The 66,865-nt window shown below is 44.0% G+C and overlaps 1 protein-coding gene across 1 annotated transcript; it reads right to left on the bottom strand.

Moving 5' to 3' along the window:
* Window positions 1–17,872: 17,872 nt before the first annotated feature.
* On the bottom strand, window positions 17,873–38,458 carry LOC308156567 (multidrug and toxin extrusion protein 1-like). Its single transcript, XM_080529939.1, has 17 exons — window positions 38,227–38,458; window positions 37,764–37,865; window positions 37,510–37,578; window positions 37,041–37,189; window positions 35,928–35,970; window positions 34,154–34,198; window positions 30,134–30,231; window positions 29,631–29,728; window positions 29,352–29,465; window positions 28,385–28,452; window positions 27,982–28,090; window positions 27,810–27,885; window positions 27,473–27,542; window positions 27,145–27,277; window positions 25,879–25,973; window positions 19,149–19,280; window positions 17,873–18,955 (listed from the first exon to the last, which is right to left on the bottom strand). The coding sequence occupies exons 1-17, from the start codon at window positions 38,434–38,436 to the stop codon at window positions 18,617–18,619; spliced, it is 1,950 nt and encodes a 649-aa protein (XP_080386065.1). The 5' UTR covers window positions 38,437–38,458; the 3' UTR covers window positions 17,873–18,616.
* Between the last annotated feature and the right edge of the window lie 28,407 nt (window positions 38,459–66,865).

Here is a 66,865-nt window from a genome sequence, read left to right as displayed (position 1 = left end):
GATGAAGACGTTGGGATTCTCAATTCCATGCACAATATCGTAGTAGCTGGGAATAGAAAAGAAAGGGGTCACATTAGAGTTCTCTAGTGGAGGATAAAAGAATGTAGACCTCTGGGATCCTGAGGCAGCATTTCTCTCAGAGATAAGATTGATCATAAGACAACATTAATTCATGTTAGCATGACTTAAAATTATGCAATTTTAAGCATTACATATAGTACACCACTAACCTGTTGAAGACTTCGCCTTCCTTCTCAAATTTGACCATGCTGGCAATGGGTATACATCCATGGGCAGTGAAAGTCATGAAGTAGCTTGCTGTGAAGAGAACATATACATCAGACTTTCAGTCATGATAGTCACTATGCCAGTGGAGCTTGACTGGGAATGGTGATCATGGTAGGTGAGAAGCTTTTATGATATTGGAAAACATGAGGTAGGTTTTTTAGACTACATAGCTTACACATCAAGTAACTCACCCTTAAGCTCGGGTATCTTTCCAACCCAGTTGTTTACCAGCAGACCTTCTCCACGAGCAGAAAAGGTTCCAATGATCGCTTGTGAATGGAAATGGGCATGCTTGGGAGTCCCGAAGGGGAACCGCTGCTTGGGAATGGTGGCTGATACACAGGTTTTGGTGTGGCGATTCCATTCATAATACACACCCTGAGGAAGGACAAGTACAAGAGTATAAAAGAAGGACAAGATGTTACAATGATGTTTACTGATTTTTACTGCACAAACATACAGTATCAGCTCTGTGTTTCAACCACTGCAATAAAGTCTTAAACTAATTCTCCTCCAGTCTCCTAAGATGGCAGAACTCTGCTCCACTTTGTTCCCTCCAAATGTATTGTATACTTCATTAACAATGCAATTAAATAGAATATGCATTTGTAATTAGAAGGTTAAACAATGTTACCTCCTCAAAGAAATGCAGGGCTTCTAAAACGGTGGTCTTGCCGTCGAGTGTCTCGACAGTTTGGCGGTATTCCTTCTGTCCGTCAATTGCAAATCTCTCAATGGCACTATGACCCTCCTTGGTCATCATCTGTTACATGTGATAAGAAATGAACATGATATCATTCTTGGGTTATTCGTAAATTCTATTTCTGCTTACATTTGAACATTGAGTCCTAGAGACAAAATAATGATCTCCCAGAAAATGACATACCACTGCCTGCATGCCCTCCATGGGACGTGGGGATGCTTCAATGTTAAACAACAAAACAAACAAAAAACGACACATTTGTTACATTGAATGAAGAAGCAACAAATGGAACAAAGCAATTTCCTAGAGATGCATCCTGGTATTTCAAATCAAAAGCATTTATGAAACAGTGAATTTACCATAGTTTTACCATTTAGTACCATAGATATAATTATCAATATAAAATCTAATTCTTACTTACAGCAATGTTCAGGTCTTTGGGCCAAGCTACCAACAGCCAGGCTGATGGTCAACAGAATGAAGGCTTGCATGGTGTAGAGTAGGGTAGGTCTAATCAAGGTCTAACAGAAGCTTCTGGATCACTCTCAGTAGTGTAGCACACCAACATCCATCCTTATATACACACCTCACTACGTCCTACATCCTACCTCCTCTTCCACAACTCCAGTCCAGCCAGGTCACACAGGTGTTGTTTTTTGTTTAAAATTCTAGATAAGTAAAGATAAAATCTGAAGTGTGGTCAAAATAACCTCTGATGAAAGGTCAGGGTATGATTCTTTTGTTTCTTCTTGGTACTGAGCCATATCCTCTTGTACATTGCAGGTAATGGTCATATGTGACAAGGTCTGGTGAAAAGATCTGAATGCCGACAGTTCTCAAATGATCAAAAAACCTGTTTTATTTAGTATTGAAGAGCTCACTCTATAACAAACAAAAGTTTTAGGCACAGCCACACACTGTGTTATGTAATTCCTTTGCCTCATTTGGTTACATGTGACATATTCATTATTTTTCAGTACATGTCCACTGTAGTTCTCCTTTGTGCAGAGTATGTCTAACTTTATAAAACAAATTAGCTTCTTGCTGTCTCCTTTGCGTTAAGAATAGATTTCTCTGTATTTCTCTCACACAGAACACTCATGTAGGCCTACAGGTGTCAAATCCCAAAGTTTGGGATTTGATCAACAAGATCTCATGCTCAATTTGTATGAAATCATAGAAGAAGCAGAACACAAAAAAGAAACCGTGCCCCCGGGTCATATAAAAAGCAACAAATTTGACCGAGTGGACGTGAAAGCAGGAGTGACTTATCTCAAATGTCCCATTCAATGATGGAAACTTTTAAAGGAGGCGGAGTACCCTTGACCTTGGTTTGTTTGATATAATACCTTGATAGAATACTGTACTGTATTACTGCGTTTTTCTGATCTATACTTTCCCTTTTTCTGGTTTGCTTTATAAGTATTAATAAATACCTCTAATGTTGCAATAACTTCGAAGGTGCCTTCCTTTGGCCAGGGTTGTTCAATGTCTGCCCAACGAATATTCCATTTGGTTGACATTTTGCTAATTACTTTGACAAGAGGATTCATTTTTTCTAGACAATATACTACTATGTTCACTGATCGCTAGTGAAATCTTGCTAGAATCTGCACCCATTTTCAGTTGATTTATTTATAAATGCTTAATATGCTGAAAATATACTATAAAATGGGATAAGGTGTACTTTTCTTACAACCCACCTTCTTTATTGCCCTGTTAGCTAAATAAATTCTAGTCCAATTTAACTGTATCAACTGTCCACACAGAACACGACAACTCAGAATAACAGATTTGCCTCTTATGTATTTCAGTGGTTCTGTATATGTGTATTATTAACTTAAATCTAATCTCACTTAAATCCTTCAGACCTCCCTCGTCCAGGGGCGCAGTCTCAGGCTGGATCCCTTTCCGCTGAGGTCCTTTCCTAAGGACATCTCATCTCAGCCTCTCTGCTTCCCAGGTGTCTCCTTTTCAGAGCCCTGATCACAGAAAGCACCACTCGCCTACTAGCTGTACGTCGCTTTCAGCTTATGGTGGCCTGACTGTACATTGGCCCTGTAGCAGTGATTAATAAACGCCCAGGTGGGAACCGACGGTCTGATCCCTAGCCTAACTTTGACCGTTTACACCAGCCTTGCCTGTTCACGGGTGTAGCTTCCTCTCACATCCCGCTAGGTGTGGGCTATCGGCCACGTACCACGCACTGCCCACACACCTACATGCGACAGCTGCGCCGACTAGACGGTACCACGGTAGTATGTTCATTCATACTTCATCAGACACGGGGGCCTTCAGTCCTCTCCCCAGCACTATAGACTGTCTTTAACGTGCCCTTCGGTGTTCAGCTGCAGTATTCTGGGTTCGAGGTCAGCAGACCTCTCTGTGACCAACTAGTGAATACTGCGCCCCAGTATGGTGTCGCAGTGCCCACACCCGCCTCATCGACTCGCCTATAAACGAAGCCTTGCGCATTGTGACAGGATGCCTGCGTCCTACCCCCGTGGACAACCTTCCCATCCTAGCAGGCATCCAGCCCGCAGGCCTCCGCCGCATGGGAGCCACAGCACGTCTCGCCTGCCGGGCCGTGGAGCTTAATAACCATCTGCTCCATGATAGGCTCACTATAACAGCGGAGCCCTCCCGGCGTCTCAAGTCGAGACACCCATTAACACCTCCAAACTCCGCGACCACATCCCAGTCGCCGGCGCTGAGCCCCTCGGGATGGACTTGCCAAGGCTATCCTGGGTGAGGCTCAATCGTCTCCGGACCGGCGTCGGGCGTTTCCGCTCATCAATGCACAGATGGGGCTTGGCCCCAAATGCGTCGTGCGAGTGTGGCGCAGAGGACCAAACCGCAGACCATGTTATCCTGGATTGCCCGGTGTACCACCCACCCAACGGGATGCATGGTCTGTCGGTATTAGATGACGAGACGATGACGTGGCTTCTGGAGGGGTGTCCAGAAATATAGCCCGGGTGAGCCCCTCAACCAGGTCTCGGGGTGGTAAAAGGGTAGCCCCTCGGCCCCGAGCCTGGTGGAGTGGAGAGGAAAACAACTACCCATACGCCGAAGAAGAAGAAGAACGTGCCCTTGGAACTTTGCAATTCCACCGCCGCCTGTTACACACCAGGTTCGGGGTGCCTAATCCCCTGCCTTATGTGTATGTCTTTTATACTTAAATGTTTTTTCTAATTGTTTCTGAATAGATCTCACTTAATTACTCATTCAATACTAATCACAGTTCTTGGTCAACACAATTATTAAATTACAAAGCCTGGTCACTCCCTAAGTATTCACTGATTTACAAAAAAAAACTTTTACTGCTTAAGTATCAATATGAACTATTCTGCTATTCCTAATCAAAAGCTATGGAAATGAATTAACTAAAATAAAAGATGCAAATTACAAATAATGATTACAACCTGTAGAACAAATCAACTGTTATGTGGAACAAAGGAATGATTATTCAGAATGGTTTTCATTACGTAGATAGTCACAGACATTGATCAAACCTGTGGAGTCAATCAATTGTCTATATGAAATAAACAACGAATGATCTGAATTATTATTTTAACCAATTAGTAATTAAACAAGTAATGCAATATTCAACAGTCATTTACAAACATCAGTTTATGAATGTAAAGGATTATTTCATCAACATTCTGCAAGCAAGCACACAGTCACAGAGCCGTTTTATGGGGGTGTGATATACCGTATTTTCCGGACTATAAGTCGCGGTTTTTTTCATACTTTGGCTGGTCCTGCGACTTATAGTCAGGTGCGACTTATATATCAATAATTCATCATCTCTGACTGACATGAACTGACATACGGTAATCTCTGACTGACATGAACCAAGGAGTAACTTCCGCTAGCGCCTCATACACGATAGAATAGCCATTATACTTGACAATGTGGACATTAAACACGACAATGTGGACATTAAACATGATGTTATGGACCTTATACACAATGTTATGGACGTTATAAACGATATTAAAGTCATTTATTCCTTCCAGAGACTGTTCTATGTTGCTAAGTTACCCCCGCGAGGCTATTTTGCTACTTCCGCTAGCGCCACATACGCGATAGAATAGCCATTATACTCGACAATGTGGACATTAAACACGACAATGTGGACATTAAACATGATATTATGGACCTTATACACGATATTATGAACGTTATACACGATATTAAAGTCATTTATTACCTTTCAGAGGCTGTTCAATGTTGCATTGTTTGTAGGCCGCCCTTCATCCTAACTACTTCCGTTTTTCACCAAGCTATCTTTGTCATGGCCTTATACACGATAAATAGTCGTTACACTCGACAATGTGGACATTAAGCACTATATTATGAACGTTATACACGCTATTATGAACGTTATACACGATATTAAAGTCATTTATTACCTTTCAGAGGCTGTTCCATCCTGTTTGCTTGCTCCCGCGACGCCATTTTGCTAACCTTCGTTAGCAACGCGCTAGCTAGCCCTGGCTTTACACTCGATAATTTAAGTATTTCTAACCTTTCAGAAGAAGTTTTAACGTGAATTATGTCCTTCCTGGGCTTACAAATCCTCTCATGTCTCTTCACAGTGCCAGACTAGAGTCAAGCTCAACAGGGTCTTCTTTCCCCGCTGATTCCGCCAAGCCGTTCCCTTGAACCATGCGACTTATAGTCCAGTGCGACTTATATGTGTTTTTTCCCTCTTCACGACCCATTTTTGGCCTGCTGCGACTTATACTCAGGTGCGACTTATAGTCCGGAAAATACGGTACATGTCCTGCTGTGCTCTGCTCACGGAGGCAGCAGCCCTGTCTTAGGCTCACGCACAAATTGCCTCTATTCCTTTGAATCTATCAAAAGCTCACAATCTATCTTTTACTTTTAACAAACAATGCTTAAACTTTCGTGATTCAGCGATCACAACTTTATCGCAGGGAGGGGTTGAAGGAGAAAGTATGGGTATACACTTTGAATACAGTGCGCTCTATCCGTGTGTGTAATGTTTGCGCATGCGCGCGTTCCCGTGTGTTTAATGCGCTGTAAGTCTATTATTCATCAGCCATACCTTTAACTATTTAAAGCTTTTGTCCTTTGTTACTCACCCATCTCTGAAGAAAACCACAGCCTCTGGAATGGCTTTAATCAATCTCTTTAACACAACATTGCTTTTTACAATAATGTTATTTTCACGACACAGCAATTTCAAGATTATCTTTCAATGTAGTTAAACAATTAGTTACCAAATTAAATCTCATTCAAATATTCTCCAATGCTTGCTTTTCACTGTTTCTCTTCCAAGAGAAGTTAAAGGCCTCTGTGTGTCCGCGTGTCCGCGCGTGTCTTTTCTCCGGACAAAAGACAATGAGTTCTAAGACACACTTGTAGGCCACAGATTTGAAGAATTGATTTCTTAATCTACTTCAATAATGCTCTTACTTACAAATTACACAATTACACAATAACACACTCATCAGACTCTTTTCTGATCTAACACACTTATATCAGCCGACTGGGAGAACGTCTTCTTCCACAATGTTATACTGATAGCTCGTTCCCAAAACAAGCACTGCAACAATTCATTCTCTGTTGCACAACATACACGATACTTCACAATATCGTACAAATCAAATCACATTACCGTACCAATCAAATCGTATATTTACAAATACGTGTTTCCTAACCCGGCTCTCTCCATCAGCTATTATGAAAGATTATTGAAGATTATTGTTTCTATTCCAACAAGATTACTTATTAAAAGATTCTTTAGCCTCAAAGAAATCTTTGAAAATCACAGCTATTGCACACGTGCGCCCTACCGGTTTAAAGAGAAAATAGCGCTATTTTCTCCTGGATTTCTGGCTCGCCATTCAATGTTGTTTATTAAGCTACTTGTTGGATACTAAAATGAAGAATATAATTCTGAGTAGTTTAAGACTATTTATTGAAACACAGGTACAAAAATGTTGAGCTGGATTCTGTTCTGGGTGGCTGAGAGAGAGAGAGAGAGAGAGAGAGAGAGAGAGAGAGAGAGAGAGAGAGAGAGAGGCATATCATACTGGGAGGCACTCCAGTCACCACAGTGGAGTCATTTTGCTTCCTTGGGGTGACAGTCTCTCGGGACTTGAAGTGGGGGCCCAACATCGACGCCCTCACAAAAAAGGCTCAGAAGAGACTGTTTTTCCTGAGGCAGCTCAGAAAATTCCACCTACCAAAGACCACGCTGGTGAACTTCTACACGGCCATCATTGAGTCCATCGTCACCTCCGCCATCATCATCTGGTTCCCCGCTGCAGCGGCCAAGGACAAGGCCAAGCTGCAGCGGGTGATACGCTCGGCGGAGAGGGTGATTGGCTGCCCTTTGCCCCCCCTTGGGGCTCTGTTTAAAAGTAGGGCTTTGGGGAGGGCCAGGAAGATCATGGCTGACCCCGCACACCCAGGACACGGTCTCTTCGCCCCGCTCCCCTCAGGCAGGAGGGTGCGGTCCCTAAAAACTGTGAAGGCCCGACATGCACACAGCTTTTTCCCCACAGCCATCCGGCTCCTAAATGCCGCTGGGCCCCGCCCCCCCCCTGACCTGACCCCTATCTATCTACCCTCCCTCCACCCCCACCCAGAGAGCTTTGGACTGTCTGGATATGAACACTTGAACACTTGATCTCTGCACTTTATATTTATATTAATTATGACTCTTGCACTATGATGTTGGTTTGCACTGTCTTGTCCTGTCTTGCACCTGTCCTGCTGTAAACCGTGCTCCACTGTCCCAAACCAAATTCCTAACATGTTTACATGTCATGGCAATAAAGTCTTCTGATTCTGATTCTGAGAGAGAGAGAGCTGCGTGTTCCAGAGGAGAGAGAGAAGAAGAATAGAAGAGAAGAGAAGCCCCCTGGGCCCACACTTCTTATTTATAAACAATAGTATGCAAATACAGTTACAAACAATGGTCCTATCACAGTCACTGCATAGATGCTTGAGGTGTGAAGAGTAGGAGACCCCAATATGATGTCACCCTGCCTAAAAGTCATTCCAGGTTAAAGTTCAAGTCAGATTCACAGGAAGTAAACATATGGCCCTTAAGTCAGATTCACAGGAAGTAAACATATGGCCCTTAAGACAAAGGATGTGTTTACAAGGTGTCATAAAACCCCCCTTGTCAGGAGAACAGGCCCATACCATATACCCATGCATGTGAGTGTGTAAGTAAAATATACTACACTCTTCTCACCCCTTTGTCCGGAATCTGTCTGTGGCTGGCTATGCTGTTCTCTAAAATGCTCTTGCCCTTCATAAAATCTAATTTTGCAGCTTGTAGATGTTCCTGATCCTGTGTAGACGCTTTATGAGCCTACATTAAGGTGTAATCTCTCTGCATGTTTGCAGTGAGCTATCAAATTCTCCAGGGTCCCCGTCTCCTACCCAATGCAGGTCAGTCTGACTTGCTCGCTCAAAGTCGGTCTCAGTCCATTTACAATTGCAGGTTTCAGTAATGTGGAATAGTTATTATCGTCCCGAGCTACATCACTGTGTAATATAAAACATTTCTCTAATCTGACATAATAGTCCTCGAACAGTTCCTCTGCTTTCTGAGTAAACATCTGGACTTTACTCCAATCAATTATCTTTGGCCACTTCTCTTTGATACGTCTTAATAATTGATTTAATTGTGTTTCATAATCTCGGTCGTACACCATCAGATTAGTGTCAAAATGACCCCGGACTGTCAACCATTTCATCCCTAACTTATTCCGTATAATGGTACCTATCTCGGCTGCAGAAGGTCTGTACATGGCAACTAAGTCTACCATCTCAGTAGCAAATGTGTCAGAATCATGAGAGGGGTCAGTAAGCGTCTTACACATGTCTCTCACCTCATCTGAACGCCATGGCCGGTAAACTTCAATGTGAGCTTCCCAGTCTTCCCCTCTTACAGGACCTCTAGGGTTTGCACACCGGACCATTGGCATCAAAAAGTTCTCAGCACCGTTCTGCTCTCTCTGCCTAACTCCCTGTCTAGTATTAGGACGTGCAGGCTGCTCAACAGGTAATGGGATCACAGCCTGTGGGACCATAGGGTCAAAAGATGCTTGAGTTACAGGAAAAGGGGGTGCATATTTCGGGGGAGCTGGACAGAGTGGGGATACTGGCTGAACCTTCTTCTGTTTGCTTGTGTTTCTCATCTGCGAAACGCTCCCACTTTCGGAAACAATCCCAATCTATCTTTTTCTTCACTTTCTTTCCTACAGGTGTTTTCTCAAACGTTTCCAATTCTATTCTAATCTCATTTAACCTGTATACACTCAGTGTTCCACATAGGGTAGGAAAATATGAATATTTAGACCATAATTATATCTGCCCAACAACAGCAGGACCCCACTTGTTTGCCATCATCTTGGCAGGGCCAAGAAGTGGCGTTACCACTTCTAAACGGCTTGACTCTAAACCCATCTCAAACTTAAGCAAAATATAATCAGGAAGAAGAATATATATAACAAATAGCACTATTGTTTAAAATAGCCTAAAAAACACACAGAATAATTAAGAACAAAGGAAACAGCTATAATGTCTATCACCTAATAAGAAAACAAATCAATTTAACAATACAATTAACAAAAATGCTGTAAGATTTAACTTCCTTTAACATATGCCAAAAGTCAACACATAAAAGGAAAAACTAGATTATTAAAACTGATTAAAACTGGAGCTCAGAACTTTTGATTAAGCTTAATGAAAACTCTGTATTGTTATATATGGAGGAATCCAGAACTCTGAATGGGCTCGATGGATTTAATGAGAACCTAAACAACAATCAAAATCAAATCAAATCAAATTTTATTTGTATAGCGCATTTCTTACAAGATGCAACTCAATGCGCTTCACATAATGAACATTCTCAGTCAATCAATCAATCAATCAATCAATCAATACTGACAGAGCCGCAAGCAGGCAAAAGTAAAAACCTGTACACTATGTAGCCAGGAAAATTCCCAGTTTTATTTAAATTTTATTTAAATTAGCCAGTTTGCCTACCAGCACCCAGAACACAAATCTCAAAACACGAGTATGGTGTAATGGCCTAGTGATCCTAGTTCTATAATGTCCAATGTCTCCCTTAGTGGCAAAAGGCGACATTGAATAAGTAGGTTTTGAGGTCTCGCTTAAAAAATTCCTGAGTTTTAGACAACCTCAGGCCCTCAGGTAGGGTGTTCCACAATCTAGGAGCATATATGCTAAAAGCTGATCCTCCAAATCTCTTTGTCCTAGCCTCTGGCACTATTAAAAGTTCCGTGCCACTAGACCTTAGGGGTCTAGCTCGTGTGTATCTTATGAGCATGTCCACCATGTAATTGGGCGCATCGCAGTGGAGTGATTTATAGACTAGTAAAAGGATCTTAAAGTCTATTCTATAACTGACAGGGAGCCAGTGTAGTGATCTCAAGACAGGTGTGATGTGGGCTCTTCATTTGGTCCTAGTAAGGACACGAGCAGCAGCATTCGGAACCATTTGTAGTCTATTAATCATTTTTGGGGGGAGACCTGTCAGGAGAGTATTACAGTAATCTAGCCTACTAGTAACAAACGCATGCATTAATTTTTCGGTGTCTGCCTGGGAGAGAAATGATTGTACCTTAGTGATGTTTCTTAGATGGTAGAAGGATGTTTTAATAGTATTATTAATATGAGTTTCAAAATGTTGATCTGGGTCAATTATGACACCAAGATTCCTAGCCTGACACTTAGTGTTAAGAGCTAGTGTTTTCAAGTGTGCAGATAATTTCTCTCTCCCAGTTTTCACGCCAATGATCAATACCTCTGTTTTTTCTTGATTGAGTTGGAGAAAATGTTGTGTCATCCAAATATTAATATCAGCAATACGATCATCTTGTAGTCGTTGGGAGTTACTGAGATATAAAGCTGAGTGTCGTCAGCATAGCTGTGGTAGTTAACGCTATGCCTCTTGATAACAGAACTGAGGGGTAGCATGTATAGGCTAAAAAGCAACGGTCCTAAAATGGACCCCTGGGGAACTCCACAGGTTGCACTATAATTTTTTGATTTATGGTCACCAAGGGCTACAAAGTAGTCTCGGTCAGCCAGGTAAGTCCTGAACCAGTTTAAGACCGGACCTGAGAGGCCAACCCAGTTTTCAAGTCTCTCAATAAGTATGGAATGGTCTATCGTATCAAAGGCTGCACTTAAGTCTAAGAGTACAAGAATCAAGAGTTTTTTCGAGTCTGCATTTATCCTAAGGTCATTAGTTACCTTAAGCAAAGCGGTTTCTGTGCTGTGGTATGATCGGAAACCTGACTGAAGTGGGTCATACCTATTATTTAAGACTAAGAATTCATGAAGCTGTTTATACGCTGCCTTTTCTAAAATGTTGCTTAGAAAAGTGAGATTGGATATTGGTCTACAGTTTTTTGGATCAGAAGGACCTAGGTTACTTTTCTTCAGGGTGGGTCTAACCAGGGCAGTTTTAAGCGCCGCTGGAAATATCCCTTTAAGTAGGGAGTGATTTACAATGCCTAGTATGTCATCAGACACAGATTCAAAAATGTCCTTAAAAAAGGTGGTAGGAATAGGGTCAAGAGGACACGTAGACGGTTTAAGCTGTGACACAATTTTACCTAATGTTTCAGTACTAATCATGGTGAACATGCTCATAGTCATGTTCTGTGGTGGCGGATCTACAGTGTTACATAAACCTAGTCTTTCCTGAGTAATACACATATTTGTTATCTTATCCCTGAAGTGGGCTGCAAATTCCTCGCATTTGGTGACAGAGGCTGCGCCGTCTAGTGTTCTAGGAGCAGGGTTTACAAGGCAATCAATTGTCGAGAACAAGACCCTGGGGTTATTCTTGTTTGTAGATATAATATTTGAGAAGTGGTTTTTTTCTAGCATTTCACATTGCCAAGTTAAAGGCAGATAGATGTTCTTTAAAAATATTCTGATCAACCTGTAATTTGCTCTTTCTCCATCTGCGCTCAGCTTTCCTACATGTTCTCTTTAGGAGATTTATTTCACTGTTACGCCATGGTGCTCTCCTCTTGGCTCCAACCTTTTTTAGTTTGGTAGGTGCCAGGGAGTCTAGGGCCATTTTTACTTTATTGTTAAAGGTAATTACTAAGTCGTTTTCATATAACGTGGGAGTTGTGTGATTACTGTTCATTAAAGCTTTGAAATTCTCAGCCACTGCAGGGGTAAGATAACGTTTTTTAACAACACGTTCAGCATTGCTTTCAGCTTTACGTGTTACAATGGTAAAGAAAATACAGAAATGGTCAGAGAGGGCCAGGTCGCTGATACCTAATATTGAGACCTCAAGACCCTTTGTAATCACAAGATCAAGGATATGGCCATGATTGTGAGTGGGTTCATTGACATGTTGGATAAAATCCATAGATTTCAAGAGGTCAATAAAATCCCTAGCCCTCAAGTCAGCCTCATTATCAACATGAAAATTATAATCTCCAGTGATAATAATCCTATCATAGTTGGGATGGATAATGGATAGGAACTCAGAGAAGTACAACAATGTATTTATTTATTTATTTATTTGTTGACCAGGGACAGTACACATTAATAAACCAGTTGGTAAATGAGTCAGTGTTTCAACTGTTGTCCCTCTGGCCAGATGTCTGATTGATTGATTGATTGAAAACTTTATTAGAAGATTTGCAGAAGTAGGTACATGAAAGTACATATTACATACAAGGTCAACTAAAAGGATAAAAACCCAAGAAAGCCACTGGCTTATTTCAATTGGGGTCCTTGATTTTCAATTCATCGTTACATGTAAGACAGACAGGAAAAGAAAAAAAACTAGTACTATCTACAAGATAATACAGACAAATAACTATTACTATCTCCAAGATAAAATACATCCATCAATACTAGATATACAATACAACAAAACATCAGGTATGTACAGCGGGTAGGACAGGTGGGGACATACACCACAGGTGGGGGCGGGGGACAAAACACAAAGTATGTACAGTGGGTAGTTCGGGTCTTTTAATCAGATTTTTGATTTAGAGGGTCCAGTTACGGATTGCAGCCTCCTGTAAATGTTTTTTGAGAGTGGTTTTGAAGGTGGGCAGTGTTTTGCACTCCTTTAAGATTATAGGAAGGGCGTTCCACATTTTTACTGCATAGTTTGCAAACGAGTTTAACCCCTTGTTTGTGGTGCAACGCGGTTGAACGTGGTTCGTGGAGCTTCCTCTGGTATTGTATGTGTGGACGTTGTTCACTTTTTGGAAGTATGTTGACAGGTACTTGGGTGTCTTTGTGGTGTAGCGTATCTTGAAGACCAGGCCCAGTGCAAGCTGCTGCACTCTGTCAACTACTCGTAGCCAATCAAGGCTCAAAAAATGAGCAGCGGTTAGATGTGTCCTAGGGTTGAGGCCTAGCAGAAGCCTAACCAGTTTATTTTGGGCTGTCTGGAGTCTTGTTTTATGGGCCTTTGTGGTTCTATAGTACCATGATGTTACGGCATAGTCGAAGTGACATTGAATGAGAGCTCCTGATAGGGTCCTCAGTGTGTTTTTACTGACAAGTGAGGATATCCTGTACAAGAATCTAGTTCTATGGTTCACTTTTTTGATTACTTTTGCTGCCATTTTATCTCCGGAAAGATTTGCCTCTAAGATGGAGCCCAGGTATGTAATAGCCTCTTTTCTTGTGATATTAATGTTACCCACTTTTATTTAAAAATGTTCAGCCTTTCTGAGTTTAGATGGGGATCCGTATAGGATGGTTTCAGTTTTACCTAGGTGTATTGATAGTTTATTGTCAGCTAGCCAGATGCAGATTCTACTCAGTTCAGTGCTTAGCGCTTTTTCCACCTGCAATATGTCCCTGTCAGAGACCAGCAGAGCCGAGTCATCCGCGAACAGGAACAAATTGCAATCACATGCTGATGACATGTCATTCACATTAGGAACAGTAAAGGTCCCAATATGCTTCCTTGTGGAACGCCGCAGGTCACTGGGAGGGGGGGGGGACAGTGTTCCGTTCACACTAACCACCTGTTCCCTCCCCTCTAAGTAGGATTGCATCCAGCTCACCGATGTTCTATCGAACCCAATTGCTTTCAGTTTATAGAACAATATGTGGTGATCTACTGTGTCGAAGGCCTTCTGGAGGTCCAGCATGACCATGCCGCAGTACTTGCCCGAGTCCACCTCATGGTTGATGTGGTCGTTCAAATAGAGAAGGCATGTGTCAGTGGAATGGGATGTTCTGAATCCTGATTGAAATTCATACATCAGATTTTTTTCGGTAAGGTACCTATCAACCTGTTCATAAACTATTTTTTCCATAAGTTTCGAGATGGAATTAAGAATAGAAACAGGTCGGTAGTTGCCTGGGTCTAATTTGCTTCCTTTTTTATACAGTGGGGTTACCCTTGCTATTTTAAAGTCAAGGGGGACGTGTCCCTGTTTGATGGAGAGGTTTATTATGTGGGTGATGATTGGGGTAATGGAGGCAGCTGAGTCTTTTAGAAATCTGGCTGGAATATTGTCATGGCCCGTGGCCTTTTCTGAGTGTAGAGCGCCCAGTTTTTTAAACACCTCATCGTTTGACACCATGGAGAGTTTAAAATCATCTTTGCGTACACCCAGTTTATTGTAGAACGCACGGATGTGCTCTACACCAGGGGTGCTCACACTTTTTAGGCTTGTGAGCTACTTTTCAAATTACCAGCTCAACAAGATCTACCAACCAAATGAAACATATTGCCATTGATGCGAATACAAAAATGTACTGTAATAATAACAAATTAAGGCCACGCTACACTGTTTAAAAATCAAAGAAGAGATTTATTAAACTATATAACAAATATTCACACTGGTAGTCCATTAACATTAACATTAACTCAGGAGCTCTGAGTGGTTTACACCAGACTGGCCAGTGCCAAGCCAGGTGCCATCGACGTCTCCGGGCGGCGGAGTGTGTGTGTGTGTCTGTCTGTCTGTCTGTGTGTGTGTGTCTGTCTGTCTGTCTGTCTGTCTGTGTGTGTGTGTGTGTGTGTGTGTGTGTGTGTCTGTCTGTCTGTCTGTCTGTCTGTCTGTCTGTCTGTCTGTCTGTCTGTCTGTCTGTCTGTGTGTGCATGTGTGTGTGCTTGTGTCTGTCTGTCTGTGTGTGTGTGTGTGCTTGTCTGTGTGTGTGTGTGTGTGTGTGTGTGTGTGTGTGTGTGTGTTGTGAGGCGGCGCGGGGCTGAGTGGGGCCCTCTCCTGTGTGGTCCAGACGGGAGGCGTCCCGTCTGGACCACACAGGAAAAAAAAAAAAAAACTTTTCCCCCCCCAATGCCGTGTGATCTACCCACACTACCGACGTAATGAGCACCCCTGCTCTACACCATAACGCCCTGAGTGGGGTGGTAGATTGTTAACTAATTTAGTGGCTATGGTAGTAAAGAAAGTGTTTAAGCACTTAGCCACATCCAGCTTGTCTGTAAAGAGAGAATCTCCAGATTTTATGCTGATGTTTGTAGACCTGGTTTTGAGTTTTTGACTGCAACCTAGTTGGCTATTAAGTAGCTTCCAAAGGTCACGTGGTTTGTTTAAGTTTTCTTCGATTTTGTTATCGAGGTATTTTTTCTTAGCAGATTTGGTCATGGTAATTACCTGATTGCATAGTTTGTTGCATTGTTTTTTAATTTTCTCAAAGTGGGTTTTGAGATCTTCGTTTAAGTGTTTCACTAATTTTGATTTGCATTTTTGAACTTCAGAGCAACTTCAGAGAGCGACAGCTTTGGAGATACCTGTATCTCTCTGAAAACAAAGCGAGAGATGAAATGATACTACGCGTACCAAAGTGAAGTAGCCTAGTATTATATATTGAGACGTATATACATCTCAAATAGGTAGGATTCTGTAACGTTATGTGTATACCCTCATCTGCATGTAGTTCATGTTATGTTATATGGAAGTTGGGAGAAACGCAAACGCGCGTCAATTCTCTCACTCGCTTCAAACGTGATGCAGACCTGAACATCCATGTGCCAGTACCGTGCGATCCACCGAGGGATGACGCTGCATTACTCAGGTAGGAACCGTGTGGGGAGGGTAATAATTAAGCATGAAAATTTGGACGTGATTTCATATAGCCTACAACGTTACCTAAAACATGTTATTTAACTTACTAGATTATGCATTTCAAGGGGCAGGCTATGCTAATGAGAAAAATTGTATAGCTAGCTAGCTAGTTAGTCACATTAGTTAGCTAACGTTAGCTCGTGCTTAGACCCATGTTCTAACTTTGAATAATGTAATGTTTAGGGATGCACGATATTATCGGCGCCGATAATTATCGGCCCGATAATGGGAAATTAATGTTATGAAATATTTACCGGTTTTATTAAATTTTAGCCGATATAGAGCCGATAATATGAAGCCGGAAATATTTCCGGTTCCGGTTGTCGCGCTCATGATGCTGCGCCTGCGTACAGCCATGCAGTCAATTAACGGTAAGCTATGGTAAATAGATAGCCAATGTTAGCTAGTGCTAATGTTCACCATCTCTGTAGTCTGCTCTAAAATACGCAATCAAACAGTGCAGGCAACCCATGCTGTTCTGTGAATGAGACGAGCTTTTGACTGATGGCTTTCTACTGCCAAATTATATTATTACAGCAAACACGTCGGTAGTTTGGCATCTGTTCTCTGAACAACAAGGAGAGGCTCATTCCGACATTGACTTCTGTTTTCGTTTTCGCGATTTCAAAATAAAAGCGCGAGCTAAGCGTTGTTGCAAATGAATGACACATCGCTAGTCAACTAACACAGCTTGTTTTGTGAGCCTGCTAACAATGTAAAGTAGAGTTATAGTTAACTAGGTAACAATGTAAAGTAGTGTTATAGTTAACTAGGTAACAATGTAAAGTAGTGGTATAGTTAACTAGGTAACAGTGGGGATTACTCACCCAATCCATGCATTGCAATAGTTTGGCTTGACTAGCGAGTGTGATGTGATTTTCAACAATGTTGAAATGTATTTCCTTTTTTTAAAATAAATGAACATTTGAAGAGTCAGAAGTGTTCTCTTTGTTGTGTTAACAATAGTGATGTAAGTTAGATTTGGTGAGATCACTATGGAATATTAAATCATCAATCTTTGCTCACTACTTTCAGGTGTGCTGTCTACAGGTTATCAACTGTGAAATTATATCTCTTCTCATATCGGTTCTCATATCGGTTATCGGCCACGAGAAGCGGGTAAACATCGGTTATCGGTATCGGTTGGAAAAAATGCATATCGTGCATCCCTAGTAATGTTGGCCTATGCTCTGTTGGAGAAAAAAAGTGACAATTCAAGTGGAAGGTGTTTGACTACAGACTTCTAATACACAAGCTTGTTGCAGGTAGACAATGTCTGATGAGAAGGATGAGCGAGAGGGCACCCCCCCTAAAAAAAACGAACAAGCCCTTGCCTCCCAGAAGTTCCTTCCCAAATACCAACAATGGCAAAATGGACTTAGACATTACGTGAGCTAGAATTATACGGTTCTATCCCAATAGTCAATGCTAGACCTAATGCTTTATCTTGTTGTTAATACAGCGACACATTCAGAAGTAGAGTTGCAGATAGGAAACATGTGTAGCTGTTTTTTTTAAATTCTGTTTAAGGACTGTATTCATTCTACTGTATGTGGAAAAAAAACTATTACTTTTTTTCATCCAAAGTCAGTGAAAAAGGTGTCGATACCTTTTTAAATTGTGAGTGTAATGTTATTCTCAAACCAAAGGAACTAATTTTACAATGTACTGTACAGATGCCCATTTTCTTTTCTTGTTTAATACATAGCAATGTTGGTGTGTTTCATAGGTCAATAAATGTTGACAGACAACCACCCACAAGTCAAATGACGTCATTTATTCATTATAGTTCTTCATTGGTCAATGCCAACCTCCATGTTCTGGAGAAGCTGGCCATTGCAGCACCTCACTGTCATTATCTGACATCCCAGAATGCAGAGGTCTAACCCGCGCAATGTACAAGCAGTGATGTCACTGTCTGTGCACAGTAGAGGTCAGGCATATACAAACGTACAGTGTCATACTTAGAATAGGAAACACTGTCATTGAGTGTTCATCAGACATTTACATTCATTCAGTCAACAATTCTAAAAAAATGTGCAGAGCTTTGTTACAATTACTGTATGTATCAAATGAGGTAATGATCAACAGGACATACTGTATGTTCGGAAACAACAACTTGAAACAACAGATGCCAAACTCTAAAAACAGAAAGCAATGAGAGCACAGTGATGATGATGATGATGATGATGATAGCTGATTTCTCATCTATTGCCTGACAGTAAAGTTAAAGAGGAACACAATCAGTTTGGTCATGGGTGGGGGGACATGCAGGCTCTTCCTCTACCCAGCAGGTTTGCGTGGGGATGGGGGGTACGTCGGCTCTCCTCTCCCCAGTAGGTTTGCTGGTGAGGTGATTTGGAGTGTGTCTTGCAGCAACCAGTAGCCCAACAACACAGGGCAAGTCCCAGCCACTCATCTCTGTAGTTGATATAATAGTAATTGGCCCCAACAGAGCCCACCCCTTTCCTTAGTGTCTGTCTCCTCTCCTCCTGCCCCGTCCCTCTCAAAGGGAGGAGGTAAGGTCCAGCATGGGGGTGGGGGTGGAGTAGTTGGCCCAGTCCGGGGTGATGTTAGTGTTAGAGCGGGGCTCTGGAGGAGGAAAGGCGACATGGACGGCGACCCCTCCGGCCAGGATGAGAAGTAAGGCCAGCAGGGTGAGACCCCTCCGCAGGACCAGCTGTGTGTTTGAGAGCAGAACTTCGGGTTGCACCACGCCAGGGGCCTCCCCACCCCCCTCATCCTTCCCCTTACTGGTGCCCCCTGCCCCCAGCCCCTGATTTAGCTCCTGATAACTGGTGCTCACAGGGTTGTATCCAGCAGGTTTAGGTCCATCACTCTCGGTCTGTAGTGTAACACACATACACAACATCAAGATAAGATAATGGATTGAACACTCTTTCACACAGCACATTGTCACTCACATTCACACTCACTGGGCACATATCAGAGACACGTTTACTAAGTCACTGCTCTGCACACACACACACACACACACACACACACACACACACACACACACACACACTCTCCCTCACCGTATCCGTGCTAAGCATTGGCTCAGGGCATGCTGATCCCTCTGGGAGCAGCTTGTCAATCATTGGCAGTCCAATAAGAGGCTTTGCTGGCACACACGTGACTGGCACACTTTTTCCAGCACGCACCTGTGCCTGGGGACAGTGAGAGACCCATGAGGTGGAAGAAAAACTATTGAATAATTGATGTGACAAGGTCTGGCAATATGCTGAAGATCTAATAAGAATGAACATTAACGTGATACTAATACTAACTAACGTGATACGCAGCCTAATCACTCCTGACTATATCCTGACCACTTAAACTGCACACATGTCGTATCTAAAGAAGGCACAACTCAATGTACATCAAAGGTGTGTGTTTGTAGTGTCACGATCCAACTATTCCTGTTTGTCATGGTAAGCTCAGGGGGGTTGATGATTGACTACCCGGGGTACAAGGGGGAGTGGCTTGCCTGTTGGCGGGTTTCGAAAGGTATTTGAAAGGTGCTCATTTCCTACCTGGGAGAGAAGAGAGAGTTGAGAGAGGAACGAGAGAGAAGCGAGAGAATAACTGATTGAGACGCCATATCTAAGAGAACCCCTGAGGATTTATTAAGAGACTATTATTACTGTTTGGAGCTGTGGAATTACCCCCGAAGTCGTGTCGTGTCCGGTTTTGTTTTGTTGTCGTTGTTTCGTTATACAGTATGTGATATATACTAAACGGGAGGGGACACCCTGCCAACTATCGTGTGAGCTGTCCGGTACACCCACACGGACCATGCCACGGACCTTCGGACCAAGGTAAGCCATTTCCCTGCTTAACATCTACCTGGGTGCTGTCATCTAACCCTGAGCTAACCTACACACCTGTGTCCGGCCTCGGCCCTGTGTGGGAACGAGCCCATTGGATTTCAATGTACATGCAGAGCTGTTGGGTTTTGATTGATTGAAAACTTTATTAGAAGATTTGCAGAAGTAGGTACATGAAAGTACATATTACATACAAGGTCAACTAACAGGATAAAAACCCAAGAAAGCCACTGGCTTATTTCAATTGGGGTCCTTGATTCTCAATTTATCGTTACATGTAAGACAGACAAAAAAAACTAGTACTATCTACAAGATAATACAGACAAATAACTATTACTATCTACAAGATAAACATACATCCATCATGGGAAGAACAATACAACAAAACATAAGGTATGTACAGCGGGTAGGACAGGTGGGGACATACACCACAGGTGGGGGCGGGGGACAAAACACAAAGTATGTACAGTGGGTAGTTCGGGTCTTTTAATCTGATTTTTGATTTAGAGGGTCCAGTTACGGATTGCAGCCTCCTGTAAATGTTTTTTGAGAGTGGTTTTGAAGGTGGGCAGTGTTTTGCACTCCTTTAAGATTATAGGAAGGGCGTTCCACATTTTTACTGCATAGTTTGCAAACGAGTTTAACCCCTTGTTTGTGGTGCACCGCGGTTGAACGTGGTTCGTGGAGCTTCCTCTGGTGTTGTATGTGTGGACGTTGTTCACTTTTTGGAAGTATGTTGACAGGTACTTGGATGTCTTTGTGGTGTAGCGTATCTTGAAGACCAGGCCCAGTGCAAGCTGCTGCACTCTGTCAACTACTCGTAGCCAATCAAGGCTCAAAAAATGAGCAGCGGTTAGATGTGTCCTAGGGTTGAGGCCTAGCAGAAGCCTAACCAGTTTATTTTGGGCTGTCTGGAGTCTTGTTTTATGGGCCTTTGTGGTTCTATAGTACCATGATGTTACGGCATAGTCGAAGTGACATTGAATGAGAGCTCCTGATAGGGTCCTCAGTGTGTTTTTACTGACAAGTGAGGATATCCTGTACAAGAATCTAGTTCTATGGTTCACTTTTTTGATTACTTTTGCTGCCATTTTATCTCCGGAAAGATTTGCCTCTAAGATGGAGCCCAGGTATGTAATATCCTCTTTTCTTGTGATATTAATGTTACCCACTTTTATTTTAAAATGTTCAGCCTTTCTGAGTTTAGATGGGGATCCGTATAGGATGGTTTCAGTTTTACCTAGGTGTATTGATAGTTTATTGTCAGCTAGCCAGATGCAGATTCTACTCAGTTCAGTGCTTAGCGCTTTTTCCACCTGCAATATGTCCCTGTCAGAGACCAGCAGAGCCGAGTCATCCGCGAACAGGAACAAATTGCAATCACATGCTGATGACATGTCATTCACATATATTAGGAACAGTAAAGGTCCCAATATGCTTCCTTGTGGAACGCCGCAGGTCACTGGGAGGGGGGGGGACAGTGTTCCGTTCACACTAACCACCTGTTCCCTCCCCTCTAAGTAGGATTGCATCCAGCTCACCGATGTTCTATCGAACCCAATTGCTTTCAGTTTATCTAACAATATGTGGTGATCTACTGTGTCGAAGGCCTTCTGGAGGTCCAGCATGACCATGCCGCAGTACTTGCCCGAGTCCACCTCATGGTTGATGTGGTCGTTCAAATAGAGAAGGCATGTGTCAGTGGAATGGGATGTTCTGAATCCTGATTGAAATTCATACATCAGATTTTTTTCGGTAAGGTACCTATCAACCTGTTCATAAACAATTTTTTCCATAAGTTTCGAGATGGAATTAAGAATAGAAACAGGTCGGTAGTTGCCTGGGTCTAATTTGCTTCCTTTTTTATACAGTGGGGTTACCCTTGCTATTTTAAAGTCAAGGGGGACGTGTCCCTGTTTGATGGAGAGGTTTATTATGTGGGTGATGATTGGGGTAATGGAGGCAGCTGAGTCTTTTAGAAATTTGGCTGGAATATTGTCATGGCCCGTGGCCTTTTCTGAGTGTAGAGCGCCCAGCTTTTTAAACACCTCATCGTTTGACATCATGGAGAGTTTAAAATCATCTTTGCGTACACCCAGTTTATTGTAGAACGCACGGATGTGCTCTACACCATAACGCCCTGAGTGGGGTGGTAGATTGTTAACTAATTTAGTGGCTATGGTTGTAAAGAAAGTGTTTAAGCACTTAGCCACATCCAGCTTGTCTGTAAGGAGAGAATCTCCAGATTTTATGCTGATGTTTGTAGACCTGGTTTTGAGTTTTTGACTGCAACCTAGTTGGCTATTAAGTAGCTTCCAAAGGTCACGTGGTTTGTTTAAGTTTTCTTCGATTTTGTTATCGAGGTATTCTTTCTTAGCAGATTTGGTCATGGTAATTACCTGATTGCATAGTTTGTTGCATTGTTTTTTAATTTTCTCAAAGTGGGTTTTGTTTCACTAATTTTGATTTGCATTTTTGAACTTCAGAGCATTTTAGGTCTCTGACTTTCATAGCATTTAGAATGTCCGAATTCATCCATGGTTCCGATCGGGCTTTAACCCTGGTGGTTCTCATGGGGGCTATACTGTCAATAATATTTAGGAATTTGGTTTTGAAACCTAGCCATGCCTCTTCAACCTGTGTGCATTTTAGTTCATCTAACCAGTCTTGATTCTCCAGTTTATGGTTTAAGGCCTCACTAGAATAGGATTTAAGGGATCTAGTGGTTACAGTTTTATGACCGCCAGCCTTGGGTTTATGTTTTTTACGAGTGCAAAAGATCATGTAATGATCACTTAGCCCACTTACAATAACCCCACTCTTGGAGATTTTGGACTCATCCGATGTTAGAATGAGATCTATGGTGGTTTGAGTAGAAATACACACCCTAGTGGGTTTGGTAATTTGTTGACGGAGACCGTGTAATTCAGAAAACCTAGTGAAGGATCTGAAAACGGATGCTTCATTTCTGAGCATGTCCGTGTTCCAATCCCCAATAAGAATCTTTTCCACACAGTCAACGTCATCCAAGCACCCCTCAAGAATATCATAGAAATCATTCTGATCGGGAGGTCTGTAGATAGTACCAACCAGCACCGGTTTTGCTTTGTTAAAGATAATTTCAACCCAAACAGATTCTAATTTGTCACGATTCAGGTCATACCGGGTGTTAAAGATAATATCGTTGTGAATGTACATGCAGACACCACCCCCATACCTGTTCCTGTCGTTTCTGATGACTGTGTAGTTAACTATTTCAATCTCTGGGTCTTTGATTGATTCATCAAACTTGGTCTCAGAGAAGCTCAAAATGTGAACCTTGCTGTCATGGAACATTTCTCTGATTTGGTCCAGTTTAGGCACAAGACTGTTCACATTAAGGTGAACAATATGCAGGCCCTTACTGCTGTGTCCAAATAGAGAGTTCATGTCCTTGACTTGGAAATAGTCACAATTCAGGTCATCGTCAAGTTGAGGATTGGGGGATGGGGGGGGGTCGCCCATTGTTCAACGGTTTCGGTATAGAGTCTCCGGGTGGAGAAGGGGGGGGGGGGGGGGGGGGGTCGTCGTCGGGTGGGGTAGGGAGGGGGGGGGGGGGGTCGTCGCCGGGTGGGGGAGGCCTCTGTGTTCACTAGATAGCTGGTGGAAGTTAGGTGGGGGGGTAATGTTGTTAGCATAGCTACCCTTTGTTTTGATAGCCTCGTCTGAATCCAGGAAGTCCGCTGCTGGTGCCGGTTTGACCGGTTTGACGACAATGGCGTCAATGGCGTCGTTAGTAACATTTGCCTGGGAAAGGCATAGCTGCTCTCTGGCCAAACGTGTAGCCTGCCTGGTTGAGACTGGTCCGGGATTCAGCTGAATGTCTCCCGAGAGAAGTAGATAGAGACAGATCATGGTCCTTCGGTCCATTCTACCTGCCGGGGGCTTGTTTTTCCACGTCAGGTCAGCAGTCAGCGTTGTGTGAATAGCTGCCGTTCCGAAGTTTATATACTTCTTTGCGGCGTGGAGATAAAAGTCGCTATGGGTCTCATTTTTTCCAATAAAGTTTGTCTCCTTCTCCATAAGATGTAAGTTCTGTGGTGATTTAATGTATAAATCCATAATCCACAGAAGGAACAGGAATTGGGGCGCTCCCCCGGGATGTGAATTGTTGTGAATGTGTTTGTTTGATAACTGAGAGTTAACCACATTAGCTTTAGGCTAGGGAGCTAAATAGGCTAGCTAAACACCGATGCTAGTCCTATTAGCTAAAGTTAGGGTTGGCTACGAAAGTGTTGGACGAGGAGCCAATGGTGGATCTAAGTGACACCATTTTCCCTCAGTTGGTGACCTCTGGGAGTGTAGAGGAAAGGATAGAGTTTATCACTGACATACCCGCTGCTGTGCCACCCCAGGATTTACAGCTAGCTGAAGAGACAGAGTCTTTTATGAGAGTGGGGTTGATAATGGTGGAGAGTTAGATGTGAGTGAGGCGATTCTGAAGCATCTGGAGCTCCTGCCCTGAATCAACTTGATCGAGTTAGAGAACAGAAACAGGATCCTACACTGGGATACATTGTGAAAGTGGCAACATCTGCTAGAGAGAATAAGGAAGAGGCAAATGGGATACTTTGTAAGAGGTGGTATTCTCTTTAGAAAATGGAGACCAGCCAGTAGGCCAGCTAGTGAGGACTGGTCTAGTTATGAGCAGATAGTGCTACCTCAGTGTTACCATGGAGAGGTGCTCCGCTTGGTACATGGGTCAGTGTACAGTGGTCATTTGGGTTTCAAAAAGACCGTAGTGAAGATTAGCAGGCAATTCTATTGGCCAGGGCTACGCAATGACGTAAAGGGGTTTTGTCAGTCACGTCACACTTGCCAGGTGGTGGGGAAACAGGGCAGTAAACCGCCAGTTTGTCCTTTACAACCTTTACCTGTGGTACAAGAGCCCTTTTCGGATTATCATGATAGATTGCATAGGTCCCTTACCCAAAACAAAGAAGGGAAATGAATACCTATTGACTATCTTAGACACCGCCACCAGGTATCCGCCGGAAGCCATTCCACTTCGTAGCATAAGGACGAAGGTTATAATTGAACATTTGTTAAAGTTATTTTCCTCTGTGGGTTTACCGCGCTCTATTCAGTCTGATCGCGGTTCCAACTTCACGGCCAAACTTTATCATCAAGTTTTGTCTGGGTGAATTTAGCAGTCAAACATTCCTCACCGTATCATCCTCAATCACAGGGAGCCATAGAAAGGTTTCATGGGACATTACAGAACATGATCCATGCTTTTGTTGAGGGTCAGCCTAGGGAGTGGGATGAGGCCATCCTGTTTTTGCTGTTTGCAATCAGGGATGCTCCTACTGAGTCCTTGGGTTTTAGCCCTTTCGAATTAGTATTTGGTCATGAGGTTCGTGGGCCATTACAGCTCTTGAGTGAGAAAATAGTTCGACCAGCACCCCCTGGTGACGTCCTAAAGTACGTGTCTCGGTTACAGTTGGCATGTGAGGTTGCCTCAAAGAATGTAACCCATCTAACCCTGAGCTAACCATGAGCTAACATGTCTTTTTCCTGTCAACTGTATGTAACAAGATTTTGCTAATGGATAAATGTTCTTTCTCTCTGTGTCGTGTTCCAAGAGGACACCTCTGCCAATCAAACATGTACAGACAAAATCAAACATTAATGGGTTTACCAGTGGACAGAGGTAGCGTGCAGGATAGTGACGCTTGGGCTTAACAGACCTGAACTAACCTGCACTCTTGAACTCTCAGCACCAACTGTATTTTAGTACAGCAGTGTTATTCAATCTTGGTCTTCAAGACCATCTAATCAAAGGCCTGATGATTATTTAGTCAGGTGGTTATGTTGCTAACACTCATCCACAGTATAGCCAACTGTCGACAGTCACAGAATTCAGAGGGAGGTCAGTAGTCAGGGGTAGGTGTCTTACCTCTTCTGTGACTTTCTGCCAGTTGAGTCTGAAGATGATTGTGATGAAGAAACAGGACTGCAGGACGACACAGAGTAACAGACCCATCCAGAACCCTGACAGGGAGAGAGAGAAAACACAACACATTAACACACACACAGATAGTACCAAGATGGCGGCGCCGTTTAAGGTCTCCTCAACAACATTGCAGTAGTTTGCTTATTTTATTGTTTTTAATCGTGATTTACAATGTACAGTACCAGTCAAAGGTTTGGACACCCTTTCCCATTCAATCGAATGGGACGTGGTTATCCGTGATTACACCGTATCACGCAATCTCTCCCGCGGGCTTCTCTGTGCATCGCAGGACAGTGTAACTTTTGGGGAAAGAGCAAATGAGGTGGAGTATTCTTCATGATTAACAACGCCTGGTATAAACCAGTAAATGTTCATGCCCTCAAAACTTTCTGCTCCCCGGACATTGAATGCCTGGTGCTGCTCTGCCGCCCGCACTGGCTACCGAGAGAATTCACCGCTGTTGTACGCATAGCGTGGGTTTATATCCCACCACAAGCCGACATGAACGTTGCACTCAAAGAACTATCAGCATCATAGAAAACAGACACCCAGACGCCGCTCTAATAGTGGTTGGAGAATTCAACCAAGCAACGCTAGAGAGGGTCAACAGCATCAAGTTTCTGGGGATTCACATCACCGACGACCTCACCTAGGATGAACACACCAACCAGGTGGTGAAAAAAGCACAACGTCGACGCTTCCAGGTGGTTGAAATAGTTTGGCTTAGGGCCTAAGATCCTAGGGGCCTTCTTCAGAGGCCCAACCGAGAGCATCCTGACAGGATACCTGCCCCAAACCGCAAGCACTTAAAGGGGTAGTGCGGACAGCTGTGAAGATCAGCGGATGTAAGCTTCCCTCCATCCACGACACCTACAAGGACCGGTGTGTCAGAAAGGCCTTCAGGATTATTAGGGACCCCAGCCACCCCAATCAGAAACTGTTCAAGCTATTGCCTTCGGGGAAACGGCACTGAAGCCTCAGGCTTTTTGTATCTGAATGCTGCAATGCCAATGTTGAGGAACCAAAGCCAAAGAATTCTACTCTTGTGTATAATAGTAGTATTACAGTAATAAAAGCGATTCTGATTTCTGGCATTCTTGAGACACACCAACACACACAATTCTGGGCATACAATCTCACTGTACACACAAATGCATAAATGTACAAAACAATGAATCCAAACACAGTGACAGAGAGAGAGAGCAGTACCCATGATCCTGAGCTTGGTTGCGAACATCAGGGCTATCCCCACTGGCAAGCCTATGACGTAATAACAGATCAGGTTGGATATGGCGGCGATTTTCTGCTTCCCGGCCCCCACCAGGATCCCTGAGCAAACGCACTACACCACACACACATGAATAGACACACACACACACAATGTTAATTGCAACGACGACCTGGCTAAGAGGCAAAAGCAATGAAATCACACAACTTCAGTTTACACATCAGGGGAACACGTGCTGCATTAACACCATGGACTGATGAGGGGATACTGTATCCCAGTTAAACGACATCCAAATTCAATGAAACTCACCAAAAGAGAATCAAAGAACTGTACGAATGTGTAGACGCTGAGGTTCTCAGAGACGATTTCCACAATGTCCCTGTAGACGAGAAGAGAGTCAAACTTCTGAAATACCAAAATGACAGAAAACTAACTTCTGAAATCAGGTCTTCATAACCACAGTGTGGCCTCATTGGTTGAGAAGGAAGGAATCTGTGGGAGAAAACTGCTAAAAACTAAATATATTCTAATAAATCATCTATTGACTGTTTTCAAAGTAGCATTTTTATATACATGGCCGTTTTTGTTGGACCTGTGGTTAAAAACAATGAAACTGTTCTCTTTGGACATATGGTCTGTCACTTACGTGTCTGTCGTGAAGATGAAGCCAAGCACATTCTTGGAGCCAACGATGACTATCCCCTGGAACACTGCCAGCACTCCTACAACAGAAACATGTCTCCTGGTTATTGAAAACACAGGTGTGTGTGTGTGCACGTGTGCTTGTGCTGGTGCGTGTCTGTGTGTATTTGCCTGACCTGACAACACTAAGGCCACTTTGCAGGTGAGTATGGCCCTTTGGGTGTCCCCTGCCCCCAGGGCATTCCCCACACGCAGACAGGCAGCTGCATGGACACCTAAAGGGAACTGTACACAAATACCCCAGTTACCATTGAGACACACGTTGAGTTCCTAGTAATGTGGAGACGGGGGGAGGATCTTGGGGTAGTGGTGGTCTAGTGGATAGTGAGTTGGACTTGTGATCGGAAGGTTGTGAGTTCAAATCCCGCCTGAAACCACACCACTACTAGTGTGCCCTTGAGTAAGGCACTTAGCCCTCAGTTACTCCAGGGGGAATGTCCCTGTAATTCGTAATTGTAAGTCGCTTTGGATTAAAAGCGTCTGCTAAATGGCTAAATTAATTAATTAAATTAATCTCACCATGTAGGTTATAGCCCCCAGCTCCGCCAACACATGTTGGGCAGCAAGATCCACCTCCCCTAACATACCTAGAGGAAAAGACAGAGTGTGTGTGTGTGTGGGGGGTTATGGAAGTAGTCTATACTTCTTGATTATAAATTAAATCACACATGCATATAATAAACACCCACACACACACACACACACACACACACACACACACATTACATTCAGCGTGACAGCCAGCAAAATCATCATTTTAAACCTCATCTATTTTTTATAATCAGCAACATGCTGGGAAGTCAGATTTGAGGAACACAGTATGTCTCTCTGTCTCAGGATTGCATTCCTGGCTACCGTACTGTTCCTGTGAGTGAATGTCCGCAACACAAGGGCATCTTCTGTCTGAGTGTGAAGTGCGTGGGTGTTTTGTCTGAGTGTTCTATCCATAACCAGAATATGTTTTATATTTTTGATTCTTCAAAGTAGCCACCTTTAGCTTTGATGACAGCTTTGCACACTCTTGGCATTCTCTCAATCAGCTTGGTGTGTGTGTGTGTGTGTGTGTGTGTGTGTGTGTGTGTGTGTGTGTGTGTGTGTGTGTGTGTGTGTGTGTGTGTGTGTGTGTGTGTGTGTGTGTGTGTGTCAGTGGAAAAGGAAACTGAACACCACCCAGCATTCTCTTCTCTAGAACATGTGGTAGAAAACCACCAAAAAAGCAAAAGGTGGCATATTCTGGTTTGTTTAACACTTTTTTGTTTACAATGATATAATAATTATAATTCCATATGTGTTCTTTCATAGTTTTGATGTCTTTAGTATTAATCTACAATGAAATAATATATAAATAAAGAAAAACCATTGAATGAATAGATGTGTCCAAACTTTTGACTGGTACTGTACTATATATACACACACACACACACACACACACACACACACACACACACACACACACACACACACACACACACATACACATACTGACCAGCAAGGATGCCACCTATCTCCCAGGTCCACCACTCGAAGCAGACCATGAGAGTGCTGGGAATAGCAAGCTGCATGTAGGAGCGCCAGTCCTGCAGACACAAACTGGACCAGCCTACAGAAAGATCAGAGTTAAACTCAGAGTTCAATGCTTTAGGATTGTTGTGAATGTGCCCACTAAACCAGGACATTCAGTTATCCCAAAATTGTGATGTAATATTTGCATTGGATCTGGTGAGATATGTGTGTGTGTGTGTGTGTGTGTGTGTGTGTTTCTCACCTCCCCATGTCTTCAAGTGGAGCTTTTTCCAGCGGATATAAAAATACAGCAGCAAACAGATGGAGATCTGAGAGAGGCTATTGGCTGCAGCCGAGCCACTAAACACACAAAGTAAATTCTAAATACCATGCATATACACATGTACACAGAGGTAGGCCTACAAGTGTTACAGAAAATATGGCTCAAATTAATGAGAGGGGCAGTCCAATCACTGGAAACAAGTGTGCTGTTGGCTTTTGATACTCCCAATGCCTCTTCACACCAAACTATTTAACGATTTGTCACCACTGGGTCTTGTTGTTATATGCAATTCTGTGACTGGCCCCTTTAATGGTGTATCAGAGGAGTTTGTACTATAAAGGAAGAATAGACACACCTTTCATAGCGGGAGGATGAGGAAGATTTCAAAAGTAGTAGTAGTAGAAAAGGAAGAAAATAAGGAGGATAAGAAAGATGAGTTGATGGAAGAGGAAAAGGAGGAGTAAGAGGAAGAGCACACCTACATTACCCCCAGCTCCAGGCTAAATATGAGGACGTAGTTGACGGCTAAGTTAATGATGTTTGCTACTGCTGCCGTGTACATCTGGGGCAGAATGATCCCCTGAGAGACAGAGAGAGAGATTGAATATCAGGTGCCAGAGACTAGTCAACACACACACACACACACAACATGCAGATGCAGAGAGACTGCTTTGTATTTGTATACATGAAGCGGGGTGGAATGACAGGTATGAATGAGTGGGCGTGTCAGGGTGTAGTGGTGTGAATGAGGCCCTGTCCACACCTATATTTTTTTTTGGTAAACGTGGATTTTTATATTCGTTTTGGGGGGTTCGTCCAGACGCAAACGAGTTTCTGCCCCCTGAAAATGAAGATGTTTAAAAACGCCTGCCAGAGTGAAGATGTTTAAAAACGCTGTATATTCGGCGTATATTTTTGACGTGTGGACGAGATAGACGGAGCTTTTTGTATTCGTCACGTCATCATGCGCGTAGATTTCTATGATCATGCGCACTGCAGCTGTTTGCTGTTCCCTCCAACGTCATATCCTAGCACCAGTAACTACTATGTTTACAACAGGCAACGGTGTTCGAGGCTACACAAGCGAGGAAAATGGATGTGAACAAAGTGCTTCTAGTTCTTTCACTGTTAACTGGACTTTTAACCTGTTTACAGATAAATGCGCAGTTAATGATCGAGAACATTGAGAGACAGAGGCGTCTGATTGGCCAGCGGGGCTATGGGGATAATATTATATCGCCGACTACTGGTGTGGAATGCTCAATGACAGCGTTTATATTGCGTTCATGCGTATGCATGTGGACACAGACATTGTTTCTAAACATGCTGGTGTGGACGGTAATATTTTTATATACGAAAAACGTTTATCAAAAAAACGTATAGGTGTGGACAGGGCCTGAGTGTTTGTGTGTACGTCTATCTGCTTCTCCACAGGTGCTCTCAATCACAATCACCCCCATAATTGTGAGTATAAATGCCGGTGCTTCCGTTCTACACGAAACCGACTTTCCTTCCACGCACCGGCGAAATCGAGGGCTCGAACGACGGGAACGGACCTACGATTCCACACCATACGAGAGACTTTATACAACGCCCTCAATTCATCACAGTAAAGGGAAGTCATAGCCTACTACCCTTGCCTGTGTTCGAGTTGAGCAACGCAGGTTTTCCCTTTTGTGTGTGTCTGGCGACTGATTTTATCCTTCTCCCTCCTGAACCACAGCGCACACCGGACTGGGCCAGCCGACCAGGCAGCGCAGTGGCGGCTGGTGCTAAACATTTTGAGTGGGGCACAGGTTATGGGGGCATGCTCCACGGGGAAGAATATCAACTTTAAAATCTGGATTTACAGTTGATTTTAGCATGAGAATAGCTCTACCCCCCTGTACAGACCTCGCCATCCCCTCTACCCCCCTGTACAGACCTCTTCATCCCCTCTACCCACCTCTACAGACCTCTTCATCCCCTCTACCCCCCTGTACAGACCTCTTCATCCCCTCTACCCACCTCTACAGACCTCTTCATCACCTCTACCCACCTCTACATCCCCTCTACCCACCTCTACAGACCTCTCCATCCCCTCTACCCCCTGTACAGACCTCTCCATCCCCTCTACCCTCCTCTACAGACCTCTCCATCCCCTCTACCCTCCTCTACAGACCTCTTCATCCCCTCTACCCCCCTGTACATACCTCTCCATCCCCTCTACCATCCTCTACAGACCTCTTCATCCCCTCTACCCCCCTGTACATACCTCCTCATCCCCCCTACCCCCCTGTACAGACCTCTTCATCCCCTCTACCCCCCTGTACATACCTCCTCATCCCCCCTACCCCCCTGTACAGACCTCTCCATCCCCTCTACCCCCCTGTACAGACCTCTCCATCCCCTCTACCCCCTTGTACAGACCTCTTCATCCCCTCTACCCCCCTGTACAGACCTCTCCATCCCCTCTACCCCCCTGTACAGACCTCTCCATCCCCTCTACCCCCTTGTACAGACCTCTTCATCCCCTCTACCCCCCTGTACATACCTCCTCATCCCCCCTACCCCCCTGTACAGACCTCTTCATCCCCCCTACCCCCCTGTACAGACCTCTTCATCCCCTCTAGTGAGTGTGTGTGTGTGTGTGTGTGTGTGTGTGTGTGTGTGTGTGTGTGCGTGTGCTGAATACATAAACAAACAAGCTAAAAGACGACAATAGAAAACGTACCATGCTGACGATATTACTAAATGTTTGAAGTAGCTTTTATCTTAGCTGACTCACTTACCTTCAGGTCGAGTTTGTGTATTCTGGCTTCGCAAAACACCAACAGTAGCAGCCTAACAGCCGCGGAGATTGCGACCACAAACGAAGTTTGACTTCGGTAATAGGTCCAGTTGTAATATCCTCAAGTTGGGAACAAAAGATGCCTCCTTCTAATCCATTTGTTCAATTTGTTTACAGAAAGAAATCCTCCTAAATCCTCGGTTATACGATTTTCCCATTTTCCCTGCCTTTGTATAAACTTGCTTTATAATTAAATTTGGTCTGGGTGGTCCTAATTCCTTTACTGTTAATTTCTCCTGGTTGCTACGACGGCTGAACGGTGTTTCTTTTAAAGATTCAACCGAGTTGTTCAGAACATTACTAGCCGCCATAGCGATGGTGAAGCAGGTCTAAAGCTACGCCGGACATGACGTAAGCACGTACGATTCTTTGTGCATGTCCCAAAACCCCATAGACAAATGACCGAATGGCCTGAAGTAACCAAAATAGATTTTACATGCAAGTCTACGAGAACAGCCTAGTGCAATTTCGCGTAGAGTGAAAGTTGCCCCGAAAGGGGCGGGACTTGAAGCTGATTGGAACATACTCCACAGAACACTAGCTGATTGGACTATGATATACTCCACAGAACACTAGCTGATTGGACTATGATATTCAGAAGCAACACTGTCTAGAAGTCATAGAAAAAAAATCTCTCTCTTCTCCCTTTGGTGGGGCATTGTCCAATTGCCCCTAATGAACCAGCCTCCCCTGAGGCAGCGTGGAGTTCGGCGAGAGACTAAACATACAACGCCCTCAAATCATCACAGCAAAGGGAAGTCCGACAACCATTGCTTGTGGGTGGTTTGAGCAACGCCAGTGTTTGTCTGTTTAGTGCATGTGTCTGGCGGCTGATTCTGCCTCCCCCTCCCCCTACCCACGGCACACCGGACCAGCCAACCATTGCGGAACGCCGAGCGACGATTGAGGATTTCGGGAACGACCAACATCTATCGACCGACGCCTATCACGAACGCCCCGCTCCCTGGACCTCCCCCGAGAGTCGCAGGACTGAGCGACTAACACTGACGTGCTGGGATTCCCTCTCACTCCTCCCCCGATTGGACGAGACTGTGGGTTGGGCCTTGAGAGGGCGGCGTTATCCTTTTAAACTCTCCTCACCACCAGGTTCAGTAGTTTTAGCTGTAATAGTATTTGTGACAGAGTTCTGGTTAGAAGCATAGTCTCGGCTGCCCGCTTGTAGATAATAGTGTAGTTTCAGGACCAGTAGAGCCAGCTGCAGTGTGTAGTTTTTCGCGTGCCTTATTGGGTATAGCCTACCCCATACTTGATTTTTGCAGTGATATGGTTGCAGTGTAGTTGCAGTGGTACGATTTTTGCAGTGTGTTTACAGTGATACAGTGTGGCTGTTTATTGCGTGCCGTGTGCATTTAGAGCAGCACTATTCGGACTCTCCACCAGGGGGAGCCCAACTGGGCCTAGATTATTGTTGTCCCACCAAAGTATGGTAGCTGTGACTGGTGCCGCCTGACCACTCTGCCTTAGAGACTGATTTTATACTTTTGATATTACTCATCCTGATCATGGTGCATGTGTTTTAAATAAATTATTAATAAAATGATTGTTGAAATATATATCGCCTCCTCTTGCTGTGTACTCAAGGGTCCTAGTATAACCTGTACGGCTACATACACATGTAAGGTGAGAACTACAATAGAAACTCAAACTGTACCTGGTTCTGAAGGTAAGCTACCTGCAACTGGTGCAGAAACATAGCCTGTGAGAAGACCGGGAAGAGAGAGGCATTGTTAATGCCTCAGTTATCAGAATACTCAGACTCAGAACTGAACACAAAAGACTATACAAGTTGGTGGAGTCCAGAAAGAACCCTCTACTTCAGACAGAACACTCAGACCCCAGACAGAACACTCAGACCCCAGACAGAACACTCAGACAGAACACTAAGGCTGCGTTTGTAATTCACTTTGGAAAACTGATCAGCACTCATGGAATGCCTCTTGTCCAATCAAATGACATGGTCCCTTTATGACGTTGAACCCAGTGTGAGCTCCGGCGCTCTCAGAGCGAACTTACGAACGCGCCCTAAGACAGAACTATAGAAATAGAATGAGTAGAATGGACATGCCCATTCAAATCAACATTCCATGGTGAATGTACTGGCAGCCATCTTTTGGTGTATAATTTGGACATTTTAGTTCACGTTATTAACAACCCCCTCAACTCAACAGGCATTGGCATGTCCACTCGAATGAAGCTTATCAGAATCTATTAAGTGTATTTAATAATGTATTACATCTTACTGTACATCTTACTGTACAAGTACAAGAGTCAAATTCTTTGGCTTTGGTTTCTCAACTTTGACATTGCAACATTCGGATACAAAAAACGTACAAAAAAACACTAATACTAAGTAAAAAAGTAACCCTGCATTGATAAAGTAATAAAATGAGGGGATTTACAGTGACTCCAATAGTACAAAAATGAAATGAAATGCAATGTAATGCGTAAGAATACAGTATGGTAGTTAGTTGCTATGGTGCTGCCTCTGAATTTGCCATAGCAATTATGTATTACAATTCCATGTCAGCCATCTTTTGGGGTATTAGCTAATTGTCATAATCTGAGGGACCATGTCCAATTTACCCATTTCTAATTCTATGGACAGAACACTCAGACAAAACACCCAGACAGAACAGGCCATACAGAGGGAACACTCAGACAGAACAATTACTTAATTAAACAATTAATTAATTAAAATTAATTAATTACATTATTATAATTAATTAAATTACAGAACACTCAGACTCCAGACAGAACAGGCCATACAGAGGGAACACTCAGACTCCAGACAGAACACTGAGACAGAACACTCAGACAGAACTCAGACTCCAGACAGAACACTCAGACAGAACACCCAGACAGAACACTCAGACTCCAGACAGAACACTCAGACAGAACACTCAGACAGAACACTCAGACTCCAGACAGAACACTCAGACAGAACACTCAGACTCCAGACAGAACACTCAGACAGAACACTCAGACTCCAGACAGAACACTCAGACAGAACACTCAGACAGAACACTCAGACTCCAGACAGAACACTCAGACAGAACACTCAGACTCCAGACAGAACACTCAGACAGAACACTCAGACTCCAGACAGAACACTCAGACAGAACACTCAGACTCCAGACAGAACACTGAGACAGAACACTCAGACTCCAGACGGAACACTCAGACTCCAGACAGAACACTCAGACAGAACACTCAGACTCCAGACAAAACACTCAGACAGAACACTCAAACCAGACTCCAGACAGAACACTGAGACAGAACACCCAGACTCCAGACAGAACACTCAGACAGAACACTCAGACTCCAGACAGAACACTCAGACAGAACACTCAAACCAGACTCCAGACAGAACACTCAGACAGAAGAGGCCCTTATGTCGCGGGCACAATGTGGCAGTATTGACTCACAGGAACAGCAGGCAGGAATGCCATCACATACAGCTGGGCAATCCTGAGATAGAGAGACACACATGTTCCTCAAATCTGACTTCCCAGAAGGTGGCTGGTTTTTGAAAATATGGATGAGGGTGTGTGTGTGTGTGTGTGTGTGTGTGTGTGTGTGTGTGTGTGTGTGTGTGTGTGTGTGTGTGAGAAGCCTCTAAATTATAATACAGCGTGACGTGAAATGCAATTATTAAATGATATGCAATGTCTAAATTGTACTTCTCTACGACCTGTATGGAAATGATGGTTGCATTTGTTTGCTAAAGGGTCAATTCAATGCTTTAGAAATACCATACATTTTAGGTTATGGAACGAATGCAATAACAAAGTGTTTGCTTTTGTATAATACACATGATTATCTTCAATGGTGTTATGCTTTACGGGCCAAATACACTGCAACCTCAGCAGCGCATGTGCATTTCATTTCCTCATGTTAACGGGTTAGAGCAGCCATACAGCGTGCGTGAGGAGTGTGTCTCAAGCGTGTCTCACGCTGGCTGCCGCGACACACGCCATCTAGATATTAGGACTCTTGCCAAATGTTTTGGCTTGCCGCGCATTGCAGGCAAAACTCAATGTACAAAGGTGTTGGTTCTCAATGTACAAAGGTGTTGCCGCGCATTGCCGGCAAAACTCAATGTACAAAGGTGTTGGTTCTGGCTGTAGCGCTGTGCAGTTAGAGCCACAGAAGACACGCTGCCAGTAAGAAATCCGCAAGCGTGAGAGCCTCAGCAGTTCCGCCACGCACAAGTGTTCGTAGCATCAAGCCTCAAGCTCTCACGCTGCCCAAATAATTCTCATGCCAAAACACTCACGCAACAGCAACAGACATGAACAGGCGAATAGGTCTGTGTACTATGTCTATCCATTTAGCGCTGGCCATAGCTACACCCACCCTTGTTACCGCTAGCACCCACCCACCCTCCACACACACACCCGGCGTGCTCCCCTGCCCTCCCAAGGTGTTGGTTCTGGCACCGGGTGCGTACACGTGATTAAACCCATGGCATCAAAAACGGACTCCAGCCAGATACCCGTGTGTGCACGTGTGTGTGTGTGTCAATGCAGCACCCCTACCTTGCGACCTCTTCCTGCTGAAACATGGCCAGTAGTATATTTTGTCCATTGATGAGCACAGCCCAGCAGGGCAGACAGAACAGCAGCAGGATCAACACACTCTTCTGGAGTATCACTCCTACACGCTTCAGATTATTGCTGCCAAAGGTCTACACACAAGAAACACATAAACACGTGCGCACACAGCAAAAAGCTCTACACAAAGATACTTTGGGTTTTGGCAGGTTTAGCTGAGAATGGAATTTGACTGGCCCCTAGTAGAAAGTGGGGTGGTTCCTGACGCACAGTGCAATGGAGATTGGTTGTCAATGAGTCTAAATTCTGTATGCGCGTCTTACACTAATAAGCACTGTACTACTCACAATTGTAGCAAGTTTGATACACAGATAGCTCCTTTGACTTACACACTCACACATACGCAAACTTCCCAATCATGTATCATTAAATTAGCCTGTATTTGTATTTTCACCTGAGAGACGAGTGTGTCACAGGCCAGGGCCAGGCCATAGCCAGTGGATGTTGTAGTTAAGTTGATGATCTGAGGAGAAAGCAAAACACAACACCAAGACTTATTCCCAGTTGGGGGGGGGGGGGTTGTTGTCAGTATTGTCTGTTCCATAAGTTATAATGTCTCTACTCCAGAACATGATAATGAATCCTGTCTTTTGTTAGGGATATCATTGTGAATATGCATCACTGTCTACTGAGAATTGGAGGTCCTACCGTGGAGCCTAATGCATATCCAGCCAGCTCTGAATTGCCTAAGTGACCACTGAAAATAGTGTTGACGAACTGCAGGAGGAAGTTCAGAATCCGAGACACCAGCTGTAGGGAGACAAACACAACAAATACTAATTTGTACAAATATGCAAATCTTACAAAACGAAGTATTTTTGGGTGAAAACCATTTGACAAATGCATCAGGTGCACGTGCACACACACACACACACACACACACACACACAAACAAACATATATATTTTGCACGAAAGGCTTCACACACACTTGGTTGAATAACAGCAGTATGCAGGCCTACACTTAGCATTAGCTTCTAACTTATAACCCCCTCAGGCCCCTCTGCCAAACAGCCCACTCCTCTCTCTCTCTCTCTCTCTCTCTCTCTCTCTCTCTCTCTCTCTCTCTCTCTCTCTCTCTCTCTCTCTCTCTCTCTCTCTCTCTTTCTCACCAGTGGGCCTGTGAGCAGCAGAACGTAGTATATTTCCTCTCTGTAGGCCAGAGGTAGCCAGCGTCTCATACATGGATAGCGGAACAATCTGGAGCTGGCCGCTGCAGCCTCCTCGCTCTGTCTCCCCACTGACCCGACAACAGCCGCCCCGGCAACCAGCCCAGCGCCAGGCAATGGGACTGCAGAATCTAGGACCCCTGACTTCTCCATTCAGTCAAGAGAGAGAGGGGGAGAGAGGGGATGACAGAGGGAGAGGGGAGAGAGAGAGAGATTCTACACTGTAACACAGGGCAGACAACAGAAAGCACACCTCCTCAGAGTTACTGATTAAATAACCTGTACCTCCCAGAGGAAACGAAGGTGGAGGGAGGGAGGGAGGGAGAGAGTGAGCATAAAGGAGAGGGGGAGAAAGAAAGAAAAGGGAGAGAGGGAGCAAGGGGGCGAGAGCTTGCAGGCCACAAACAGGTCCTTTATTTGTCGCTGCAAGGGGCAATGCAGGAGTGACGGGTGTTTTTGTGTTTCTGTGTGCATGATTTTGTACATTGTGTGTGTTTGTGTGTGTGTGTAAGTGTGTGTGTGTGTGTAAGTGTGTGTGTGTGTGTAAGTGTGTGAGGGCCGTCTTACAGGGCTCAGTAATCTGATGAGGAATGTCTGTTTCTGTACAAAGTCTCTGGACTGAGTTCTGACAAGTGAAGCTGGCTCTGATTAATAACTGACTGAGACCATAGTAGCCCTGCCTATGTGTGGTAAAAGTATATCTTTTATAGGCCTGGTGGTATCACAAGTTCATAGCCCATTTTGCGGACCTAGCTGCCCTGTTGAACAGACTGAAAAGGAAGGATGTGGAGTGGGACTGGACAGACGAGTGTCAACAAAGCTGTGAACAGTTGAAGAAGGCTCTAGTGAATGCTCCTGTCCTGGTACAGCCCAATCATGCCCTTCCATTCCATGTTCAGACAGACGCAAGCGATGTCGGACTGGGGGCGGTTCTCTCTCAACCGACGGAAGATGGAGAAAGAGTGATAGCCTATGCATCACGTGGAATCCGAGGAGCTGAGTGCAACTACTCCACCTCAGAGAAGGAATGTTTTGCTGTGGTGTGGGCTGTGGAGAAGTGGCGACACTACCTTGAGGGAACCGAGTTTGAGGTGTTTACCGACCATGCTGCACTGACTTGGGCATTCAATTGCCCAAAGACCACCTCTCGGCTAACTCGATGGACGTTACGTCTCCAGCAGTTCCAGTTCAACGTGCATTACCGGAAAGGCCTTCAGAACATAGTACCAGATGCTTTATCCAGGGCCGTTGCTCCTATTCAGACCTCAACATCGTACATAGCCATTGCCACCTCACCCTGCATCTCAGATCTACCGCTGACGCTGGCTGAGATAGCAGAGGCACAGGAGAAGGACCCTGATGTCAGCTCCCTGGAGGCTCCTAACAAGTCGGACCGCATCGGGTTCGTGAAGATTCAAGGAGTACTCTATCGACGAAACCCTGTGAAAGGAGAGGGGGACAAGTTCCAGCTGGTTGTCCCGAAGAGTCTGATTCCATGCTTCCTGAATTACTTCCATGATCATCCATTGGGGGGACATTTGGGCAGGCTGAAGACTCTTCTTCGGGTCTTGGAAGTGGCCTGGTGGACATCCGTCCGGAAGGATGTCTGGGCTCACGTCAAGAACTGCCTCACCTGTCAGCAGTACAAACCAGACAACCAGAAGCCAGCTGGCTTTCTGCAATCGACTCAGGTGGAAGAACCTGGGGACACCCTGGGACTGGACCTGATGGGGCCCTTTCCCCGCAGCAAGAAGGGAAATATCTTCCTGCTTGTGCTGGTGGATTATTTCACCAGATGGGTGGAGATGTTCCCTCTGAAGGACAGCAAGGCGCATCGCATCGCCGCCATTCTCACAGAAGATATCTTCACCAGGTTTGGAGTTCCCCGACAACTGGTCCACAATCGTGGACCACAGTTCACAGGTCAGGTGATGGCCGATCTCTGCAAGACCTGGGGAGTGACCCAGAAGTTCACCACCAGCTACCACCCACAAGCGAACCTCACAGAGAGGGCAAACCGAACAATTAAGACCATGATCGCCTCTTATGTTGAGGGGTGTCACAAGAACTGGGATCGGTGGATACGTGAATTCCGCTTCGCCATCAACTCAGCGATGCACGAGTCCACCGGAAGAACCCCAGCAGAGCTGACTTTGGGGAGGGCTCTGAAGGGACCACTGGAGCGGCTCATAGCCACAGCACCGTCACCACAGCAGTCGCCCTATCAGCTCCTGGAACGACAACAGGAAATAGCTAAACAAGTCAAACAGAGGATGGGAGTGTGCCAAGCCAGACAAGCCAAATATTACAATGCCCGCAGGAGAGGTGCACAATTCCTGCAGGGAGATTTGGTCTGGGCCAGAACACACCCTCTCTCAAAAGCGTCAGACTACTTCTCAGCCAAGCTCGCGCCCAAATGGTCAGGTCCAGCCACTGTCCTGAGAAAGTTAGGTCCCCTGAATTACCGAGTCCAATGGAACGACCAGACACAAAAGGTTGACACTCTGAATGTTGTCAATTTGAAGCCCTACTTTGGGGTTTAGACCCCGGTACCTCCAGCGGGGGGGGGGGGGGAATCTGTGGCACTGCCACATGTGCCATAAATATATATAGTGTACTATAATTAATTACCCAGAAAATAACGTATGAAAGGAGTTATTAATTTAATAATAATTTTGCCATTTAGCAGACGCTTTTATCCAAAGCGACTTACAATTACGAATTACAGGGACATTCCCCCTGGAGTAACTGAGGGCTAAGTGCCTTACTCAAGGGCACACTAGTAGTGGTGTGGCTTCAGGCGGGATTTGAACTCACAACCTTCCGATCACAAGTCCAACTCACTATCCACTAGACCACCACTACCCCTCAGAGTTATTGAAATGCAATGTCCTCAAAGTTATATATGGAATGGGTAAATGAAAAAGAAACATGTCATGTCTGTTGAAATGTCATTTGTTTTTGTCTATGTTCTATACGAATTCCATTGGCAATGTATGAGTTAATCTGGGGAAGACGCACTTTTGGAGGCACCTGTCTGCTATAAGGGAGGGGTCGAGTAGGAAGTGAGGAGAGGTTTTTTGAGGGAGAATTGAGAGAAATGTTTGGGAGAGAGTCATGTACGAGTCGCGCCAGTTTAAATATTGCAGCGGCTAAGGTTACCACACTGACGGACAAAGGTTTGAGGGATTGATCCGGGGAAATCAAGTTGGTTTATCCACGGAGATCACAGAGACTCTTTTTTATCACCGTTGTCTGTGCAAGGGTCATCGCAAGGGTTGACCAAGCCGATTCTGCTCGACGCTCATCGCTGTTCCACATCTCTCCAAGGAGCGGGTGAGACCGATCTATTTTGTTTTCTTTTGGATTTTTATGCAATTGCATTTTTGGGGGGGTTTAAGTAAGACTGATCAGTCTCCTTGCGGCGTACGTTTTTCCGTCCTGCGTTGGACTAGTAAATGAGCAGGAGATGGAGACCGTGTTACTGTAGTGGTGGTAACTTTATTAGTCCACACGGAACACATAACACGTCATACATATATACTAGGCAGTACCCGGATGCCCCACAAGGTGGTAGTATAAGTACATGACAACTCCTCCCCACTTAATGAACAAGTAGGCTCACTAACAAACCCTGAACCCCTACACCCCTGGCAACAGACAATTCAACATGTAGTTGTCACGGATGAAAATAGGTATAGCCCTTGAAATTAACAATCGCTCAGAACTCCAATCACAACAACAAGATCACTTTGTTAACTTGTTATAAACCATTCATCTTATTCTAAGGGAATGAGTTACGGACTACTCAAACCCTGACATGACCCAGGGGATTATTATGCCCCATTCTTGAGGGTCTGTCACATCCCTACTACAGATCCAGGCGTTTCGGCGGTCGCCGCTCTCTCTGTGACTGGCGATGAGTAGTACGGCCATCCGGCAGAACTACACTGTCTGTATCCGGAACAGGTTTCGGTGTGGAACAGGGCGACAGTTCTGTCTCCGATACAGCGGTGAAAGTGGATCCAGAGTCAACAGGCTCCACTGTACCTGGTGTATCCTGGATGAGTGTGCTCTGAATTGGGCTGCCCCGGTTGCTTGGCTCAGCAGCAACCACTGGTGTGTTTTCCCCAGGTGTTGCAGACCCCGCGAGAAGCTGGTCGGTGTGTCTCCTCCAGACTAGGTCATCCTTGGTCCGCACTGTATAAGACACCGGCCCGGTCTGTTCCAGGACTGTAGCAGGCGTCCACTTAGCTCGGTTGTTATAGTTACGTGCCAGTACACGGTCACCGGGGCGGAAGGTCCTTTCTTTTGCTCTCTGCTCACGTCTCTTGACCTGAGCCTGTTGTTTCAGGTGCACACTCTCTTTGGTCTTTGGGGGTTTCAGAAGGTCGAGATTGGTGCGGAGTTGTCTCTTCATGAGAAGTGCTGCCGGCGCGACTTGAGTGGTTGAGTGCGGTATATTTCTGTATGACAGCAGAAACCTATTGAGCCGCTGGTGGAGAGATCCTTGTCCCTGTGAGGCCTTCAGGCCGTTTTTCATGCTCTGAACAAATCTCTCTGCTAATCCATTTGTGGATGGGTGATAGGGGGCAGAGCGGATGTGTTGTACTCCATTTGCCTCCAGGAATCTCTCAAACTCTTGTGAGACGAATTGGGGCCCGTTATCGCTCACCAGCTGTTCTGGAAACCCGAATCGACTGAACATCTCTCCTAGTTTCTCGATGGTTTTCTCTGCTGTGGTCGATCTCATTATCGCCACTTCCGGCCACTTACTGTGGGCATCAACCACCACCAGGAACATCCTCTCCTCCATCGGGCCAGCGAAGTCCACATGAACTCGCTGCCATGGTGCCTCCGGCCAATCCCACGGATGGAGGGGAGCTGGCTGCGGCATGCAGCGCACCTGCTGGCATGACGTACATGTTTTCACAGTCTCCTCGATCTGACCATCCAGTCCAGGCCACCAAAAGTAGCTTCTCGCAAGCTCCTTCATGCGGACGATCCCACTATGTCCTTCATGTTGCTGCAGTAGTAGCCTTTTCCGTAACACAGGCGGAATAATCACCCGGCGTCCCCAGAGGAGACATCCTGCCTGCACAGACAGTTCACTCCTTCTTGTGAGGTAGGGCTTGAGCTCGGGAAGGTCTCCCCTCCTACCGGTGATCAGTACATCCATCAGCGTTGACAATACAGGGTCATTCCGGGTGTGTCTCTTCACTTGAGCTGCTGTGATGGGCGCTTCCTCAACTTGACTGAAGTAGAAAATGCCGGTCCGTGTCGGCTCGGCACGGACCACAGGCAGGGGTAGTCTCGAGAGGCCATCCGCATTGGCGTGCAGCTCCGACTTGCGGTATTTGATGTCGTAGTCATGAGCAGACAACAACAAGGCCCATCTTTGCATCCTTCCCCCCGCCAGGGATGGAATGCCGGTGTGGGGCCCGAAGATTGTTGTGAGGGGCTGATGGTCTGTCAGGAGAACAAACTTTCTCCCAAAGAGATAGTGATGAATTTTTTTTACTCCAAACACAATCCCCAGTGCTTCACGTTCTATTTGTGCATAGCCGCTCTCAGCCTTGCTGAGTGTACGGGAGGCGAATGCAATTGGCCGTTCCTCCCCGCTGGGCATGATGTGTGAAACAACTGCTCCCACCCCATATGGGGAGGCATCACACGCCAGTTGTAGGGGCAGTGCGGGGTCAAAATGTGTCAGGGCGTCAGATTCCAGCAGCGCCCGTTTCGTTATCTCAAACGCAGCCTCACATTGTTGAGTCCATACCCAGGCTTGCCCGTGGCACAGCAGCTGATGTAGGGGTCGCAGTAGAGAAGACAGGTTCTGGATAAACTTCCCGTAGTAATTGAGGAGCCCCAGATAAGAGCGGAGTTGACTCACATTTTGAGGTGCTGGTGCTTCCACGATGGCCTTGGTTTTGGATGGAGCCTTGTGCAAGCCCTCCGCGTCAATCACGTGACCCAGATACTCGACGGAAGACTGGAAAAACTCACACTTTGACTTGCGAACTTTTAATCCATATTCTTCCAGTCGCTGCAGAGTGGCCTCCAGGTTCCCCAGATGTTCCTGTTCTGTCCTTCCAGTGATGAGTATGTCATCCAAATAACATTGGACCCCGTCTAAGCCGCTCAGTATCTGCTCCATCGCACGCTGGAAGAGAGCCGGTGCAGACGTAATCCCGAAAGGTAGTCTGCAGTATCGGTACAGGCCCTTGTGAGTGACTATGGTGAGCAGGTCTCTAGATTTCTCGTCGACCTGCATCTGTAAGTAGGCTTGGTTGAGGTCGATTTTGCTGAATCTTTGTCCTCCAGCCAAGCCTGTGAACAGGTCCTCTATGCGAGGGAGTGGATAGTGTTCAGCCTCTAGCACAGGGTTCAGGGTGACTTTAAAATCTCCGCAGATTCTCACCGAAGTATCTTTTTTAATGACTGGTACGATGGGAGTGGCCCACTCACTTCGACTGATGGGCTCCAACACCCCACTCTTGACCAATGATTCCAGCTCAGCTTCCACTTTTGGCTTTATGGCGTATGGGACTTGTCTCGCTTTCAGGAACTTGGGTCTGCTGTCTGGCTTGATGTTCAGACTGACTATGATGTCCTTCATTTTTCCAAGTTCCTCTTTGAACACCTCCGCATGTTTGTTCAGGATAGCAGTCAGAGGGGATTCCCCTTTGTTCAGCATGTGAACCTTGGGCCAGTCCAGTCGGAGTTCCGCCAGCCACGAACGGCCTAGCAGAGATGACAAGCCGCCCCCCACGACGTACAGTGGTAGGTGTGCGGTTTGCCCATTCACCTGGACTGTGACATGGATGACCCCCTTGGTTGGCACTGACTCGCCGGTGTAGGTTCTCAGTTTGAGTTTCGTTGGTTGTAGTGGCAGATGCGGCAGGGTTTCTTTGTAGACAGCATACGATATAAGAGAGACTGCTGCCCCAGTGTCTATTTCCATACGCACTGGTTTCCCCTCCAGCAGTGGAGTTTCGAAATAACCCCCTGCACCTCCCACTACTGACAGGACATACACAGGTTCCTCGTCTGATGAGCTGCTGAGATTAGCCGTAGCTTGGCTAGGTTGTACACTATGCACAGGCTGTCTCTTTTGGAATCTGTATTTTGACTTATTGTTGTCCAGACTAGGATTTTTAATCAGTCCCTTACTTTTGCATGCCCGTTCAATGTGACCTTTTTTTCCACACTTCCTGCAGTCCACATCCTTACTCCAACACTCAGCAGCCAAATGTCCACTCTTGTCGCATCTGTAACATTTGCTCTGGGTACCTCTGTCCTCTGCGGAGACTCTGTGCAGCTTACCGCTCTCACTGAGCTGATGAGCGTCCTTGGTCGCTAATTCCATGGACACACTCACTTCAATAGCTCTTTCCAGGGTAAGTGCACTTTCAGTTAAGAGGCGTTTCTGGGCAGCCTCACTCCTGAGGCCGCACACGAGCCTGTCCCGTATGGTGTCGTTCAGTACATTGCCAAATTCACAATGCTCTGTCAGCCTTCTAAGGGCAGCCACAAATGTCACTACTGACTCCCCCTCCTCTTGGTTCCTTTTATGGAAGCGAAACCGCTCCGCAATCACCAGGGGCTTTGGTGAAAAGTGCTCTGACAGGGTTTTCACAATAGCAGCATAGTTTTTAGTCCCAGGTTTGTCCGGCGGGACTAGTGCACGGAGCAAATTATATGCTTTAGGTCCCATGACACTCAAAAACGTCGGCACCAACTTCACCCCTTCAATACCATTTGCTGCTGCAAAGTACTCAAAACTTTCAGTGTAGGAGTTCCACTGCTCCGTACCTTCCTCAAAGGGGCCGATGCTTCCCAATATCCCCGCCATAATAACAGCTGGGATAGGCTGGGCTGGTTCAGCTGGCTGCCGCTGTTCGCCGTCAGACATGCGTCACTTTCACTGCCGGTGCTAGCAATGCTAATGTTGTTAGCATACCTTGGTAGCCTGGCTCCGTCGTAACGTCTCCTAACTCTACTACAAAACCGACGAAAACACACGTAAGTCTCGCCGATCCTCGTCGCCACTTGTTATATCCTAACTAGGTATGTTGATATAACTAAATATACTTTCTATACAGTAGAGCAAGCAGGAGATGGAGACCGTGTTACTGTAGTGGTGGTAACTTTATTAGTCCACACGGAACACATAACACGTCATACATATATACTAGGCAGTACCCGGATGCCCCACAAGGTGGTAGTATAAGTACATGACAGGAACCAAGTGGAACCACCTAATAGGCTAGGGTTGTTGGGACTCATTCTCTCTGATTAAGCTATAGTTCGCATGGCGGACAAACGGGATTGGTTAGGGATTGTTATTTGTGTTGTATATATTTTGTTGTGAACCTTCATTTGATTTCGAAATACAGTTTATTGATGATTCAAGCCATTTTTCTCATGTCATGTATCATTTCATTACTTTAGCAGAGGGAAGTTGACATTATCCATAAAAGAATCCGATTTTGCTATAGCACAGTGTGGGGAACATGACGCGTTCCGACCTGCAGAGGGAGCTATAGGACAGTTGGTGAAGGGATGAGGGCGCAATTGGCACCGGCTGATGCCAATTGGGGCCTCATCAACGCGCGCTCTTAATGTGTTGCTTTGTTCTCCCCCGGGATCCAGAGTAGGACGCAGTAACCAGAGAACGGAGGAAGCGGGGAGAAGCAGCGGAGAGTTGGGTGCAGAGAGACGTCCAGAGCGCTACAGGAGAGCCGCGACCGGAAGGGTCGGGCAGGAAGCGAGCGGGGACGTTCTCGCCTGAGCGAGGCTCAGCCAAACCGGACTCCAGACCAGCTGCTCCAAATAAAACCCATTCCTAAACTGCCAAAACCTATTGTCTGTCTCCCTCTGTGCCCGAACCTGTTACACACAGATTTACCACATTACAGGTCTGATTGTTATAATAGGCCTACTGTATATGAATATGAGTCTAACAGTAAACAAAGGCCTACTGTATATGAATATGAGTCTAACAGTAAACAAAGGCCTACTGTATATGAATATGAGTCTAACAGTAAACATAGGCCTACTGTATATCAATATGATTCTAACAGTAAACATAGGCCTACATATCAAAAGTCTCACGTTGAAGACACGTCAATGTTTCAAACTCGGGACCTAATGTTACTCTGTAACCTGGCACAACATGAACACTTTGAAATGTCAACAAGGATAATACACAAATTATAGCCTCTAGTCGATGGTCTATTGGTCACATCCAGCATAGAAATGGCACCAGATTTATTAGGCCAATTGATACAGGAAGCTCATGGGCTAGCTCATGTAGCTAGGGGGGAAGTAAGAAGGAAGACCACAAAGGAATATGGGTTTTGAGCTCCATGTTTACTGGAACAGATTGACCATAGGTGGATGCGTGGTCTGTTTGAAAAACAACATCAGAGCAGTAACACCAGTGGGGTCTGGGCATATCCCTACCCCAACCTGGTACAATGTACATCACTGCGTTAAGGCACCCAGAGAGGTGGATGAGGAGGAGCTACAACAACAGTCAGTAATACAGTACAGTATTCTATCAAGGTATTCTATCAAACAAACCAAGGTCAAGGGTACTCCGCCTCCTTTAAAAGTTTCCATCATTGAATGGGACATTTGAGATAAGTCACTCCTGCTTTCACGTCCACTCGGTCAAATTTGTTGCTTTTCATATGACCCGGGGGCACGGTTTCTTTTTTGTGTTCTGCTTTTTCTATGATTTCATACAAATTGAGCATGAGATCTTGTTATTTGACACCTGTAGGCCTACATGGGTGTTCTGTGTGAGAGAAATACAGAGAAATCTATTCTTAACGCAAAGGAGACAGCAAGAAGCTAATTTGTTTTATAAAGTTAGACATACTCTGCACAAAGGAGAACTACAGTAATGTACTGAAAAAGAAGGAATATGTCACATTTAACCAAATGAGACAAAGGAATTACATAAAACAGTGTGTGGCTGTGCCTAAAACTGTTGTTTGTTATATTGAGTGAGCTCTTCAATACTTTTGATCACTGTCGGCATTCAGATCTTTTCCCCAGACCCTGTCACATATGACCATTACCTGCAATGTACAAGAGGATATGGCTCAGTACCAAGAAGAAACAAAAGAATCATACCCTGACCTTTCATCAGAGGTTATTTTGACCACACTTCAGATTTTATCTTTACTTATCTAGAATTTTAAACAAAAAACACCACCTGTGTGACCTGGCTGGACTGGAGCTGTGGAAGAGGAGGTAGGATGTAGGACGTAGTGAGGTGTGTATATAAGGCCACCTTGGATGTTGGTGTGCCACACTACTGAGAGTGATCCAGAAGCTTCTGTTAGACCTTGATTAGACCTACTCTACTCTACACCATGCAAGCCTTCATTCTGTTGACCATCAGCCTGGCTGTTGGTAGCTTGGCCCAAAGACCTGAACATTGCTGTAAGTAAAAATTCGATTTTATATTGAGAATTATATCTATAGTACTAAATGGTAAAACTATGGTAAATTCACTGTTTCATAAATGCTTTTAATTTGAAATACCAGGAGGCATCTATTGGAAATTGCTTTGTTCCATTTGTTGCTTCTTCATTCAATGTAACAAATGTGTCGTTTTTTTGTTTGTTTTGTTGTTTAACATTGAAGCCTCCCCACGTCCCATGGAGGGCATGCAGGCAGTGGTATGTCATTTTCTGGGAGGCAATTATTTTGTCTAAGACTCTGTAATGTTCAAATGTAAGCAGAAATAGATATAACGAATAACCCAAGTATGATATCATGTATATATTCATTTCTTATCACATGTAACAGATGATGACCAAGGAGGGTCATAGTGCCATTGAGAGATTTGCAATTGACGGACAGAAGGAATACCGCCGTACTGTCGAGACACTCGACGGCAACACCACCGTTACAGAAGCCCTGCATTTCTTTGAAGAGGTAACATTGTTTAACCTTCTAATTACAAATGCATATTCTATTGAATTACAATGTTAATGAAGTATACAATACATTGGGAGGGAACAAAGTGGATTTCTGCCATCTTAGGAGACTGGAGGAGAATTAGTTTAAGACTTTATTGCAGTGGTTGAAACACAGAGCTGATACTGTATGTTTGTGCAGTACAAATCAGTAAACATCATTGTAACATCTTGTCCTTCTTTTATACTCTTGTACTTGTCCTTCCTCAGGGTGTGTATTATGAATGGAATCGCCACACCAAAACCTGTGTATCAGCCACCATTCCCAAGCAGCGGTTGCCCTTCGGGACTCCCAAGAATGCCCACTTCCATTCACAAGCGATCATTGGAACCTTTTCTGCTCGTGGAGAAGGTCTGCTGGTAAACAACTGGGTTGGAAAGATACCCGAGCTTAAGGGTGAGTTACTTGATGTGTAAGCCAATTAGTCTAAAAAACCTACCTCATGTTTTCCAATATCATAAAAGCTTCTCACCTACCATGATCACCATTCCCAGTCAAGCTCCACTGGCATAGTGACTATCATGACTGATAGTCTGATGTATATCTTCTCTTCACAGCAAGCTACTTCATGACTTTCACTGCCCACGGATGTATACCCATTGCCACCATGTTCAAATTTGAGAAGGAAGGCGAAGTCTTCAACAGGTTAGTGGTATACTATATGTAATGCTTAAAATTGCATAATTTTAAGTCATGCTAACATGAATTCATGTTGTGTTATGATCAATCTTATCTCTGAGAGAAATGCTGCCTCAGGATCCCAGAGGTCTACATTCTTTAATCCTCCACTAGAGAACTCTAATGTGACCCCTTTCTTTTCTATTCCCAGCTACTACGATATTGTGCATGGAATTGAGAATCCCAACGTCTTCATCCCTCCTTATTGGTGTGTGGAATTATAACCATTCAGTGTGGAACATCTACATGTCCTCTTTGAAATTCAAAGTAACAGTGTTGATGTAAAGAATGTTGATTTGCCCCTAATTTGTCAGCATGATCTTATAAAAAAAAAATCAAATAAACTATTCATGCCATTGTAAACACAAAGTGGGCGGATTAAAATGATTTATTAATAAACGTTATATTCAAAATATATAATGCTTTGTGTTTTTACCTGGTGCCTATAAAACCTATTCAGCATGGAACCAAAAAGGGTTCTACATGGAAGTGGTCACTGCTCTAACCATTGACAATTCTTACTCAATTCTTAAACCTTTAGTCAAACCTGAGGACACATAAACACACATCATAAAACACACATCCTGCATAGAAATGGCTTTACCCAGGGCAAGCCATCACACAGTTTGACATTATTCACCCACCACATTGTGGATCTCAGTCCTGTACTGTTTGATCAATTACCACCTATTACTTCTCAGTGACTAATCTTCTCTCTTGTTCTTATAGTCCTGGTTGTCTAATCATGGTTGTTCCCTCTGCTTTAAAGAGGAATGGCTTTGGTCCAGGGGGCCAATGCTGAAATCCTATTGGAATGCATAAAAAAGACAAATTCACAACTTAAAATAAACCCAATTTATTCTTTTTTTGATCTGCTGAAGAAAGGGAAGAGTGTATGTGGTTTGTGTGTGTGTGTGTGTGTGTGTGTGTGTGTGTGTGTGTGTGTGTGTGTGTGTGTGTGTGTGTGTGTGTGTGTGTGTAAGTGTGTAAATGTGTAAGTGTGTGGCTACTACGGGAATCAAGTGATTTGACATTAGAAATGAATTTGTTTAATCTCTTGTGCAATGTGCTACAATCTGGGCACATGAATGATCGGATCGGTGAGCAGGGGCCAACTGTCGTGCCATTCATCTCATTAAGTTTCATAATTGGATTCAGTTTTGTATAAGGCATCCTTTCTTTAGCGACAGTATAAGCTGCTCTGAACGAACTCGCTGTCTCCTTATACATACTGGAGGTGAGTTCTGCTACTTTCTTCGAAAGCACTTGGTTTTGTTTGAGCTCTGCTATTTCAACAGTTTCAACGTTAGGTGTCATAACAGGGCAGCTGAATTCAAGTTTGGTTTCTTGGATGAAAACACGAAACTTTCCAGGCTTGTCGACTCGGTCGGAAGCAGTGGCCTTTTTTGGGGCGGCATGATAGCTAGCTACTGAATGTTTTCTTCTCAATAATCGTGTTTTCACGTTCGCAAGCGCTCAACGATCATATTCTGCTGTTGCACAATATTCTACTGCGCCCCATAGTGTCTTGGTGGTAAAGTGCAGGCAGTCAAAGGCATACTGTCATTCACAGGAGATTAATGCTGGTGCGCGTAGTTCTTTTGGAAAACGTGTTTATTTTAGAATATTTCTCATATAAATAAATATAAATAATACTCATTACATTGACATTTTTTATCAAATAATGGTTGTGGTAATGTATTATTAGCGACCCCCACAGATGTATGATTTTACTGCTTTCATGGGAGCTCAGACCTTCCTTATGGGAGCTCAGCTCCCATTGGCTCCCACATAACTCGAATCCTGCATGATTGACAATTAAAAGAGATTGATTAATATATATATCATAACATAAAGAAGTACATTTCTGTTGTATTGGCTAAGAATAGGTAGAACTGCAGGTCCCAGAAGGCCTTGCGGCAAGACGTCATGGAAGTTGACAGTTTAGTTTGTTGGTTTTGAGAAATGCAAATTGTAACGTCCAGAATTAAAGTGAATATCCAATAGCTCTTTTATTGTTTGAAAGTGATCAAAAGTGTAGGCCAACAGATTTTTTTATATAAAGAAGCTTTCGCTTTACAACCCGACGTCCTAGCCATCATTTTTTAAGGTAGAAATACTACAAGGATATGGCTTTTTGCCACGTTGCACCTGTTGTCATGACAACTGATGCTTCAATCAGAATGTCGCGCAATATCAACAGTCAGTCACTTTTGAAGTTCAAACAGCCTCACAGTCATCCATGAACTCATAGGGGACAAGTAATTATATAATAATAATATATAAAATTATAAAATCTAATAAATAATATATTTATATAAAATCTAAAATACTTAATTTCACATTCTCTTCCTTCTTTTTCATATTGTAGCCATGAGCAGGAGGACTCAGAGGAAGCATGAGGATAGAGGGGCAGCTAAGCTGAAGGAGGACAGACCTGTTACTGTAAGTGTAACCATCACTATTATCACACGTCCCTACAATTATACCAGTGTTGTGTAACCATGTAGCTATGAATGATGCCACAACTCCTCTGTTCTGCTCCTGCAGCAGGTCTGCTCGGGTGACGAGGCCACCAATGCCTCTGTGGCCACGGTTGCCCCCATCATGGCCGCCCCCGAGGACAACCAGGTCCAGGGAGCAGCCCCCCTCCTAGAGGTCCAGGTAGAACCCGAGGCCACCTCTGCCTCTATGGCCGTGGCTGCCTCCGGGGACGACCAACCCAAGGCTTCATATGCCAATGTGGTCAAGGTAAGCATCCCGCAAAGTCCAACTCCACCTTCTGCTACGACCTGGCTAAACGACTTGATCTAATTTTTGTCACTAGAAAAGGTGAAATATTAATTAAGAGGCTCGATAGCGAATTTCTATAAAAGATGGCAACCTATCATTTCTTATGTAAATACTCTTTCCTCTGGATCCCAATTGATTAATTTGTTTATTGTTTGAGGTGAGCACCCAGTGTATCTGTTCTTTTGTACTTTTCTCCCTGTTTAATTTCATTTCATTTACTATGTGTTTTTTAATTTCTTATAATTATTTAATTTACTTAAATTATACATTACGTTTTTGTGCTTGTCTTTTTTTTCTTTCTTTTTTTTTCAAATTTGTTTTGTCTCTCACTTGAGAGTTTGGGCTGGGTGGGTGTTTAGGGCTAAAAAAAAGTTCTCTGTTCAAACACCAAATGGGGGATAAAGAAAATAAAACTCATTTAGTTTTTATTAAGTCAAGTGTATAATTTGCATTTGTATATTCTTGAATATACCATGAATGATGCCACACCTTCTCTGTTCTGCTCCTGCAGCAGGTCTGCTCGGGTGACGAGGCCACCAATGCCTCTGTGGCCACGGTTGCCCCCATCATGGCCGCCCCCGAAGACAACCAGGTCCAGGGAGCAGCCCCCCTCCTAGAGGTCCAGGTAGAACCTGAGGCCACCTCTGCCTCTATGGCCGTGGCTGCCTCCGGGGACGACCAACCCAAGGCTTCATATGCCAATGTGGTCAAGGTAAGCATCCCGCAAAGTCCAACTCCACCTTCTGCTACGACCTGGCTAAACGACTTGATCTAATTTTTGTCACTAGAAAAGGTGAAATATTCATTAAGAGGCTGTGATGTAACCTATCATTTCTTATGTAAATACTCTTTCCTCTCTGGATCCCAATTGATTAATTTGTTTATTGTTTGAGGTGAGCACCCAGTGTATCTGTTCTTTTGTACTTTTCTCCCTGTTTAATTTCATTTCATTTACTATGTTTTTTTAAAATGTATTATAATGATTTAATTTACTTAAATTCTACATTGCGTTTTTGTGCTTGTCTTTTTCTTTTCTTTTTTCAATTTGTTTTGTCTCTCACTTGAGAGTTTGGGCTGGGTGGGTGTTTAGCAGTGGCGGCTGGCCGATAGAGGGCGCTGGGGCGCCGCCCCCACCATCACTTCCTAGTTGCGATTTGTAAACGTTTTTTTTAAAAATAAACATTGTTTATTCACAAAATGCGGCTGATATTCTGTCGGCGCCTATCAGCATTCATAAAAAATCCTCCAATACAATAAACATTTTATCTGTGTGTGTGTAAAATTCACTGTTAAAATACATAGGGGGAGGAGTCGGGGCGCCGGCCGAATGCAAGTCTATGGCAGGCCAAATACTTTTGGCTTACACGTGAGCTGTAGCAGCGCTCCAATTGGCTGTCTCCTATTTCTCGGCCGGGGCGCAAAAATTGCGCCCTGAATATCCGGTTGTTTGTCTGACGTCAAACGTGACGTTTTGCAATTTCCGGCTCCAAACCAGAAATACAACATTGTGCGCGCGACGCGAGAGAGTTTTTGCCGGGTGAGATGTCTTCAGATAGAAAGTAAGCAAGTTGAAACGTTAGCAAATATAATTGCTGAGTGTTCTGACAGAGAAAGTTGGTTAAAATTGGTCGTTCTTATTGTGACTAGAAAGTGTCTGACTGACACTTGACAATGACTATAATTCCATTGTAAATAGTGTCAAAGAACTATCAAGCTAGCTAGCTAGCTCAGAGGTGATGAGATGAGCTAGTCTGCTGCACACATGCCAGCTAAAGAGCTAACTGGAGGCACTTTATTATTTTACTTAAGTTAAATTAGATATACAATCTTTCTTATTCTGCTAGAATTGGGCTTCATTGGTAATACCATAATGGCATATTTACAGTACATGGACAGTGGATTGAAGCATTTGAAATGTCTGTTTTGTATAGTATAGTTGGACATGTTTTTTTTCTCCAGGTGAGAGAGTAATGTCAAAATGACATTATCTGACTGCATTGCCCACAGCAATCCAACATTCAATTATAATTATGTTATAAATTGATATGGATCAATGTATACCTCTTATTAGATTATAAATACTCTGGTTGTTATGTTTGCCTTTTGGTTGACAGCAAAAGGGAGAGAGGAGGATAGAGAGGGAGAGAAGGAGAGAGAGCAGGATGGTGTCGGCACACCAGAGAGAGAGACAGCAAGAACCAGGTGAGAAAGTGGACAGGTATTTAAGACCACATAAGTAAGTAGCCTTGAGAATCGATGGTTCTCGAGCCTAATGGCCCATAGGGAAGGAGCCTATCTCCTGTTTCCGTAGCGTGAGGCGGCTTAATGTACAAGTTAGTACACCCCCTGGACATGACGCTGGTATGTCGCAGGGTCTTACCCCCTGGGGGGGGGGGGGGGGGGGGGTCCATGCCACGGTCCATGCCACCCCCCCAAGGCAGCAAACCTTGGGGAAACACTGTTATTCTCATGCTAAAATCGACTGTAAATCCAGATTTTAAAGTTGATATTCTTCCCCGTGGAGCATGCCCCCATAACCTGTGCCCCACCCAAAATGTTTAGCACCAGCCGCCACTGGTTAGGAGCTCTGAATGGTGAGTTTTCAAGGCGATTTCAAGACTTCAAAACAGTTGAGAATTAAATGAACATGATTTGTTCTCCCTTAACCTGCAGTGTGGATAATACACTCAGCGACGTTCAGCTCGAACTCATTGACCTGCAGTGTTTTGACTGATATTGATCAGTTTTATAAATTGGGTTTGTTTTGGACAAATCATGCCCCTCAGCTCAAGAGACCTGTCACATGTCTTTGTGATGTCATACTGTAGCCTATTATTATATTTAAATTATCTTTATTACATTCCATTAATGTTTTATTCATATTTTATCAGTTCTCTTTTACCCTTCTAATTACTACTTAGTTCCATAACTGCTTATGTTACCAGTGAAGACAAGAGCAGGTGATCTCCAATTGATAGCGAGTTTTATTGTGTGGCTCTGTGTGTACAGACAGACGCGCAAAATGAGAGAAAATCATTCCCCTTATGTAGGGGAGAGTGGACGGAGGGGGTAAGGGTGCAATGATCAGCCTCCATACACCTGCTCGTTCACTCCTCTCCTCCACCTCCATACACCTGCCCGTTCACTCCTCTCCTCCACCTCCATACACCTGCCCGTTCACTCCTCTCCTCCACCTCCATACACCTGCTCGTTCACTCCTCTCCTTCACCTCCATACACCTGCCTGTTCACTCCTCTCCTTCACCTCCATACACCTGCCCGTTCACTCCTCTCCTCCATCCACCTGACTGTTCCCTCCTCTCCTTCACCTCCATACACCTGCCCATTCACTCCTCTCCTCCACCTCCATACACCTGCCCGTTCCCTCCTCTCCTTCACCTCCATACACCTGCCCGTTCACTCCTCTCCTCCACCTCCATACACCTGCCCGTTCACTCCTCTCCTCCACCTCCATACACCTGCCCGTTCACTCCTCTCCTTCACCTCCATACACCTGCCCGTTCACTCCTCTCCTCCACCTCCATACACCTGCCCGTTCACTCCTCTCCTCCACCTCCATACACCTGCCCGTTCACTCCTCTCCTTCACCTCCATACACCTGCCCGTTCCCTCCTCTCCTTCACCTCCATACACCTGCCCGTTCCCTCCTCTCCTTCACCTCCATACACCTGCCCGTTCCCTCCTCTCCTTCACCTCCATACACCTGCCCGTTCACTCCTCTCCTCCACCTCCATACACCTGCCCGTTCCCTCCTCTCCTTCACCTCCATACACCTGCCCGTTCAGCCTGGTCTCACACGGCAGACGTCAGGATTCGACGTTTATGGACAAACGTCGAATTCCGACGTGACATTGGGGTAGCTCGTTCTGAAAGCGCAGGGATGCGCCTGTTATGTGCGCCTGTCGGGCTGCACTTGCATTAATTAGTTAGGCCACATTTAGGGTTAGGGTTAAGGTTAGGGTTAGGGTTAGGCGATGCGGTAGATGGCATGGTATTATTATATACCTTTGACACTCTGCTGACAATTCTGCACACTGTGGACTTGTGAACTCCAAAAAGATACTTGCATAATGGGATGTAACAATAAACTTGATTAATTCTGTGACCATGGCTCAATGTCATGCATTGAGTCTAAAATAAAACAGGGAGCAGTGTTGTTACCACTCTCCCCTGTACCATTAGCACTATTCCACTCTGACAATTTTCCATTTACAAGGGTACACAAAATATAACTGTACCTTTGTCTATGTTGATTTTTTTTTCTTTCTCTTTCCTCTTCCAAGAGGTGTAATATGAATTTGTAAATCTCAGGTTCAATGCAGTGTTACTTTTGAGAGAAACTAAATACTGAGTATGTGTAAAAAGGACAGGACAATGCATCTGAAATAGACACCAGACCCTATAATATAGCTAATAATAGCTAAATCAATCACATTCTTTGGTTGGTGTATTCATATTCATTATTCATATTGGTTTGAAGATGGTTCTAAATACTGTACAATCCATGTTTATAGTAGACATGCAGCCCCCCAGAACTGGGAGGGCGTTTGAGAGTTCCTCTCACTTCCATGCTTGATAGCTGGTCCAACCTTCCCATTGAGGTATATGACAGTAAACAGTCTTTTGTAAAGCTATAGGCCTACCGTTGGGAAAACTCACTATTGAATTATTCACTTATTAAATCACGATAAAATTATTATTCAAATTAAAATGTAATAAAATGTAATTGGGTTTAATCTGTCTTGAATTTTCCTGCGAGAAACTCTTTCCTTTATTCCCAACCAGCAAGGATATGCAGCCATATTGTCATTAAAACTAAGCTAGGATTAAAGTTGGCTGCAACAGGATTAGTAGATAAGACTTGATTTAAACCGGTTTAAAATTTAAACCAGGTTGGTGCAACCCAGCCTAAGTTTTTAAAATGACTCATTTTCAACAGGCGCAACCACTGAAGGGTTAATCAGACGATCAATGGTTGAAAAAAGCACTGGGGTTACCTTTGTTTTCAGAAATGATATCAGAGAAATATCAGTCTAGCCAGCTTCATGATCATTTCTAATGATTTATAATCTAACTGGCCAATACGAGTCTGGATACAAATGCACAATACTGTTGTGGGGCAGCTGTGGCGCTGGAGGTAGAGCCGCCATCTAATGATCGCAAGGTTGGCAGATCGGCGGTTCAAGCACCGGCTGGCCACATGTCGAAGTGTCCTTGGGCAAGACACTGAACCCCAAATTGCTCCCAGTGAGCGGGGCCAGCGCCTTGCATGGTAGCTTGCCGCCATTGGTGTGTGAATGTGTGTGCGAATGGGTGAATGAGAGGCCGTTGTAAAGCGCTTTGGTTGTGCAGTCCATTTACAATACAGGGTTTTAATGATGGACGTTTTTAAAATCCCCAGTAATATGAACTCTTTTTAAAAGCAAAATTAAAATTAAATGTATAACATGATACAGAAAGCATGGATTTGTCTGTATTGTTGACAAACGAGGTAGGCTACACGTGAATATTTCTCTAGTTTGAAAAACAATCTTCCTCAACTGCACTCTCTGCTGCACTCTCTGTCACATAAAACATTGTTGTGAACAATCTTCCTACAAATGTCTTGGTTGGTTGGTTGTGGTCCTCTTTGACTTCTGTACCAGGCAACTATTACATATAGCCTATAATAATAGGCAAATAGTATTTGTGATTGTTAAAATTGTAATTATAGAATTGTATATTTCAGCTAGAACCCTGCGGTTTCCATGCTTATAGGCTTTAATTCTTGTAATAGCCATCTAGTTGTGACATCACAATGTGCTGATGTCACTGGGTGAGTTATCTTGTCTGAGCTCAGGTTAGGTACAAACCACTGGTATACATACACACTACGTACAATTTACATGGCAATCCTTATTTGATGCTCAGTTGTATAGTTTTTATATTAATGCTGAAATATCCATGAAAGGTATGGTACATTTGTCTCAATCTGAAACTAAAGTAAATAAGTAAGTTAGATATATAAGATATATCAAGAATTTCTAATAGAAATTACAATGGCAAGTCGTGGACCTGAAAAGGTAATTGCATGTGAAGTGTTTGTGAGGCTGCTACCAATTTCATAGGCCGAAATGTACAACCTAGTGGGCCTGGGGCCCCAATTTGTTTCAGTAGTAGAGGTGAGCAGGACAGTTTGTTTCAGTAGTAGAGGTGAGCAAGACAGTTTGTTTCAGTAGTAGAGGTGAGCAGGACAGTTTGTTTCAGTAGTAGAGGTGAGCAGGACAGTTTGTTTCAGTAGTAGAGGTGAGCAGGACAGTTTGTTTCAGTAGTAGAGGTGAGCAGGACAGTTTGTTTCAGTAGTAGAGGTGAGCAGGACAGTTTGTTTCAGTAGTAGAGGTGAGCAGGACAGTTTTGAAACGTGCAAATGTGATTATGTTGTGGAATATTTCGTAGTTGCATAGGCTTATTAATGTGTAGTTAATAAGCGGGTGGATAAATAGCAAATTGTGATCGCGCATAGATTTCATAACATGGTGCCATGCACTTTGATATGTGTGTATCACAGTGAATCAAATCACTTTAAGGAGGTGGTCAGTGTGGTACTACTTGTAGAAGATTGTGTAGACGATGATGCAGATGATGATGACTTTTCCATGTAGATCAATACTAAGGTAGCTGTAAGAAAATAATATGTGTCATAATTAAGCAATAAGGTGAGAGGCCGTAATCTGTCACCTATAATAAGCTAGGCTTGAATGCAAACTTGGAATGAAAAGTGCAGAACCATCCAATCCCATTTTATAATACAAACATAACAGGCGAAATGCAGTCACAATACTGTTTTTTAAATATAATGTATGATATAAATATATAATGTATGATAACTGAATATCAATTGATATGTATTGTACATAACCACATGCTATGGTTCCCCAAAATGAATACATTAAATTACTGTATTCAAACAAAAAGCCATAGCTATACACAGGTTCACACCAGTCAACATTAATCTGATAAGGCATGCACTATGACAGCCACTAGGGGCCAAGCTAAAACTGATGAAGAGAAGATGAAGAGAAGACATCTACTTCAAGAGATGATATCTACAAGATATCTGACGAGCATTGTTATACCAGGTGATGGCACAGAGACAGTGAGGTAAGTCATTTGGTTACACATAAACTCAGTCATCCAATATGTTCACCAGAATACTGTAGTGTAGGATTCACAGTCATGAATTGGAGTTTGTAGATAAAGCACTGATCCATATGAGAATCGCCTCTGTTTACCTTCTGAGAGGGAACATAAACATCACATTTATTTTTTGTTTATTTTTATTTTTACTACTCGATCTTTTCCGTTTGTAAAGCGTCTTTGAGTGTCTAGAAAAGTCTAATGTATTATTATTATTATTATTATTATTATTATTATTATTATTGTCTTAAACAGGAGTAGGCCTTAATAAAAGTTGTCAACCACCTTGGATTAATTGATGAGTATTTGAAGTTGGTAAACAGCTTCACTGAGTGTATGGCTAGACAGGTCATGCAAATCTGCTCTATACTTCCCCCATCGCAGTGTGCAGGACGGTGGTGCGCTGCTGGGGGCGGACGTGCTGGACCGCTACTTGCCCTTCCCAGAGAAGAGGCTGGGCGTCTACATCACGACGTGGAACATGCAGGGAGAGAAGGTGAAGGGTCAGCGTGTTATTAAGTGTGCTTGCAGTAGCAAGCAGCGCTTATTAGTATTGTACATTTTCTTCTTTATTTATTATTCGAGCAAAATTGGACTCAGCTACTCGTCCCACAGTTTTGGCACTAGGTAGACATGAGAGGTCCATTTACCAAACCAACAGTAAATCATGTGTCATTTTCAGGGACCAAACAACCTAGAGGATCTTTTGTTTGAGTCTGAGCCTCAAGACTTGTACATCATTGGAGTCCAGGAGGGATGTCCAAACAGGTGTGTATGAGACGGCATGATTATGTTAATGAGTTATAACGTCATAACAATGAGGTTAAGTGTTGTGAAAACTGAGGTGTTTATGTGCATGTGTGTATGTGTGTCTGCGTGTGTTTGCATGTGTGTGTGTGTGTGTGTGTGTGTGTGTGTGTGCGTGAATGCGTGTGCGTGTATGTGTGTCTGCATGTGTGTTTGCATGTGTGTGTGTGTGTATGTGCGTGTGTGTGCGTCTGCGTGTGTGTGTGTGTGTGTGCGTGAATGCGTGTGTGTATGTGCGTCTGCATGTGTGTGTGTGTATGTGCGTGTGTGTGCGTCTGCGTGTGTGTGTGTGTGTGTGTGTGTGTATGTGTGTGTGTGTTTGTGTGTGTGTTTGTGTGTGTCCGTGTGTGGGCGTGTGTGTATGTGTGTGTGTGTGTGTTTGCGTGTGTGTGTGTGTGTGTGTGTGTGTGTCACAGGCGGCAGTGGGAGGCCCGTCTCCAGGAGGTTCTGGGGTCGTGCTACAAGCTGCTCCACGCCGCCGCCCACGGAGTTCTGTACCTCACCATGTTCATCAGGAGGGACATCGCCTGGTTATGCACAGGTCCGGTCCAGAGAATGTTGTGTCAGATAGAATGTTTCATTGAGTGTCATTGACATTGCAGATGTTATATAACATGATCTGTCTAGCTACTACTGTGCATACACGTTTATCAAGCTACAATGCACTTGTTTAGTGTCATAGTCTGACTGTGTGTGTGTATGTATGTGCGTGTGCGTCTGCGTGTGTGTGTGTGTGTGTGTGTGTGTGCGTGTGTGTGTGTGTGTGTGTGTGTGAATGTGTGTGCGTGTATGTGCGTCTGCATGTGTGTTTGCATGTGTGTGTGTGTATGTGCGTGTGTGTGTGCGTCTGCGTGTGTGTGTGTGTGTGTGTGTGTGTGTGTAGTATATTTCTACTTAAACACACACACACATGCATGGATTGTATATGGTATGGGCCTGTATGTATGCTATGAAGGAATGTTATAAAATGGCTCTTGTGATCTGTGACCTGCCCCCTGACTTAAGGCCAGGTGACATCATATTGGGGTCTCCTACTTTTCACACCTCAGGCATCTATGTAGTGACTGTGATAGGATCACTGTGGTAGATATTTGCATACGAAAGGACATAAAGGTGGGAGCACAGGGGCAGATCGCTCTCTTATTTCACCCCAGCCCAGCTGACCAGCCAGACCAGAATCCAGCTCTCATATCTTGTATACCTGTGCTTTGTTTAATTAAATCGTCTTAAACTCAGAATTCATTCTTTGATTCATAACCAACTAAATTAACCTCATAAGTGTGTGTGTGTCCCTGGCAGAGGCGGAGCATGCCACAGTCACTACGCGGGTCGTCCCTCTGATCAAGACCAAAGGGGCTCTGGGGATTGCTCTCAATTTCTTCGGGACTTCGTTCCTCATCACCTCCCATTTTACCTGTAAGAGAGGCCTCTGGGAAATGCAGTTCTGCTCAGGAAGAGATGCCATTGCATGACATGGGATTCTAAACAGGGAACAGAAAGCCCATTCCTTTTTTTTATAGATTAGATTCAACTTTACTGTCATTGCAGAGTACAAGTACCAGACAATAAAATGCGACCGAAATTTGCATCTAATAGATAAAACATGATAGTCATAGTGATAGGTACAGTACGGTAGTTAGAGGTATATACAGGAGAGGATAGTAGTAAGCTATATACAGTTATGGTAGCTATGTACAGTATGGTGTATAAGGCTATATCAAAAAGAGTATGTGCACTGTGCAACAACAAAAAATGGTATGTGCAATGGTAGTATTTGTAAACAACAGTAGTGCAAAGGGTAATTGAGTGTTCACATTGACCAGGTGTGTGGTGCAACCAGCAGTAGTCTCAAGGCTAAAATGGTTGTCCGCAGTGTGTGTGTGTGTGTGTGTGTGTGTGTGTGTGTGTGTGTGGAGGGGGGGGGGGGGGTACTGATAGTCAGTTTACCCCATGGGGTGTGGGGGTGGGGTGCTGAAAGAAGCTGTGAAAGAAGCTGTTCTGGAGCCAGTATGTGTCATCCAGCCATGATGAGTGCTGCCCTAAGTATGATTGTACTGATTAAGTGATTTGTCTTTAGATGATGTAGCATTGTAGCATTGTTGAGCTTTTTTTTGTTTTTATGTCCATGTGTTCCAGCCGGAAAATCCAAAGTGTCTAAGAGGATCCGGGACTACAAGAAGATCATTAAAACACTTGCTCTTCCCAAATGCCTCCCTGACACACACCCTGACCTCTCCACAGCCTGTAAGTAGACCAGACTGAATGAATGAATGAATTTTTATTTCGAACAATGGTTTAAAAATAAAAAATAATAATAAGGAAAAGTACAGGTATCACTGTTGGAAAGGGAGTAGGATGAAGCCTCAGCTTATCCTGTCCTACCCCTATCCCTCACTTCCAAGTGAGAACAATAATACTTAAATTATATAATCCATGAATTAATACATAAATTACAGTATCCACAGTACTAATCATTTTCCATTCTTAATATTGAAACAACACAAAATAAATAAATAAACATAATTTTCCATTCTTAATATTGAAACAACACAAAATAAATAAACAGACTAAACTGTGTTCTGGTGTTTCTTTACAGGGAAAGGGAGTGCTAATGTATTCCTCTTACTGCAATGTCATAGTCCATGGCTAATTAAGTCAGGGGGACTGCTCTGTTTGTTCTCTGAACAACCTTTAACAACAAGGTATTTGCGTGGAAACATCAGTGTTAATGTCCGACTGTGTTCTATGTCTCTCAGCTGATGTGACCACCCACTTTGATGAGGTCTTCTGGTTCGGGGACTTCAATTTCCGCCTCAGTAAAGACCGTGTAGGGGTGATGAACATTCTGGACAAGACTGAAGGCCCAGACATGTCTGCACTGCTCCAGCACGACCAACTCTCTCAGGAGATGAAGGATGGTATGTTTATATACAGCTACACTACAGCTACAACTTGCAACATGCTAACACTCGAAAAGGACCCAAATGTGTTTTAAGGTTCAAGATATTAGATGGAGAATGATAACTTAAAATGCATTCTAATAATAATAATAATAATAATAATACATTAGACTTATATAGCACTTTTCTAGACACTCAAAGACGCTTTACAAACTGAAAAGAGTAGTAAAATAAAAAATAAATAAATAAATAAAAGAAAGTATAGGGGTCTAATTAATTTTTAGATGACTAAATCTAAATCTAAGTGTCTTTGTAGGACAATGTACTCTGTATACGGCAAGTATATCTAGATTTCGTGCGGAGAAGCGGCGAAACGCCAGTGTCCTCTCTCGACCGGCATTGTGTATTGTGTACACAAAAGGAAGTCTTCTATGATCTATTTTTGCTCTAGGCACTATCTTTAAAGGCTTCCAGGAGGCACCGATTCACTTCCGCCCCACATACAAGTTTGACACCGGTTGTGACGTGTACGACACCTCCTCCAAGCAGAGAACTCCTTCCTACACAGTAAGAAACCCATTCATCGTCATCCCTCATGGCTTTGGGCAAGAAACATTGTTGATGTAGGAGTCTTAACCTACTGTACATCTGTCTCTGTGTATTCTAGGACAGAATACTGTACAGGAGCAGACAGGCAGGTGACATCAAGGTCATCAAGTACAAGAGTTGTACAGAGATTAAGACCTCAGACCACAGGCCTTTGGTCGGCGTCTTCCAGGTCAGACTGCCCTCTGGTTGTGGGAAAGCTGTTGTCTTGAAAGCACAAGAGCTCTCACCCCACTCCTCCTCTGTCCCTGATGAGACGCCTGAGCTTCTTGGTGCGTGTGGTACAGCACAGGCAGCCAAGAAAGGAAAGAAGGGAAAACTATTCTCTCGCTGGAAGGTATATTACACATACTGAATGTATATCTTTCAAAATGTTAATTGATAACACTGCCTTGTCTTTAACTAATTGATACAGAATTACACATTTATATTCATATGTGTAGTATTTTAGTTTGTATAATTGCATTGCTTTATTGGGATTGATAAGCTGCAACAGGTATGGCATTTCCATTTGCACCTTTTCTCAACATTCAGGGCTCCAAGAAAATAGACGGCAGTCCTCCGAAATCGATGAAGAGCAAACCTCAAAGCTCTTCCAGGCCTGTATCCTCTACAGGTAAGTAAACCACTGCTCTGTCAAGATTATAAATATAACCCCATGTGCTATTCCATTAAAAATGTTGCACATTCAACTGAATTGATGTTTAAAAAAAAGAAAAGAAAAAAAAGCTGCACACCTATACCATCCTCCTTTCTCTTCCTTCAAAGGGAAAGATGACTCCTCTCCTCGAACAGAGAAGAGCAGTAAAACGTCCCTCTTCACCAGGATGAAGAGAACAGGCTCCGAAGTTATATCCAGCCTGTTCAAATGCAGTGGATGATACCATCCTCCTTTCTCATCCTTCAAAGGGAAAGATGACTCCTCTCCTCGAACAGAGAAGAGCAGTAAAACTTCCCTCTTCACCAGGATGAAGAGAACAGGCTCCGAAGTTATATCCAGCCTGTTCAAATGCTCTGGATGATAATGATAATCACCAGCGTAGGCTAATAGAAAAGAATTGGGTTTATTTCAAAGGGAAAGATGACTCCTCTCCTCCAACAGAGAAGAGCAGTAAAACTTCCCTCTTCACCAGGATGAAGAGAACAGGCTCCGAAGTTATATCCAGCCTGTTCAAATGCTCTGGATGATAATGATAATCACCAGAATGTAGGCTAATAAAAAATAATTGGGTTTATTTCATTGCCATTCTTTATTGCAATAATAACTTCTTCAATTATTTTCTAACATGATCATTTGTATTGATTAGGGAGTGTGAAAGAGCAAGTAATTATGGACAATTGTGTTTTAACATTGGTACGGATTTTAAATTAAAAGACAGCACAGATCCCCTTTGTTCAGTTTGATGATTATATAAATCCCACAATTGGTAATTGTAATGGAACGTTTTCCATGTATTACTGGGAGTCCTTCTTCTGCCACTAGGGGGCATAGTTGTTTTATCTTTAGAGTCTTTTGCCAAGGCCATCTACTAACTAACCTCTAACCTCACCAACAGAAAGCTCTGGGACCTGTACTAGACTGATTATTAATTTGATCAGTCCAGATTAATTAAATTGTCTGAACATCCACAAATTCACTCGTAAAATATGTATACATTACAATGATAACTAGCTAATAATGAAAGTACAGTATGCTGAGAGCATCTGATTTATAATAATTTGAACACCCTGAGAAGTCAAACATTTATTCATGTATATAGTCATATCTTCTTATGAGGCTGAAGAGGCTATATCTTACATTGCTGCTGCATATTCACCATCTCTAACAGATACACTGATAACACACATTATATGATAACAAACCAGATCAGACATTACTGTGTGGCGAAATATACCATAATCTTTCCTAAGTAGTGACAACACAAAGATAATTCTAAATTCCTGTGGCAGGAGAGATTATCAGAGGGGCAGAGTTTCTACCACCATCATTAGTACAGGCGCTGAAGTATGGATAGAGTTCCTCAGTGAAGGTGCAGCCAGTGAAAGAGTAGATCAGAGACCTGGCCAATAATTTAAATTGGCAATTAATCTGGCAAAACATATCCCTTTCCTCCAGAAATCCCAACCACCAAGTTATCCATTTCAATTTTACTCATAGGACATACTTTACTCCATATCTGCTACATAAAATAAAGACCATACCCTCACCTAACTGTACTCTGTGCACCCAAAATACAGTTGGCACCTTTTTTCATATGGTATGGGAGTGCCCTGGAGTGGCTGATTTCTGGAGGACGGTTAGTGATGCATTGTCCCTGATCCTGTCCAAACACATTCCACACTCACCAGTAGTCCTATTGTTAAATGACAGTTCAACCCTAGACTTAAACATCAAACAAAGACACATCTGGCTGGCCGGCCTTACAGCGGCCAAAAGGCTTATTGCTTGCAGGTGGAAGTCACCCCATTTCTTGACCACGCAGAGGTGGATATTAGACTATATAGACATAGCCAGCATGGAACACTGGATTGCCAACAGGCATCAGGCAATCTCTGACAATGTTTCATGCTGGGACCAAACTATAACCATTCTCAATAGGCTAA

The sequence above is a fragment of the Nansenia antarctica genome, assembly GCF_963989245.1.
Source record: "Nansenia antarctica genome assembly, chromosome: 4".
NCBI classification, from domain to species: Eukaryota; Metazoa; Chordata; class Actinopteri; order Argentiniformes; family Microstomatidae; genus Nansenia; species Nansenia antarctica.
Note: the sequence above shows the minus strand (reverse complement) of the source record. Positions and strands in the feature narration are given on the sequence as shown.

Bases quoted from the DNA above. Each gene is read 5' to 3' on its own strand.
- LOC308156567 (XM_080529939.1), bottom strand. From the start codon at position 38,436: ATGGAGAAGTCAGGGGTCCTAGATTCTGCAGTCCCATTGCCTGGCGCT. The intron at 30,232-34,153 runs GTACAGTTTGAG...TCTGTCTCTCAG, and splicing joins TAGCTTACCTTCAGAACCAG to GGGATCATTCTGCCCCAGAT. The intron at 29,466-29,630 runs GTGAGAAACACA...ATCTTTCTGTAG, and splicing joins CCACTTGAAGACATGGGGAG to GCTGGTCCAGTTTGTGTCTG.